Raw genomic sequence first — 61,825 nt, forward strand, 5'->3', positions numbered from 1 at the left:
GCTCATGATAACCACACGCAAATGTTTAATAGGCAGTTTTTGTAAAGCATGACTCATGCTTCATTAATGAAACAAATTATTCGAACTACATGAATCAAGCCTACCGAATAATTTTATACGCACCACATAGATGTCAGATCTTCGTAAACAAAAAAAATTTTCTCATTTATTTACTTTTTTATGTGCATTCAATGTTGTATGAACTGCTTTTGTAATTGATACAGGGGCTTTTTTGAGTTTTAATTTTAGTTTGCTTTGTATTCAATAGACAATATTCAAATCTGGAAATTAACATATAGAATTTTACACCAAAATAACTGCACAATAAAGATTTTTTTCCCTTCGTAGCTTTCTAATACATGGGGTGATAAAACAATACCGTTAATTTATGAATGACCATGTACTGCGCATACAATAAAATCGCTAGTCAAAATAACGGTGACGATGAAAAAAATGACAGATCTGCACATTTTTTATATGACTTTCTCCCTGTTCTTTGAGCTCCTCTAAAGATAATATTAATAGATATCGTATGTTTGATATCAATATTATTATTGTCAATTGCATTTCCATTTTTATTTTTTATTTTTATTTAGATTGAAAGCTGAAATTAGCCGATAATAAACTATTGCTATTCAAATGCAAAAGGTCATGAAGTGCCCATGTTTGGCCACAATTTTGGTCTTGAGAATTAATTTATTCCACAGCTATTTAAAAAAAATCATTTATAAAATCCTTAAATAGGGTTTTTAATTAGTGACAATGTTTTTTGTAATAAATCTTTTCTGTTCCGAGGGAACATGAGACGAAATATTGCGATCTGCAACACATAATTTAACAGCAGAATCTCTTAGGGTGGTGTTCACCGACAGGGTTTAAACTATAGTCACAAATTTTGGATAGGAGATTAACACTCGGATTGGTTAAAAACCAGAATTTAACCAATCCGAGTGTCGATCTCCTATCCAAAAATTGTGACTATAGTTTAAACTTTAAAAATGTGGCGAATACCGCCCTTAGAAGATAGGCGTGGAGGAAAAAGGATGTGGGTTGAGCTCAACACCAAGTGAGAGTTCCTTTAAAAACGTCAACATGCACACATTGATGAAAAAAACAACTTGACTTTTTACAAAGCTTTAAATATATTTAAAAAAATTACCAAATAATTTTTCGGATATGCATCATGTACGTATTTTTTTAAAGCTTCTCCTAACGTCCGCAAATAGCAAGCAAAACGTAATCAGTTGTTGATTATTTATTTTGGTCGAATTGAGGTCCAAACTTTTCCTACGTCTATATCCGCATGAATGAACTTTTTATTGTACACGAACAGTGCTCTACGAATATGTTACTCTTTTAAAAAGATTACTAGTTTTTCGTAAATATCATACTGTGCATAAAATTCATAGACCTAAAAAAATTCAGTTCCGGTTTCAATATTCATGGATCAGCAATGTAAGTGCTGTAATCTCCGGAGAAAAATTTTGACCATATAAATCACATACGAAAATGATTCAACCAATATAGTTTCTTAGAACTACCCATTCAAAAAGCTTTAGATGCCTCAAAGACATCGCTCGTAGGAATTTAATTTGTTCCCGCCGATAAAATAAAAAAATAGAGCGCCGTATACGATCAATACCAAGAAAAATCACAAGAATTTCAGTTGCTGAATAAAAAAAAAATCTGGGTTATATTAATAATCCAAAAATAGAAGACACAAAACCTCTTCCTATACTACTATTCAGAGTGTAGAAATAATACCGGGCAAATTGAAAAACACGGGGATTTTTCATTCTTAGACATAATTAATCTTTTAAAAGAGAAAAAATACAGCTTATTCAAGTACATTTGAACGTTTTGCTGTTTTGCTTTTTGGATATGGCATGGATGCTTCAGGAAGAATGTACAAAAGAAATAGAAATCATATGTTCGACTCTGAAATTAAAGTGAAATAGGAAAAATGTCAGCAAAAAAAAAAAATTATTCATAAAAAAATCATCTCACTCCCATAAAATGATAACTTGAGGAAAATATATAAATCTTAGGATCAAAAAATTGCCAGTGATAAAAATTTCTCCTCTTTTTTATAATAATACCGAAAAACATTTATATATAAATCCTGATTTGAATGAAAATTCTTCGAGATACCGGTAATTAAGACTTGATTTTTGCCACTTTTGACGACTATATCCGCATTTATTTTGAGATTTGGTTATTTAACTCGTAAAAAATTACAAAAATCGGAAATTAAAATTATCGCTATCTCGATGAATTTTCATTCAAGGTAAATTTCTATTGGTATCGCAAAAAAGGCATTAATTTGGAATTTTATATTTTTTATTATAGTGGGCTGTAGCTGTAAAAAAGTAATTCCAATTAAAGTAAAATTTCATTATATATCTTCCCTCAATTTTCATTTTTTTTTTCACTTCAATTTTTTTTCGATAATATTCTTTCGCACACACACATTTTACGCTGATTTATACGCAACTAAAAAAAATGACATTCTCTTCGGATGCTTTTCGTGAAACATCCGGAGTGTTTAGCACAAATTCGCTCAGTAATTAGCAATAAATAATTAAATGAGAGCAATAAAAATAATTAGCAATACAAATTGAATTTTTCATGTTAATTTGTATTGGTAATCACAAAGCTGTATGATTCAGAAATATATAATCAAGGTGTTTGCGCAATTTACAGTTTGCATGCTATTTACATGAAAAGGGAGATATGCCAATATGCAAATATCATTGCATAAAAATCAATAACTATGTGTTTTATAACAATTTAATCTATTAATTGTATCACTTCCTTCAATACAGTTTAGAAAAAAGAGTGTTTTAATCATTATTACTTCTTTTCCATCGGGAAAGTAAAAAAAAAGTTGCGTGCGTGCAGAAATTTTTTTCCGTGTATTCGGTCATTTTCCTGATTTATAAGAATTGACCTTGACTTCTGGCGAAGCGCCAACGAACCAAAATGACTTTCGTTTCATTTCTGTGATTTCCAGGACACGGTATAGCATAGAGATTACAGGATGAGAAACAAGCGCAACTTAGTAACTAGTTAAAACAAAAAAAGTGTTACACAGTACAATGATGGATTTTCAACAATATAGCTTCTTCATGAAAAATGAATTGGTTACTTTTATTACCAAAACTACGTCGGTTTCCCTTTATTTCACAACTGCATGATAAAATGAAGTTATTCAATGAAAGAAACCAATCATTTACATTCATACATCAGACTCTCTTTCTCTAATGTTTTTTTTCTTATTTCAGTATCAACAGACAGATTATTTAACCCTCTCACTGGCATCGACGAGAATATCTCGCGTTCTTAAAATCATTTTATTTCAGCTATGACAAGCCCAGACATTCTGTGAAGCTGATTTTTCAATGGAAAAAGTTTTCCAATTCCCTTTACTTTGCACCTGTTGAAAATCGGAAGAAAACCTACTTCATAAGAAAGATATGGAATTTTACAAGGGGTTTAAGTTATTTCTACTATGCCAAATTAATCCAGGTTAGAATGGTTGTAAGCGTATTTCATTATTTTTCGAATATTTTCTGACTACATTCAAACAATTACCGTAATTTCTCGTAATAAAGAAAAGTTAGTTTCTAACTCTCTTGCGTCTAATTCAAAGCCACGGCTTATCAAATATCTTTTTTTCAAGACGTTCTGAATTTTTATGAACATTTTTGTGTATATGTATTCTTTTCTGATACTGTTTGAAAATATATTTTTATTCTAGAATAATATCCAAAGCTTTCAGTCAGCAATATTACAAAATTCTCAAAGAAAACTTTAAAGGGGTTTGTTGAATGTACAAAATCAAATTCTAAATTGACAATCAGTGTTTTTTTTTAATTTCTTGAATAAAACTTACGTACGTTTTACGCAAGGCAGTGGTGTATCTTCTGCAAAACTTGTTTTTTTTCTCATTTTTCTTAATGTGGTTTACACATTCCAGTGGTTTATTTACTGAAAATTACGGTACAATAACAGTTAACTCGTTCTACCATTAAATCGGTGATTTGATTAAAGTAATTTTTTCCCAATCAACTGTTCTATGCAGTTATTCACTGAACAAGTTGCTCAATTCCCATTTTTTTCGTTGTTTATCCTCATTTTTTTCCACGTGGTACTTTCCAAATTTTTGTCATGTATATTGTATGTGTAGTGCCATGAATCACTGAAAATTAGTTTATATTGTTTTGTCACTATATTGTTGCTTTATATATAGACCAAAGAAAAGTTGGTACGTACGAAATCGTTGTATACACGTCTAAATTAAAGTTCAAAAGTAGACTTTGTTGAAAAGCTTTAGAACATATTGAACAAAAAATTTGTATACGGACGCATAATAATGAAAGTGGGTAGATCGTGAAAATTTTATGAAATCGCAAACAATTTGTACGAAGGATATTCAATGAATGCTTAATAAATGATCAAAATGCAGAAAAATCTACTGTATCCTTAAGTTAGAATAGTTCGATTTCTGTCGTTCATAAAAGTGTTCTGTGTGGACGAAAGTTATTTTCAATGATCAATAAATTGGAAGCAACACCACCACCTATTTTTTTGCTGTAGCTGTTTCTTTTAACTAATACTGAAAAAGATTCTTCTTGTTTCTAAACTAGGTTCTTTTCTAGCATACTTTAGGAACACCCCCATATACGGTACTCGAATGCACTGAAAAAGGATAAAAAAATGCCTGAGTAATAAAAGAAAATATGTTTGACTTCATTTTCAATGTTCATTAAAATTACGGTTCATTTTGTGCATTTGAATATGGTTTAAATTAATTACAGTATTTATGATTTATTTAAATAGATTTCTTTTGTTATTGTACCAAACAATAAAGCACAAATCCCGTAAAACTTTATGATGAAGTGCTACCAAATTTTCGAGCTATTTAAGCAAACAGTAATTATTCATACATGATGAAACTGTAGTTACTCGAACTGCGAAATTTAATCATATTCATAAATCGTCGTGAGCAAACAACTGACATTATTACGGAGACATTTTTACAACCCCCGCCCTACTTCCAGTTATCTAAACATTTCACTGAAGCATAATTCATCAACCTTATCTTTCTCGTTAAATGAACAACATACTATTCTCATAATAACTTTTTTTCCACTGAATCTTCTTTTACTCGTAAATATACTCAGATAGAACGTAACACTTAAGTAGCAAATTACTTGACGTTTTGCAATCTTTGTACTGTTTAGTTTATCACTAAAATCTCAAGTAAAAGCTTTGAAAATTCTTCTCCAGTACGCTAATGATCTTAGAATTTTTACATAGGATAGGAAATACCGACCAAAGATCAAATCACCAGTGCTTCATCATGAAGAGCTATTGCTAAGGGCGGTATTACACTATAAAAGTTTTTAAAAGAAATTTTATAATGACCCCCCGGGGTTACATTATAAAAGTTTGATAAAAGATCTTTTACAAAACTTGAAAAATAACCAATAAGCCCATTGGTTACATTCCCTTGAATGTAACTGATATACTTAATAGTTGCATTATTTTCCATTTAATTAAGTTTTATAAAAGATCTTTTAGAAAAATAAGTTTGATAAAGAAATATAATAGTTTAATTGTCTACTTTGATAAAGACGAAAGTAGTTTTGATAAAGACGAAGTGAAAATAAATTTGAATAAAGTTTTATAAAAGATCTTTGTTAAAAACGTTTATAGTGTAATACCGGAAAGAGAAATTTATTCCTCTTAAAAATCCACAGCGGAGAAGAAGAAAGCCAATGGAAAACAAGCTCGTCCAAATTTTCAATACAAAAATTACAAGGTGAATGTTTGCATACATCGTAAATTCTATTTCGAGTTTGTCTTTAGCGGCTAAATTATTTGAACTCAATATGCCACAAATTTCAAATTACAAAGTACTTCAATTTGTAATTTTCTCAGTTACAGAACTAGTCTTTGTCTGAATCATTATGTCTCAACAGGATATTTGAAAAGAATAAAAGAAAAACGTTTCTCGCATGTGTTCATAATATGTTGTAGTCCACAAAGTTAATTGCTGGAATGTACGAGTATGTTCCTTTATAGCCCAACTCTTATTACTTTCGAGTATTCGATTACATACTAAAGATTCTTCTCAACGTGCCTATGCGATGACATATGTACTAACGGGATGAACAAAACATTCGGTACAAAGCCCTTTATGAGCTCGGCAGGTTATGGACGGAGTCGCAGTGAAATAAAAGAAAATGAAAAAGACAGCAGAAATATTATCGGAGAGAGCAATAAACGTGGATCATAGATGTGTGTATGATATTGGCAATAAATGGCTAACGGTGTCCAGGTTCCGCTTTTTCGAAATCCCGGGTTTTTTGTGATGTCCAATGCTAGTATCCAGTGAATGCGTGCGTAGGCTATAGAAGGGCGTTCCCATAGCAACGACGTGTGTTGATGCTTCTTCCAATAGGCAGTTCCTACATTCAATAGCTTATCGCTGTTCTCAGCTCAGAAACATCATCAGTAAGAGCATTTTCTTTTCTTTTATCTTACGCCGATCACAAATGCTCAATATGAACAAACATGTACAATATTTTGTTATTACAAAAAAAAGTCAGTTACATTCGTCGTTCTTTCGAACATCAATAAAAGTTCATACAGCCTCAGAAATCTACTCTCATCACTTAGCTTAGTTGACTTACACGATTATTCATTTTATATATAGTTGGATTGCTAAAATATTTAATGGGAACAGTGCCACAACGTTAGAGTCATTAAAAAAATGTTGTTTGTATAAAATCGTAGCGAAATGTCCCATCGCCGTGAACGGGATACTTTTTGGCGAGTTGTATCGATCGCCAACTGGTGGCAACCTTTCTAAACGCTGACCGTACCCCTTTCTCCGGAGAGCGGTCCAGAATTTTTCACCGTGGGTCCAATGGAGACGCATTAGTTGCTCCTGTAGATAGAATAGAGTGTCAGGAAGCTTGCCGGAGAGTTATGAGTTCGACGATGTGAACAGGGATCGCAGCATGGGCACGCACAGCAGTAAACTTACCCGCGAGGAGCTGCGAGAGCTTCAGCAAGTTACTCAATGTGAGTTATCAAGTTTTCAAAAAATATTAAAAAATAATAACGATTTCGAAGAAAGGGAAAACTAGAAGCTTTTAGAAATTATTGCAACAATATTTGGTTCTTATCTCCTTTTTTCCTATTTTTGTCTAAGTTATTTCTCAGAAGGATATCTTGAATTTCTGATAATTTTTTTAAAGAAATAAATTTTTTATAGATGTAGTATATATATACAGTATTATTTTTTCACTCCATCCTCTTCATATTTACATAAAAACGTATATAAAACTAAACAAAGTATTTTGGATTATTTTTTATAGCACACATAATGGAAAAACCTCTTCATATTTAGGGATGCATATCATCTATGAAACAAGCTCTATTTTCGATTTTAACCCTCTAAGGTCCCGTGTATACTTTCATTATACATGACAAATACATGGTCAAAAAATCCATTATACCAATTTATTTTCTAACATTATTTCGTATTTTAGAAAGTACATATTTTGGTGTCATTTTTTGAGATCAGCTGAAATTTTACTTGTTCAACGATTTATAAAATAACACCAAATTGAGGGTATTGCAAATAAAATTCAAGTTAAAAACTATTCAAATTTGTTGAGCAAGATTTTATCTATTTATAGATAACATTAAAATCAAAGCAAACTGTATACTTTACTCCTTAATTAACCGTTTTAGCTCATTAAAAAATCTCCTCCAGTTAATCAATTTCCTGTGCCTGATGTATTTTTTTTTTCAATTAAAAATACGCTAACTGCACTAATTTACATCCGTATTTGTAAAAAGAAAAATTCAATACGTTTTTATGGAAGGTTAACCATACAGGTTTTTAAATGATTTAATTTAAGCTTACTCCAGTATAAAAATTATTTTTGACTGTTGCTAAAAAAAAATGTAAATTCAACATTCAAACTTCGTAGTATCGGTATCTAAATCTGTGCTATTTAAGTTAGAATTTAATATATATTATAGATATTCACTACTCTATTATGTATGATTAGTCGCCGTGGTCCACCCTCGGAATTCTACTTATTTTATGATGGTTTTTCGTTCAAATTATATTCGGAATTGAACTAAATTTTTTTGTTCTGATAATTATGGTCATCACAAATGGAAAATCTAATGAAAACAAAAATCACCTAATTTCTTAGCGATAGAAAAGTTCTTCGTAGTATAAAGTTATATATATATATACTTACTTTATTTTTCATTAAATTAAAAAGAAAATTAGTATAATTAGTATTGATGAAAAGCCTTTTTGTATTAGAATATTATGAAAGAATAATATATTATCACATCTTACTAATACTAAATTCGAAGAGTGAATCACTTTTTTGTGTAATACATGAGATTTTCATTCGATTTTTTTTGAAAATGCGAATGATAGTGATGCGATTAAATCAAAGTACCATTGAAACTTTCTATTTTTACGCTATTGTTTCAGAAATTTAATTAAAATAAGTCCAAGAAAACATGCCGAAAGTACTCGACTCGAGGTTAGATTCACTAATTAAATATTGATTTCTTAATTTTTTTCTTATCAATGATTTTACACTTAATGTGTGAATATTAGCTTTTTTCATAGTGAAAGCATAAAAAAAAACAAAGTTTTGACATAATTATGTTATTTGAACCTATGTTTACGAAATATGAATTTTTATACCAGAGACTTCGTAGATTCTAGATGATATACTGATAACTATGTTTATTGTTGAATTTTTATTAAAATACATGTAGGTGAGATTCTCTCGGTAATATACTCACTTAATACACGGTACGTACATTGTCGAATCTCATTAATATAACCACCAGCTAATATCAAAAATAACAGTATCGTGAAGCCCAGGCAACAGTAAGATTGTTTTGGAAAGACATGAATTCAAAACCGTTGGAAAGTGCATGACAGAAGATCTATAGTAAGAACGATGATGATTATTTGGTTCAAACGCGGTCGATTAAGTTTAAGTTTTGGGCATTGGGAAGGGAGAACCAGAAAAGTCTTAGTCATGGTTTTTCTACAATTTTCAATATCTCAGGGGGACATGTCGTCGTATTACCATTCTGGGAAATTACATACAACTCGAGAATAAGAATTAACATTAATTGATCGACATCAATCTGCAAGAATTGATTCATAATCATAACGGCTTCCAGAAGTATGAGTAAACCTAGACAATACCACATTGATAATTCTCAGCCACAATTCTCAGATATTGTTGCTATCATCAGCTTTTGCTCTTAAAGAAATAATCACAGAGTCTTATTTTCAGATGTTTTTCACCGGAAATGATAGCAACCATCAATTCCACGTAGCATAAAATGTTTTTCATCGGAGAAAGCAAACATTTTGTCAATCGGAAGATGTTTAATTTCGATACCGTTCCGCCATCCGAGTCAAAATAGTTTATACCGAACAGGCTTAGTAACCATTGATGCATTTAAATTAAGAAAAAGTTTTATTTTATAACCTCCTGGTTTTATTTGGACAGTACTCGCTTCGGCAGTACATATACTAAAATTGGAACGATACAGAGAAGATTAGCATGGTTCATTTGGACAATAGTGGATTCCGAAACTGTGTAGTTTATCAGTCAGCCCTCATGAACCTTTACAGCCGACGTTCAACTCTCACGTTAATAGCACTTATTGCTCCGTTGTTTCCAATTTGGTTATCCGAAGTGGTGCCATTTGTCTAGTTACGGTACACTTGGAAGACAGCAGCACGTGAATATTTCACAAACTGTCTAGTTTCAGACACACTGTGATCCTCGGTTGAGAAGTCGACAATCATCCTTTTGTAAAAATCTAATGAATCGCTTGTTTTTAGTCTATGAAAGTAACAACTGATACATTTTCAGAATGCATGCATTTTACCCTGTATTCCACCAAGCCAGCTCGTGACACTTTCTTTATTTCATTAGCTACGCGTAGTCAACATCAAAATTAGAAGGTGGTCACAATAATGTGACTTGATTGTACGTCACGTACGTATCTTGCAATATATACTCAGAATTTGAACGCATTCACCTTCTATAAAGAAATAATCATTTTGAATGAAAGGAAAATGCTTGAAAAGTGTAATAATAACCAATTAATGATATTTATTTTGACAAAACGGTTAATCCCTAGCGATTTCGCTGTGTTTGTAAAAAATATGTGAAAAATCCGAAGACCAAATAATGCGTCTTTTTTATTTCATGACATGTTTCAAATAGCCTACGTTAAACTTGAAATTTGAGCGAAATTTTTGCAAATGTTATCAGAATGTTATTTACTACAAAAGCAATGTAAATTTCAGTCTCTTTATTTGTGTTTTTTTTAATATTAACCATTATACACTATAATCGAAAAAAAGGACGTATGGTGTGATGAGATTAATTTTTTTTATTTTCATCTTTTCATACTATTAATTGGATATGCATAACCAATATCTTAATACTTTACCATTATTCAAAATATTGAGCACAGCAATATTTATCGGTTTAGGTATATAACAATAATGCGTAATTACCTATGAAAAATTATACATTTTTCATCAACAAGAATCGTACATTAATTCTGAGCTTCTTCGTACTAGCATCCGCACGAAAAATAATCTATACGTGAATAGGTAGCGCAGACAGATCATTATCTGAGGATTATTCGAACAACATAAAGCCTGTTGTTAAGAAAAATTCCTTTCCGGTAGATTGGTAGAAAAACAGAACTGAGAATAAATTTCTTCTGGCCCATACAGTGTGTAGCTTCCCTCTTTCTATATTAAATTGCGAGTAAAGATATGAAAGATATTCCTGGAATACATCGTGATCAAAAGAATAAGGTCTATTTTTTTGTAACTAACATTGCGATCAAATATTTTACTTATTTTCACGGAATACATTTTCTCTATTGTGTATATTAGTTCCATTTGCTGATATAGTATAATTCAGTTACTCGTGTAGGAACAGTTGAATAAATACATTTATTTAAATGCAGTATTACTTCAAGAAAACAAAGCTTTCTAATAATTCAGCATAAACTATTTCTGAAACGTTTAAAAACTTTCAAGAAATTCACGCCTTGATTATGTCCGTATCTCAAACAAAATGAAACTCATACATTTACACATATAATAATTCAAGCGCAATTTTTGTGGGATCATAAAAAGAAGTAACAATGATTTTTTTTTCTACAGGAAATTTCAAAGAATATAGTATTATTCATTATCCTAGAGATTACCCTACCTATATAACACGTATTATTTCTAATGTTGATTATTATCAGACTCATTCTAATGCCTTAATTTTAGCATTGACATGGAGAAGCATGTAAGTCACAAAAAAAATCGAAAAGTATTATTACTATTTTTTTTCTTTTTTTTTGCGGATAAGATAGTACAAACCCATGCCAGTGGCATGGTAAAGTAAGTCGTCAGAAGAAATAGTTTAGTTTCTGATGGGGTTAGCAAATATGAGTGTTTATAGCTTTGGCACCGAGACTTTGGATTGTCCCGTAAAATTTGATTTTTGGGACTTACATGTTTTGTTGTGTCAACGCTACAATTATTAAATGCGTCATGACTATATTTCAGTATCTCCTGATACTTATCCAGCAATCGTATCTAAATTGAAACGGGACTCGATCAAATAAACATATATCATTGCCAATCTTAGTATCATTATTTGTATTCTTGGCCTCATTGTATCATGAGGCATCAGTAGTTCAGGCTCAAATTAATTCCATGTAAAACGATGTTTGCGCAGTTTTTTGCTGTACAGCAATGAATAAACACCAGAACTCTGCCACCAGACTTATCCCGTCCCATTGCTAAGATTTCTTCCAGACCAGCTTCGTGGCAGATTTCGGAACAGCCGTATAAATGCACTAGAATCGTGGTAGCATATGGTGCAAGACCTGTTGCAGTGCTCCAATGTTGTTTGGAATTTGTTTATTGTGCGTTAAAACAACAAAAAGCCAATCTCAAAAACATACATAAATGTTGTAGTTACCCTTGAGAAAAAACGGAATGCTTTGTCATTGTTATGTGTATGAGGTGTCTATCAGCCAGTGGTGTCGCCACATTGAGTTGTCCATTGGCGAATTTCCGATTTGTACTGTTCTCTTCAATCCACCATTGACACCATCGCACCACTTTCATTACGTTTAGATTCGTGTACGAGCAACAACTTGAGGGGTAGAAAAATATGCTGCCTCTTCACAGGTCAACATTCGTTCTCGTTCAAGCTTTATAGGTTGTTTATGAAGCAAACTTTGACGTATAAGAGGCATAGTGACTTCCAAAAGAATGTTTAAATCTGGCTGGAGACATTTAAATGAATGTCTGGCTTCTCTATTGTAGACTACTTATGGCTGTGCCCAAATATAAGCTATAATTCTCAAATTCTAATCATTTGCATGTGTTACCCTGATTTTTATGCCCTGTAAGTTTTACGTTTTTCATAATTTCCTCATGGTGAAATTTTCTCAAACAGTAATATATAGTTATATATTATTGTGAGCACAAAAAATTGTAGTTAGCTTTCTTGCGCAATCATCGAATAAAACGTCCTGTAAATGGAGTGAATTGAAATAAAGTTTCCTGACATGTTATTCCTCTCAGTCGTTTGAGAAATATGAAATACTTAAGCATTTACCACTCATTTGACGTTATCAGAAAGTAGAGAAGTATCTCCACGTGTTTAATGATTTGTTCGGAAACAGTTGATTTTTCACATTGCTCTATAATGAAAGCATTTATGAATTAGTGTTATAACCAAATAAAACACAACATTTTTTCACAAAAAGATGACTAATGTCTTTAATTTTTTAATCGAGTAAAGTAAGCGAAAAATAAGAAAACTTATGTTTCGTATGTACATTGCTATTACTATGGAGGAAGATAATAAAGAAGGTTAGCTGGTTGGGAAAAAAATAACATTAACCCCCACTACATTGAGACAATAAGGAAAAAAACCAAGTACGAAATATATGTTATATGTTCGGTAAAAGTGATAAACCGGCGATTGAGCATAATCGCCTATATATCATGCATTATCACCAACCGTCTTGATAAGTTTTCACTACATTTATCACTTTTACTAGCGATTATGCATAATTCCCAAATGAAGTTCGATAAATATGGGAAAATTATATGGAAAATATCATTTAACTACTTAGTTTCGTTCGTACATGATACGTACACTAAAAATATTTTGTCATAAAAAGTGGAATTGAGTGCCAAGAAGATGAAGACAAAAATTATCAGTCTTTGTAAAGTTGGCTTTCCAACATATGAAACTAATAACACCAATCAAATTCATCATCCTAGAGTTTATGCATAATACCCGGTAAATTTGCGTAATTCTCATATTTGCTTTTTTCAATTCACATTCACAATTTATTGTATTTATTCATTTCTATATATACATGCAGGGTGATTACTTAATTCCCCTTGCCGCATTTTACGAAAACTGTTGATCCTAGGGGCATAGTTCCAATTGGAAAAAGTATCCAAATAACGTGTAGAACTCAGACGCGGCGTAAATTACTTACTGAAGAAATTTGGGGGAAAACGGCTTTAAATGCGGGTAAAGCGGTTTTTCCACATTTAGAGCTGTTTTTTCTCCAACGTTCCTCCGTTTTCAAATTCGAATATCTCGATGAATATTGCACTTGGAAACGTGGAATTTTTTTTGTTGACATCAGGAGAGACAGGGCAACAGCTTTTTAATTAGGTTTTGAGGCACACGGGGACTGTATAAAAAGTTTCAATTTTAATTTTAATAACTATTCAACACCTTGGAAACATAAATGGCATATCTGAGTACTACACGTTATTTGAAAACTTTTTCTAATTGGAAGTCTTTTTTTTTTTTAGAAGAATTTTTCTAATCTAGAATCAACTGTTCGCCAGTAAAATTCCATACGCCCTGTTTGCTATGCACCCTGTATATATCTTACTGCCAAAGCCCGAACTTGGCGAATTCGCGACGGGGCCGCCCACTTTGAGAATTGGCCAATTTCGTTAAATATTGAATATGCCTGGCCAAAGTCCGATTGCAAAAGACACGATTCAGGAACATCGTCAAGTTGGTGTATATTTTCGTGATAATTATGTCCATGTTAGTGATGGAATCTCATCAAATCGCAGTCACGATGCGGTAATCATTTTTTTCTCTCCAAAATTTGGCAGAAAAAAACCATGTTTACATAATTATTTTTTTAGTTTTTTATCTCGAATTTCACTTTTTTTTCTCTCGTCACATGGAGCTAATCCAATGCAGCTGCTATATATATATATCACACGTTGACGATTGCAAACAATGGATTTGGCTCCTATCGGGTTATCTTTCATCAGCACATCGATGTTTGGCCAGGGATATCCAACCACTTCGCGAAATGGCCGGCCAAAGTCCGAATCATTCCTGCAATTCGGATTTTGGCCAATACATTGGCCACACTTCGGGCTTTGGCAGTAACATATATATCATCTATAACATTTATTATCTATATTCACTAATACAGCCGGGGTTGATACGCCGACAATCGCCGGAGAATGTGGTCAATTCTCGGTATAATAACAAAATTTACCAAACTTACCGAAACGGTTGGGGATTATGCATTAACTCTGTTTCATCACTTTTACCTCAACATATATACCATAATTTGCTTATAACTTATGCACATGACAATAGAATAATGTAACAATAATGTAATAATATAGCTTATACACGTAACTTTTCAAAAGAGAGATAGAAGCCAGAGTTACGATGCTCATTATGCAATTGACTACAGCTTGCAAAAACATATCGTGATAAAAAACGAATATTATTGTTTGATTTCATTCGTTTCAGTAAATATTTGAATTCTGCAATAAGGGCAATTGCCGTAAACTTTCAATGTAAAATAGATATGTGTGCAATATAAATGAAAATACTTGGATAGTTAGGTTGCCGGTCTGCATGCATTTTATGGAGTCTAAATGGCTCTGTATTATTTAAATTCAAAATATTTGATTTGATTTTTCATTTTCCTTTCTTCAAGTACAATTTAACAACAATGTTGCTGAACGGAAATTCATGTCAAACTTTTAAGTTTTTAAATAGTATTTACTTATATTATCATTATTTAGTCCTTGAATATAACGGCAGATGATCCTCTCTAAGATATCAATTTAAAAAAACAGAAATTCTTTCAAAAAAATTGTAATGAATTATGAGTGCATAAGCGTTTGACACTCTTGCACGCTTTTAGAAAATGCCAAACATTTATGACATTGGCTAATTGTTTTATAACTATCTCAAATAATCAATAATCATCCAAACGCACGAGAAAACAGTGTTGCATAGCGCTCGAGTAAAGTGGCCTGGTTAAATTTTCTAAATTTAGCTTACATATCTGATTTCTCGTCAGCGTGTAAACGATCTCTTGTATTAAAATGTATTTTTCATAAACTCGAAGTGTCACAAGAGTTAAAGTGAAATTAAATGAAGTTCATATTTATACATTTGTAACAAAATTTTATCTCCGACATTGTTTAGCTGTCTTCGCAATCCTTTGACACACTGTCCGTTCGCGCATAAAGATGAGTAATTATTTATTAAAATAATTACTCATCTTTATGCGTGTCTAACAATTGGGCATTCTAGAATGTATGTATAACTAACCTCTCTATACAGTAAATGTGATAAACCGGTTATTATGCATACTTACCAATCATCTTATAAGTTTGTTAAATTTATCACTATTACCGGAGATTATGCCTAATAACCGAGTGTCAATGGTAAAATTGATAAATACTTGAAATTTATCACCTTTATCTGCGATTATGCTTAATACCCTAGTGCAGCAGTTCTCAACCTTTTTCGACTCGCGGAGCCCTTGTTGGCATATAATTTCTATGGCGGAGCCCCGTAGACCTATTTTTTACTTATTCAGCAAAAAATTACTGATTTATTTTTATTATTCTAAAGTAATTATAATCATTTTTTCAAATTACTGTTTTTATTTTATTTTCCTCGAGCGGCCGCGGAGCCCCTGGGGAGAGCACAAGGAGCCACAAGGGCTCCACGGAGCACCGGTTGAGAACCGCTGCCCTAAAGTAATTGTGAATTTGATGAAAATTAAAAAAATTTTGAATGAGTCTAGAGTATGTGTGATAAATATAATCAGAGAGACCCCGATATAATGATAGCAAATTTTACGATCGTACCCCGATATAATAATACAATACATGTATGAATTACTACGTATAATTCACCATATCGTATGATTTATCATGTCTACCAACGACGCGACGCTTGGGTATTACGCATAATCACCGGTAAGCGTGATTAATTTTGGAAAATTTATCAAATTTACCAAAATTCTTGGCGATTATGCATAATAGCCGGATTTATAACAATTGGAGTGTAATACATATACATACATATATATATATATATATTTATTTATATTTATATTTATTTATTTATTTATTTATTTATTTATTTATACAATATTGTTGGCCCTGTGGCCTGGACAAGAGGATGCGATTGAAAAGGACAAAGATATTGTTTGATATTGGACAAAAAAATAGTGATAGAGCGTGAGGGATTCGACAATAAAGCCATTTAGTTCCATTCACCAATGGTGTGAGGATAGAAGCTGTATTTAAAGCAGTCAATGGAAGCAAAAATAGGTTTTATTTTAAGGGAATGGTCAAGTCTTCTAGAAATAAAGTAGATTCACTATATCTTACTGAATCTGCAGTGTATATATTTATATACTGAATATATGCCATCTACAAATTATTTACTACATTTATTTTGACGATATACCACATAAGCTTTTTTTCTCTTCCTGTACTGTTGGAATTTATATATTTTTCCCCGGAAAGCTGTTGTTCAATGTGTTGAAAAATGGCAAAAAGTCATCAAAAATAATAGCGAAGAGTCCAGACACAGACGGTGATATGATTTGATATATTGGAGATTCATGAGCTCATCTCCAAATGCGTTCATATATCAATATTCTAGCAGAATAAATGGACTCGTTGACGACGATTATCCGAAAGATTATCGATAGACTTGGAAACGTCGGTGACCTACAAATATCAAAGAAAAACGTGGTTATGCCGTATTTCCATCAAGTTGAATGTTTTGTAAAACAATATGTATGACTGCAGAAAGAGCGAGGAAAACTAACTGTTGAAATTCATTATTAAAAAATTGTCCCTGAAACATTAGAAAAATATATTTACGAAACAGATAATAAATGAAGATTATATTAAGGGATTTTTTTCTAATTACAAAAACGTCAAAGTTTCGTAAATTTCAAGACATAAAAATAAAAGACGAGTGTGATTACTATTGCTGTAACAACCTTCGAAGATTCAATATTACTAAAAGTATAGAGATGTCTATACGTAGTATTAGTTTTTTGGTGCTTTCAAATTTTAATAATTATCTACTAAAATAACTAAAGTTACTAACGTTTCTACTGTTTCGTAACATAAATTACAGAAACCAGTTCGTGTAAGGTGAGCGCAGTGCTTCTATATGAATATACAGTACAGTACTTTAGTCATTACTGCCTACGATATTTATTTTCTTTAGGGACGTATTCCTCGGCGTATAACGTTTTTTGTTATTAATATCGGAATTTTTCAAGCTCTCCGCATGCCTGTTTTTTTGGTTCTCTTCAATCATCTGATCTGGCTCTTCTCCAAGTTTGAATACCTCACTCTCTTTTCTACCGGCTTCTGATGCTAGTACCTCCATAGTATCAAAGTACGAAATATGCGGCATAGCAGCTTTCATTACCTCGGAGTCATTGATTTCGTCTATTCCTCCTGTACCTCAGGACGATAAGCTCTTCTATACAACTGGAAAGTTTAGTCGCGTGCGAAAGGGCTGCTGAATTCTCTAGTTGGGGCGTGTTTTACTTGGGGTGGTGCCTAACTTTCCACAAAAATTCGTGCCTCCCAGTACGAAAAAATCAGGTTAAAGCTTTATCTTTTTCATTTCTTATTTTTATTCGATTTTATAGCTTCATTTTTGTGCGATCAAACAAATGGTGGACATTTAAAATTCGTGAATATTAGCCTTAACGTCAAAATTCAGAATTCACATACATTCTTTTTAAAAGTTTTATTATCCAGTTTTCTCAAGTGCAAAGATTATCGTACATTAGTGTTAGTTCTATCATATTTATTAAATATAGTGTCAAACGCAAAAATATGTAGTCAAGAAACGGTAACTGAAAATTGTAGCGTAGATCAATATACTACATGTACAATGGTTTCGTTAGTTGTCAGATTATCAGAAAATATTGCACAGTACATTAAGTTTCTTAGCTCAAAGTGAAATAAATTTTATTCCGAATTCAATAAATTCTATGCTGAGGAATGTTTTTCCACCTCATTCACATTAAAACTTATTTTTTAAGGGACTCTGATGCTGTAGAGTATATAGTAGGACCTCAGCGTACGAGTGTCTTTTCTTGCGAGTAATTTCATTTACCAAATATATTCACTAAAAACTTAAACTTGCGAGTAAATATTCTACTAACAAGCAAGAAACATACGAGGAAAAAGCTCATTCGAGACACAAGCTTTGGAACCTTGAACAAATCAGAATCGACAGCGTTGTACTACTGAATCGCGTAGTGCATCTATCTAGCAAACAAAATTACTTTTATTTTGCATAGAATACTCTAGTCCAGTGTTTCTTAACCTTTTTCAGCTCATGGCCCCCTATGGATCACATTTTTTCTCGTGGCCCCCCTGTCCTATCCAGGGCCCCCCCTACCCTCACCCAAGATTGAGATACTTTCTATATTTTTATTATGAATGAAATTTTAATAAATCGGATCAATCTCTGGAATCCTGGCTAAGCACGGACTCAAATGGCGGATTATCATCTCTCCCAGGAGTCAAATTATATGTTAAAAAACGATTTGTGTAAAATACGGTACGATCCAACGAACATGCACGATAAATTGACCTTCCTAACACACCAACCGTTGCTCTGGCTGCCCTAAATACTTAGCTGTAAGTAACAGCTTACATATGAAAATCATAGTATCAGATTCCATATAGTGCAGTCTCCCTCCCTCCATTATAGACATGAAGACCCGGGTCATGCCCACATAGACCCAAGGGTTAAGATGACCCTATTTCTGTGGACGGATCTGATGAATTCTGAAAATAGTAATATTTTTCAACCACGTTTTACTTTTAAAGCTTTTTTCTCTTCACAGTTCTCCGACTCCCTTCATCATCTGTCGTGGATCACCTTTCTTCTGTTTTTCTCCCGTGGCCCCCCTAGAATATCCCAGGACCGCAAGGGGGCCATATTGCCCCAGGTTGAGAACCACTGCTCTAGTCCATACTGTACCTTTATTGTGTGTACTGTATTTTTATGAGAGTTTAGAGTTTTTGATGTGGAAAGTCGAGTTAACCACTGTATTAGAAAGCAATGTCACTCTCGTAACATATTTGACAAGTCAGTACAATATTTTTATTTTATGTACATCAGGAAATACGGTTTATCTACCAATTATCCAAACAATTAACTAAAAATGACCCAACTGCATAATTATAGAGAAGTGGAGCGTAATAAGTTCAACAGCTCGAAATATTCGAGAGCAGATTTCACACCAGCAGGCTTCTGTGTATAAATCAAAGGCGCTGTTTCCATCCTTTCAGCGGAGAAAATTTCCTCGTAATAATTAAGTTATGCTCACCCGGAAAAAAAAACTATACTATATAAGTGTAGTATTACTTGGCGCCACTTCGTGAAAGACTCAAGATGGAAGAATTCTTGGAATTTTTGGAAGCTCTCCCGGTCCGAAATTCTGTCTGGTATCGCTATAGTTCTTGTCATTCGTCTTCCGTTCACGCTGCGGGACTTTTGACGATAAATGGATCCTATTTGCTGTCCATTCTGCATATGTGAGCCAAAATCTCTGGGCGTATCTTAGAATACAAACAATATAAGGTTTATCTTCATCTAGAAAGGCTGATACTTCTGAAGAAAAATAATATTGTTTTCTCTGATCCGGCACAGAAAGGACGTTCTGCCATCTTATCTAGAAATTTCAGAGTAGTTTCATAATTAATAATATAATCGGTTTGATGTCCGACTCAGCTCAGTAAAGCGGATATCTCTTTTCTGTTAAAATTGTTTTCCTTCACTCTCTTAATTAGATCAGTCGATATCACAGAAGCATTGAAAATGCGTCAAATATTGCTCAGCGGAATTTTAAGACTGGATCATAAGTGTGATTCGAAAAAAATCGATTTGTCTTCAATCATAAGGTTAAAGCTTTATAATTGAGAATAAGGAATCTTCTATTTTCTATGGTTATTTTATATAATAAAATGAGTTAATTTAACACCGAAGTACAGCTTAGACACTATTCCACCATACTAATGCACACTTATCGGAACTGAAACACTTAGAAAACTTTGTTTTCATGGGATTTATAGTTTTCATTAACTTATTTTTTTACGCAAATTCTCAAATTATTTTCCGAAACTTATGATCTAAAAAGATCATAAGATTCATTAAAATCGTTTTGATTCTCTCAAACAGAACAGTCTTTATACAGAAAGTTCAATCGCTCTTATATTCAGTGATATTTTATCTAAAAAAATTTCCTTTAAAAATTTCGTTCTTTCTTCTACAGACAAGAAAAGCAATGTTGTTCCACAAAGTCCAAACTAATCTAATTGTACTGTTTGTACTCATCTTAGGTATAACATATGAACTATGAAGATTAATGATTCACTTATGCTTTCGGATTACTTGAAAAACAATGATCTTTTTTAAATCAATTCAATAGCTCACGAACAAAATATAAAATCACGTGCATCCATTTTTTTTTTAAGATTGTCTATAAGACAATTTTATCTTGTAGAAATAACTTGATTGTATAATGTTTTGTTTCAATGAAAACCTTATTTGTTTTACTATCAACTCCGATGAGAATTATACCGAAAGTAATAATGTGCATAGCACGTACTGACACTAACGTAACGCTAAACACGTACGTATATAAAGGCATGAGAGGACGAGAAATCCTCCGAACGGCATGGTGAATTGAGAAGAAGTGCATCGGGGATGAAATGATAGCACGTAAACAGAATATCTAAACGCGGAGATTCTTAGAACTCATTGAAATATCTGCGGAAAAAATACCTATGCGTAAACCAAGAATCACAAAAACTGATATTCAAGTGCGCAATTGATTCTCAGAGAACAAAGCTTGCCTGTTTTATAAGAATAAAATATTACGGTATGCGTATATCCATTTCGCATAGAATGCCATGAACACGGAAATACTTTTCTCGTGTGTGCATTCGGTTGACGAATTCTTGTTTTTATCCATATCATTTTCTTATTTCATTTATGTACATTCTCAACTTCGTATCTAAGACCCACACCCCATCTCCGCTTTTCCCGTTATCCACATTTAAAATTAAAAACACATTGTCAGTACAAATAATAGTTTCCGACAGAGTGCTCGACTTTATTTCTTTTATTCTCAATCGTCTCCATTTTTTCTGACAATATTTTAGATATACTAATGGAAATATTTTATAATTTAAATATACAGTATGTAAACACATTTTAAGCTATTCAGGAGAAAAAACGAAATGTTGAATTTTTTTTTTTTGGGGGGGAAGGGGAATTAAAATGTTTTCGTTTCTACGACGAAGAAAGTTTCTTCAGAGCAATCAATATTTGCCTCTAAAATTCTTAGCCCCATCGGATTATAAAGAGTAAAAAGAAATTGATATACACGTTTGCACACTCTTTTTCCCTGAATAGAGAGGGAATAACATTTTTAATGCTGATTTTATTCTAAAATTTTGATTTTTTTTATCTCTTCATATTAATTTGATATAAAATATCGAGAACAAAAATGATTGAAGGTAAATGTTAGTTTTTCATCTAAGATCTAAAATTTTATAAAGAAAAAATTTCGATATGTGGTAATTGAGTTTAGAATGCATAAGTTATAGAAAGAGTAAAAAAAAATCAAACAAAGAAAATTTGAATGTTTTTCTAAATTTTTTTTATTGAAAAGAATTAAAGCGAAAGCACTTCTAGGCACTAAATATTCATTTAAAGGTTCGTGACAGCCCTTTATTTGTAGTTTTTAAAGTATCAAAATTGCGAAGTGATTCGCATAATTTAATTCTCGTCTTTAATGAGATAACTTTATTATCATCAAACCAAATGGAAAACTAGAAATTTCAAACTCTTCACAGATTTTATTTTATAGAAGTACTCATTCGGATGCACTCAAATTTATTTCTTTAAAAAGTAAATTATTTTGTTATTGCATACTTCATATCATTTTGTGTGAGCTATAGAAACCAAAAATGCACTTAAGGGACAATGTAAACCATGGCCCATCTCTTCTGGGAATCAAGAGAATTCAATTAATAATTACTGAGATAAAAAGAATTAAGGTAATTCATCAAATTACAAGATTTTCCATATTTTACAGGGCAATTGAAGATTCAATTTCGGGGTCCTCATAGTATTTCCTTTGTGCTCTTTTACTTCGTGTATCTTATATCAGTCACCGTAATTGTGAATAAAAAATTTTAAATGTTGTGACTTTTTAAATTTTTAAAAATAATATATATTGTCTATGATTGCGTTGAACCGAGGTTATAGACGGCTTTGATCAAATCATTTGATTATATTCTAGCTAACGTGAAGGAAAAACTGATCATAAATCACTAGATATGAACACTGTTTTGCTATACAAATTTATTGTGAATATAACTCTTCTTCTTATCTAAATTCTTGTCAATAATGCAGTTTTAGCAGTACTAGAGAGTGACAAGTTATAGAGTACAAGTGTACATAATGAGTGTTGATAATGAATAAGAGCAGATTGATGGTCAAAAAAAAATCACACTAAATATTATTCAAAAGAAGTTTTATTGGCCATATTTTCTTTAAGAAGAGTAAACGCACAGAGCGATATTTATGTTGAGAATAATCTTTACTTTGAGTGAAATCTGGAAAATATTTGAAATATTTTTGTGTAATTCTGTAAAAACTTTGGCTGGGAATCGATTAAAATTTTTAACAGGTTAATGAATAAGTTTTAATCGATTAATCGACTGATTAATCGAATTTTAATTGAATATATATTATCAAGTTCTAATCTTTCATAGGATACGTAGGATTGATAACTATAAAGTATTATAAGTGATGATATAAAACATTCACATTCCATGCACCTATGCACTGAATGAACGCAAACATATTTAGAAATAGATTAAGAAATGAAGGCCACCCGCTTGAACCTATTTAATATGTTGAACATACTTGTCATATCCCGGAACTTCTTAACGTGGATCTCTTGTCGTTTTTAAAAAAAATCAGTTATTTTAGGTTAGTCAATAATTTCGAAACTAATTTCTATTTTAATTTTGCTACTTTTTCCCTTGAAATTGCTCTCAAATTTTACTGGTAGGAAATTTTCCCAAATAAGAAAAGTGTTGTTCACAGTAGAGATTATAAATTTTGGTCCTGTCTTCTAAAATTTCCATGAAACTCTATTTAAAATTGAAATCATCACTAGTTTTCGATGAATCAACTTGTCTTTCTCCATATCGAAAAACTTGATCAAAATATTGATTCAAATCTTTTTAAAAGTAGTACTTATCTGGAATGTTATGTATATAGGAACATAATTTATATATATAAGACATCTAATCGATTTAGTTAAATTTAAAAAAAACGTTTTACTCGAGTTTTGATCGGATCGATCAAGCAGATTAAATCAACTAAAATTTTTAATTGCTATTAACAACAGATCGAATAACCGACCCGATTAGTCGTACCAGCCCTAGCGAAAACTTATCAGTAAACGTAATAACAAGGTCATGGGAGTTTTTTTTATAAATTAATGCTATATCAACAGTAGTGAAAAAACGGTTTTTTTGTGACAACGCGAATTTTCAGAGCTTTCATAATCGTATCACTAGGGTTTAGATTTTTATGACCTAAAAATGCAACGTCGTTGCCGGTTTGTCAAAAAACCTGAAAAATTCAGGTTTGTTTAACCAATCAGCAACGACGCTTAATTTTCAGGTCATAAAAATTAGAACCCTACTTTTCACCGAGATGAGTTACGAAAACAATGTGCATCAGTCTACGAATGTAATAATATAAAACATGACTGAAACTATAAGGTCTAATGAGTGTCACGGTATTTTTTAAAATTTGTTTACAACGAAATTTGATTTTCTTATGACCTTCCAAAAATGATACAGTATTTAAGAAATTTTATTCCGATTTTCGACCTGGAATTTTTTTTTTTCCTCACCATCAACAGAAATAAGTTTTTTAGAAATAGAAAAATAATAATTTTATGTTTTTAATTTTCGAATGTTTTTAGTCACATGATACATGAGGTTTCCAAAGTCATAATTATGAAGTATTTAAATTAAATTAAGCTAATTAATTTATATTAATTAAAAAGTTTATTAATTGGAGATTTACATTAATTACAAAGAAAAACATGCTAAATTAATGCCCAATTTTTTGAAACTTCGGAAATATGTTATTTATGTAGTCATTCATCATATATAAAAACAATCGCGCAATTTGGTCGGCAATTGTAAGAGCGGTCAAAAATGGGTTAATAAATATCATTTTGCGCAGCTGCTGCAGCCAAGTTGGTGTACCCATCTCCGGTTCAGAACTGAGTTCAAATGCGGGAGTTTCATAAAAGAACAGCTGTTGGAAATTGACTTGAAACTAATTCTCCGTCTAATTAACTTTCATGTATATAAAATTACCAACCGTAGTACGACAAAAATATTTAAAAAATGACAGGATATAAAAAAATAATTTCCGTTTCTACGAAGCATCTTTTCTTTCTTTACCCCGTTTACGTTAGATTAAATCTGAAACAGACAGAAACGCACACCATCAAGTCCTCGAAATTGACTAGAAATAGATGGAGTGATATTTTTTCAAGGCCCTGAGTCAATAAAATACAGTTGCATTTTAGTGACGGTAGATAAATATGACAAAAACAATTCAATATTATTGATATGAACATATTCAATGCATTGTTTTCTTCGTGACATTATAGGAAAATTGATGCGATCAAATGACATGTTCTAAGGAATATGGCAAATACATCTTCTAGAATGGAAGACTCAATTTTTTTCTCGTCTCATCGTTGTTCAAAGAATGCTCCTAGAATGTTTTTTAAAAACCATTTGCCCCTGTTTCATATACTTCTGCTATTACATTCTGCTGTGCATTCTGGTTATATGGAATACCACTTTTATTTACTCGATTATTCCAATTTGAAACAGGGTAGAAATCTGAAACCTGTATTTCTATAAAATTTTGTTTCTTGTCTTTGCATTGACAAGTGTATCGTATTTAAAAATAATTATTACTAAGTAAAAAGACGTTAAAAATCATTTTCGTGGGTTAATATGGAATACGGGGTTCAAAATAAAGAAAACTAATTCAAATTGATCAAGAATAAGATTCAATAAGTCTATGACAATGAAAAATAAAAATTTCATCGTTTGTTTTTGTAGTTGATGATGCGATGGTGTCATAGTTTATTTACAAGTCACGAATGCAATCTTCCTATTCTGCCCCAAAACAGTAAAGGTAAGCCCACAGAGAACAGGACACATATTATATCTAGAAGTCTCTCTTTCTTCTTCTATCTTACAAAACTTTTCATTTTGAAGAGATATTCTAGCTCAACTCAGATAATACTTATAGTAATCCATATTATCCGACCCACCATCTACGAAAAAATAGCGTTCCATCCAGAGAATGACTAGCTAAAAATGATCGCAGCACAATAAAATACAATACTTCCGATGCACATTGTGCTTAGTTTCAAATTAATGAGCAGATTTCCAATAATTAATAAACACCTTTGAAAACTTGCCAAAATAAATTTCTGGAATTTTAAAAACAAATATTTTCTCCTATAGCAGCGGTGATGATGGTGACAACCTAGCGACACTGACTGTATGGCATCATGAGGGCATTTTGAAGTTGTTCATCGCTGTTTTACTTGGAGGCCATATCTGAAAACAGGGAAAACCTGGTATTCCATATTACCCGAATGTACTAATATACCTACAAAAATCTAAAAAAAAAGTTGTTCTTTTTTTAAATTATTTTTTTGTAAGAAGGTATTCCTAGAAGAATTTTTTTTTTTATTTGTGCCCGCTTCCTCGAAATTAATTCAAATATGTTTGAATTATCGTGGTAATGACATTTCTCTCTTACCCTAAGAGAGAACAGAATCATATTATTTTTACTATCCCCCTTGGAATCTGTAACCGCTCCCTGCTGCGTAATTATTCATTCAGAAACTTTTGGATGCTAACGCTTAAGATCAATACAAATCTGCTATATCAGTTTAAAGAATGCCGCCTCCTACGTCGAAATGTTTGTCTCCAGAGCTGAGGTCGATTTGATAGCCAGATTTACAAAAGACATGTTTAAGTAATGGGGCACAACAAATGCGTTTGAAGTATCTGTAAAAATATTTTTCACTTACAAAAGACATTATGTTATTTTCTTCTTTTCGTACGTGTAACATGTTTTTTCTGATAGATGGAACGATACATATGTGTATGTATCATACACAGGATTAAAAGTTTTACAAACAAAAGTTCTGTTTAATAAAGCTTATTCTCATTTCTATAATTTTTATTTCACGATACCATGTTTTTCTGATCCATATAACTCAGTCACTGAAAATAGATACACAGGGTAAAAACTTGAGTCCGTTTCAGCTCAAATTACTCGTGCACTATTGGTTACAGAAACATACTTTCAACTAGAAATAGTATTCAAATAAAATGTCAATGTCGGATGTTTCGTTTGTTTCACTACTAGCCGCATATGTACCGAGATTTAAAATTTGGTTTTTTTACAGCGCAATATTAGCTGAGGTATTTGAATTCGAAAATCGCTGAAAATGAGGGAAAGAGCATCATATATCAAGATACAAGCTCGTTCATATATTTCGTAGGCTGTTCTTCTCATTTTCAGTGATTCTTTTAATTCTAATATACCTCAGCTAATATTATACTTGGAAAAAGGAATTTTGTGTGGATGGAAACAGACAAAATGACAATTCTACACATAGAGCTCCTGTAGAACAGGGAGAACCTGTGAAAAATTAAATTTTTTGCCCCGGAACATATACGGTCCATATTAAAATAAATGACAAATACAAAGTGAGCACGCGTTGTTTGAATTAGGGTCATAACTATGGTTTTTGCGTCCCGGGGCAGGCATGATATTGCAACCCCCCCCCCACAACTTTAAAATTCAATAATTTTATGACGGTGTGCTTTGTTTCCATCTAAAACTGCCGCCCCCTAAATTTTTCCGCCTGGGGTAGTTGCCTTGTTCCGGCCCTGATTTGAATAAGTTTTCTTATTGAAATTGCGTTTCTGTAAATTTACAACGGTTCACGAGTTATTTGAGCTGAAACGGACATTTGAGTCCGTTCGCGCCTGAATGGTGTAGTGGTAAGATGTTCGATTACCACCATGAAGCTCGCCGTCCGGTCCACGTGTTCGATCCTGAGAAGGATACAGATAACGAGGTCTCTCCCCCACTGACCTGAGTCGACCACCGCACCAATAGATGGAGCCTTCATTTTGGACCTAACTTGATAGTTAATTTCTGTATAACCATATGACTGGAGTTGGTAGGCGGTAAAGTAGCTTGTATATTATGTAAATATACAATTTTGCAGTGATATAAATATTAATCTCATTTGATGCTTCATGAAGATCAAAAAAAAAAATTTCATATTAATCAAACATCTCTGTTCAGAAATTGTCCGTATATTTTAATTAATTGCAGTTATATGAATTCTGTTAGAAAGACGAAATACGATTTTTGTTCGAAAATTTGTTGGAGAGATTGTTCTTTCATTAATTAATCATCATTAGAATTGCGAGATTAAATATATATCATAGAAATTTCTTAGCTTCTCCTGAAGTTTTTCTGGCAAGTCTTACAATAAAAAATTCCCAAGGAGTTTTTAAGTAATTAAAGGTTCAACTGAAAACCCGTTTGACAATTAAAAAATTTGAATTGAAACGAGTTCATTGTACAAATAGAAATCAGAATAATTTCGAAAACATACTGACCAAATTGTATCATGTTTGTAGTTAACAGATTCCACGTAATCAAGGAAAGAGAAACCTTTGTAAAATTTATCGATTAATTTTCCTTTAATTCAGTATTTTAGAAACTATTACATTTATTTCTTTTTTAGTGGGTTCCGAGAAAATTTAATCACTGGATTCTGAAAAAAGAATTACAATATCATTTTTTTTTTAAAGCTCGTGAATATATACCTCTTCTGTCAAAAATCAAATAACATGAATAGCTCGACGTATTGCATTCGAAGAGAATAAAAAATTTTGAGTTTCAATTTATCACTCGAACTCTTGATTAAAAAAGTAACATTATGGAGAGGCAATTTATTCGTTTTTAGTGGGAAGAGAGAGTGCACTTTCCCAAACTGCGCAAAAACCTTTCCTTAAGTCGCCTGATGAATATTCGACCAGCGCAAAATGGAGAATCAATATAATTTTTTCTCGATAAATAACACGCGATACTAAGGACAAATGAGATACTACTACCCACTCAAAACGAAACAAAAAAGAAATCATATTTTTGTTAAGTAGTCTTTGGAGATGAGGGTTTCTCACTTATTTTCTCCCTTAATTGAAAAATCAATCTCTAAGCATTAAAAGAACTACAGCATATACGTGACTTAAAATTAAGACTCCATTACTTGAAAACACTTTATTTTGAATGAAATTTCGTAACATATTTTTAACTTGCAGAGAGTACATACTGTATTATTAAATATTTCATTCGATCGCCTAAGCCGCGTGTGTTATTAAATTCGTCATTATGTGAACATATTTTTTTTTCGTGAGAAATATCTCGACAATCTAGTTAAAAATGATGCTTAGAAATGACGAAAGATTATACGGTACGAAGATGAAATCTATTTATTTCTAATCAAGTTTCTGTCGGCTTACGATTGGTTCACATATTTCATGAATAACGTTTAATTTCATTGGTACAAGTTTATTGTATAAGTACGTTTCTGGAACACGAACTGTTGAAGTTCGTTTTGATTCTGCATATTACTGAAAATGCGTTAAAGGCATTCTTTAATTAACTCTAATTTCTCTTGAATTCAACTCAAAGCTTAACCTCGAAAGCCATGACTAAACGAATCTTAATTCTGAAGTTTGAGGACCCCGTGGCCTTCAATATGTAAAATATCATAGATTTTCCGGACATAAATCGAAAAATTCGATGTGACTCTCTAATATTATATCTAGTATCTTTATTCGGATTCAAAAATGTCATTTAGAGGAACAATATTACATATCATCATATAAGCTATTTGATAAAAATAAAGTAAAACCTGTCAACTAGGACATTTCTACATCCTAGAAACCTCCCTGCATTTGGACAGTTTTGAATGGAACCGGCCAAAATCCCATAACGCAGAACATCCACAATATGTGAAGAATTCCGAATTCCAATATACTGTACTTCAATGCATCTTGAACAACTCTCTAACTCAGGCATCTTCAGCCTGTTGCTCGCAAGCACCACGGTGCTCTCTGAGTGCTCAATGCTCATGCCAGATTTCATGCTCGCGAGCACTTGATCAACTCTTCAATCAAATACCCTGTAAAAATTGCATTCAAAAATTACGATTATGCAGATTTAAAGCATACGTTATCGTAAGGCATGCATGCTCAACTTATGGCCCGCGGGCCTAATATGGCCGTCGGAGTAATATGATGTGGCCGGTGACCTCAAACCTTAATTTTGTGAAAATGAACTAAGCGGTGCATTTAGAGATCACTTAAGTGATCCGCGATGAGTTCTACATCACTTATAAGTGGTGCGCGGTACATTTCCAGATCACTTAACTACCCGCGGCATATTTACAGATGACTCCAGTCACGTGGGAAACAGTTCCAGATCACACAAGCGGTCCGCGTCATGTCTACAGATCACTTGAGTGACCTGTGGCGCAGTTCCACATCATACAAGCGGCTCGCGGTATATTTAAATATCATTTAAATCACCGGCGGCGAATTTGCAGATCACTCAAGTGTACCGCGGCACATTTCCAGATCTTTTAAGTGACCCGCGACATATTTACAGATCACTTAAGCGGCCCACAACACAGTTCTAGATCACTTTAGCAGCTAACAGCACATTTACTGATCGCTTAAAAGATCCGTGGTACATTCACGGATCAGTTGGGTAGCCTACCGTACAGTTCCAGCTCATTTAAATGACCCGCGGTACATTCACAGATAACTCAAGTGGCTGTCGAGTACTTAAGTGGTCCATGCCACATTTTCCAACCAATGAAGTGACCCGTACTCTCTTAAAAGTTGAGCACCCTTGCTGTAAGAGGTGCTCTTTGTTTGATTCTAAGTATAGGCAGTGCCCCAAAGCCTCCTAGATACTACGTTTTTCTAGGAGGCTTTGGCAGTGCTCGAGACTCGTGAAATATTGAAGACCCCCCCCCCCCCGCTCTAACTTATGCAGATTTTAATGGAATCATAGTTGTCCAACTCGGGCAGGTTTTACTGTATATGTGATTTTTTTTTTTTTTCTGGGATTAAAAAAAAGTCCCGAATTCCATACAAAAGAAATTTCTTGTAAAAACTGAAATAGTGGAAGATAATAATTAGAATATCATAATAAATTTTTTCATTGCCGTGACTACAGAAGTTTTCTTGAGAGATTATATCAATCAATTAAGTATTCTTTTATCAATTTTACAAATAAAAATACAGAAGAAAGGAATATTTATATATTAATATATGCGTGTGTTTGTCACTTTTCCTTCGATATAAAAACGGGTTGAACTTTGACAACCAAACTTTGATATGTCTGATTTAGTAAGTCACCAGTGATAAAATAACCACCAAGAACATCTATCTTAACCTATATAGACTTTCGTTCGTTTATAAGTGCTATATCTAAAATATATATCTACTGTGTCAAGGTGAAACTTTACTGCTGATTGTCTAACTGAATTAACATAATAGAAGTCCGAGCAATTACTCAGATTATTCGCAGATTCCAGCATAATTTGCGCCGAATAGTGATTTATTGCAGCTAAAGAGAAAAATGGAAGAAAATATAAATCACATGTATAAATAGTTTTGAACTGGTCGCACACAGAGAAAGGATCTCTACAGAATTATTCGCTCATTAGTCAAAGATTGTAGCGCTCAGCTTGACAGTATGTTCTGGCCTCTATTTCCCCAAGAGTATTGGTTAATTTACGAAGTTTTGGAAACTATGTGCAAGCAATGAATCTTCATAGCATACCAATTATTATGAAGCTTGATAACTGATCTTGCGCTATCAAAGCACGTTTCTAGTAGTAGAGTCTCTGTGGAAACGAGGAACATCGAAACTCTTAAGAGATATAAATATCGGATCGGAATAATAAATCATATCATTCCCACAAGTGAAATTGACCATACTGTCGAATAACTCTAGAAGGAGACCGATTTCTTATTTTGGAACCGCTTCTATCGAAAACTCATCGCTCACTTTTATAATTCTTGTTTTAATACTCATGTACAGCTGATTTAAGATACTAATTACCCTGTAATTATGAATTATGTAATTTTTTCGTCATCGCATTACAACGAGAAATGTGATGCTAAAATTTTTTTTTTACAGTAAAACAGTGACTTTTAAAGAATCAGAATAATTATCAATCTTGATAGGCTTTACAATGAATGTACTTTCATCGTTGATACAGATACACAAAAACGACATGCGAAGTGCTTAACGAAGTAGTTAAAATGAAAAGAAATGCCTATAATCAAATGTGAATGTTATTTATCCCTATATGCTGCAACCCCAAATCTAATAAATATGACAAATAAAATAAATAAAAAAAGAAAAGAAATAAACTGCACAAGAGAAATATATGGTTGTCATTAAGGAACCGCAATTTCAAGAATGATGCATAAGGACCAAACTCTGACTTGATGAACTTCTAGGCGAACTGACAACTAAAGATCCCCATGACTACGGTCAAAGGTATTTAGTTTGTGGGTAAATGCATGTTTTGTTTTTTTTTTAATTCGGGCCCCCTCCTTAATTATGGACCCCTGGGCAAGAGCCACAGTTGACCATGCAGAAAATGGATCAGGATAGCAACTCTATTTTTTTCTCAATAAATATCATATTTCTTTTCAAACGAGTCTATTATGATAGAATTTACAACTTTAAAATGTAGGCTGTTGAATGTGTCCAAGATCCCATTAACAATGAACCTGTGTCACCGCAACTTGAAATTCTCTTTAATTAATCGAAACTGATGTTCTCTGGTCGAAGTACTGGATGAACGATGTTTGAATAGAGGTGCCTACACACTGCTCTGACGTGACGTGGTACAATCTGAAGACATTCCCTCGTCATAGAATTCCCACGAATCAGATTTCACCATGTAACTGACGTGACGTGATCCACCGTCATGCCAGAGTAGTGTATAGGCAACTTAACTCATGGCCCATCTCATCCATATCATAAAAATCTAAATACATCGAACATATTCCCGAAACCTACGTTTTTGCAACGACAGTACTTTAATTAAAGTTCTTCCAATATCAATATTTAAAGAAGTATCCCTTAATAGATTTAACCTGCATATGAACAAGGGCCCAACTCTTCTTCCCACCACCTAAACCAAGTCTCTGATCTTTCTGTAGCTATGGCTTTCAAAACCCCACGACAAACGACCAGGATGAACTAAACCGAAAAAAATCAAAAAGAGTGACGGAAAGACCTTTTCAAGTATGAAAACTAGCATTTCTGTGATGGCATGTTCTGTTTTCTTTTACAACCGCAGAACAACGTTCTGAAAAAAAAAACTTGAGCCACTTATAAAGATTCCCAAATAAGTAAGCCCCATTCAGAATAATTTAGCATTTTACCTGATAAGTGGAACATGAGGTTGTTAAAATCAAAATGAACAGCCAAACGTTAAAAGTTATGAACCCATCCAATTCAGCAAGATGTTCCCTTCTTCGAGTTCATTTAAACACTTCAAGTATTAAGCATGTTAGACCCTATCGAATTCCTTTTTGAAAAGTTAAAAAGGAAAAGTCAAAATATATACCCTTTTCCAAAATGATCATAGGGCGTAACAGATTGGTTACATATATGTGTCTTTTCCTTCCTAAAACATTCTGTTTATTCTACAATATGTGACTATCGTACCTTCAATTCACTGGTTGCCGTTTCGTGATAACTTCTTGAATTTTCGAGAGTAAGCTCGTTATATTAATTAGCCGATAGTTTGACACATTTTATTCACTAGCTTTATATCATACAATGTCAATGTATCAAAAGACGTGTAAGGTGTGTCCCAAAATCATAAAGGCACCTGTATTTTTTGGTTTTTCCTAAATATAAGTTTATCCTTGATAAGAGTTGTTATATTACACCCATACCTAGCTTGTATTAAATCTTTTTCAGAAAAAACTTTTGTTGAAATTTCAAAAAAAAAAAAAGATATCGAACATTATCTGTTAAAGAGTGTCCCAAAATGATAGAGCCACCTAGGTTTATCGCGCCGTCGGGTATACAAAAAACCTAGAGGAAAAAACTCATAGGGTTGCAACAACTCTTTGCGAGGATGAGGAGAGAGAGGAAAGAGAAAATAGGGGGGAAGTTGTTTGAATTTATTCCACTGGCGTTTGGACGAAATATTACGTCCTTGATCGTAACGTTGTTAAAAACTGTATGGCACCAGAAAGTCTATAGGTCGCCCTCCTGTGTTGACAAAACTCCAGAAAAGTTTGATTCTATGCAATGTAAGTAATTCATCCAAAAGTTTATGGAAAATAGCATCTTTTCCTGACGGGAATGTATATAAATCTACAGTTCATTGCGTTCTTCAGCGTTGTTAATACGCCTGCCATCGCAAAATGATTACTCGTCTAAAATTTAGTGAGCATCATAATTAGGAAAGACTTCGTTGGACGAAATATCATATGTCATGAACTTCCTCTAGTGGCAATGCCATTTGGAGTGATGAAAAAAAAGTTCAGTTTGTACGTTCCAGGTAGCTGGAAATATTATTGGCATGATATCAGAAAGGAAGAACCATATTAAGCGTCAACAAGGAGGCGGAGGTGGAACCGTCTGGGTTACGTTCAATGCTAAGTGGAAAATTTCAGTTAGTTGTTATATCTGAACGTCTGAATGCTCAGACATATCAGGAACTGTTCAATCAGTACCTAATTCGATTTTTTTAAATCTCAAAATGGCTCCACAGCTCAATTTAAACAGGACAATGCCCTTACAGGGCAAATTCGACCTGGGAATGGTTTCTTGCAAATGGGATTCCAGTGATGGACTAGCCCGTACATGTTCTCCAGACCTCAATTTGATTTAAAACATGTGGGCTGTGGCACGTAAAGTGTATTAGCATGGCAAGCAATACAACAACGTTTCAGAACTTGAACGGGCGATCTTCAAAGTGTGGCAAGATATTCCTCTTCAGCATTGCCAAAAACTTGTTGAATCGATGCTTAGACGAGTGTGTGACATTATAAAGAACAATGGAAAATTTATTGGACGTTGATAATGTGGTTGAACATGAGTATTTTTTGAGGGGCTTTATCATTTTGAGACAGGTTTTGTGTGTGTGTGTGTGTGTGATTCCACTATTCGATCTATTTTTTTTTTTTCTGTCATAAGAAATGCAGATATATGTTAAACTAGCGGTTACTCGCGGCTTCGCTCGCGTGGATTTGGTAATCGGGAAATCACTCGGTGATGATTCGACAATATAATATTTGAGCCTATCATGATCCCCTTGGGAGTTGAATTTTCAGAAACCCCGTCTGAGAGAGTGGGTATCTACATTTTGAAACATAATACTGATCAAATTTCATATTTATATTATTTCATATCTTCTGTTTTCAGCTCAGCATCATGATTGCCCTATATAAACTTTGAACCGCCTTATGACCCCATTAGAGGTTGAAATTTGAAAAGTCCCTCTCCTAAGTGAGTCTTCACATCATAAAATAAAACACAATTGGCTAAATTTCATATTTATAGCTTCAGTGATATCGGCTCAGTGATGATTGTTCCATATAACTTTTGCACCCCCCCCCCCAATGGTTGAATTTTGAAAAATCCCTTTTCAGCGAGTCTGCATTGCGAAATTAAAATGCTGACCAAATTTCATATTTTTCACTTCAGTGGTTTCGGCTCGGTGATGCCTCTGTATGAACTTTAAACCCCCTTGTGATGACCCTTTTAGGGGTGGAATTTCGAAAAACCCTTCTTAGTGAGTCTTTACATCATGAAACAAAACTACTGACCAAATTTCATGTTTCAAAGCTTCAGCGGTTTTGGCTCGGCGATGATGACCAGTCAGTACATGTTATTTTATATAGAATAGAATTATTTTATTTAAGAATAGCGTTAAATGCGGGAAAACCGTTTTACCAACATATAACGCTGTTTTTTTCCCAAATTTCCTCCGTTTTTCGAATTAGAATATCTCTGTAAATATTGCACTTAGAAAGATGAAATTTTTTTTTACTGGCATCAGAAAAGACAGGGCAACAACTTTCTAATTGGAAGTTGGAGCAGTTAGAGCACAGGAAAAACGTATAAAAATTTAGATTTTTAATTTTATTACACACTGTATTTTCACTCTCAAAACTGGTACAGGGTAATTTTTGAACGCCTGTTGAGCACTTTTTAAACGGGAATCATACCTCTACGACGGACAGTTGATGAGATAAAAGCCGTGCTAGCACTTACAGGACACCCTGTATATAGATTATCATAGATTTAATCCTGTGGAGAGTCAGGGATTTCTAATTAAAAAAAGAATTTTCACTTCGAAAAAATAAATTATATCATTTATAAAATATTGTATGTGGCTTTATCATTTTGGGACACACCTTATGCATACTGTGTGTGCAAAACAATGTATCTTATGCAGAGAGACTGTCAAAGAGCCTTCTATGAAATATACAACGAACTACACAAAAATTAATGATGCGAATATGTTGGACTATGGCTCGTCATAACTTCTATAAAGCTATCGGTTCTTCAAACCGAGTCGCTAAGGAGTTTGCTCGAAGTGCTTATCGGGAATAGATATTTTATCTCCAATCCTATTTTATTTTCACTCTTGATAGTTTAGAAGAATGTATTGATTCATTTGAGAAAAAAGAACATTCGAGACTTGCTTTCAAAGCAATAGAAAAAGAGGGGAAACTAGGATTTACGATTCGTTCCAATGAACTTCTCGAATGATCGTAGACAATCTCAGGTGTAAAAGTCTGTTTCATGTATTATAAAACAAAACCAGTTTTCGAATAAAAGTGATTTTGCGAATTAATATGATTAGTATTTAGAATTTTTTGGTTTAGGATTCTCATGAATATTTTACACAAAAGTGTAAAAATTGTGTAATTCTTCGCGAATAAATGTTTTTTGAAATGATAATACTTTTTTTTATATCGTCAATAAATGTATATGATTCTTCGAATTTATTCCGTGAGTTCTAAATACGTCGACTGAAATAAATGTCGAAGTTACCAATGAGGAAAAAATATCGGAAGGAATAAATATGTCGGTGATTTTATTTGTCTTTACCACGAAACACTGTTTTCATGTGTTAAATGATTTCCGCGAAAAATCCATTAATCGCCGTGAGTCGACACGAACAAGAAACAAATATAAATAACAAAAATTTCTCGGACGAAATGGCGAAGTTGGAAAGCAATAAGTCGAAGTTCGATACGAAATTAAAAAGTCCTTCTTTTTTGTTTTCTGCTAGTTTATGTTTTTGCCAAAAAACAGCCTGATAACAATAGAATAGATTCGGAGAAGCGTTTTTTAGCCGCATCCTATTTTACTCAGAGATTTCTTTTTTTTGTAAGCTTTTTCTCTTCTTTTCTTACATTTCTTTATTTAGAGAAATGCATTTTTTTTAATGAATTCAATTTTATTTAATGTATAACTTTTGTTATTTTTTTAATGATATTATTTTTAAAAAATGTTTTTTTTAAATTAGTTTTTTCCTCTCTACAAGTAAAACATTTATTTGCTAACATTATTATGAATTATTTCATCTGCTTAATTTTTTAGTTTTTGGTTTCTTTCAGCTAGCTCGTTGGGCAGTTTTCCCGTTGTGATCTTTACATTTACATTTAATTATAAAACGAATAAATGTCAAAAATTGAAACATACTTCTTTGCAATATCTACATGTTTCAGATTTCATGTAGGATTTCTTATGAGTATGCACCATTCGGGCTTTCTCTATTAACACAACAATTTATTCGCGTAATATAATACTGTACAAAGATCGCGTTGAAGTGAAAAAGTTTGAGAATCGATGAAAATAAATAATAAAATCATCCAAAAAACAAAGCATCACAATAATTGGACAATTCTTTCTGGTTAAATATTTATTTACTTACAGACAATTATAATAGACTGAGTGTTTATAACACTTGCATAACAGAATGATATACACACCGTATTTTCCTGCGTATAATCCGTATAAAAATGTGAAGAAGGGAAAAAAAAACAGCGTATAATTCTCGGTGACGTATTATCCGCAGGATTTAAAAAATAAAATAAAAACTTTTCGTGTGTCCCAATAATCAATCCATTGGTACGCTAATTAATAAAATTTATTTATGAAACAATAGCATTATTTACACACAAAACAAATTTTACAGTTCAATCAAAAACCTTCAAATTTAGACTCATCTGAATCGGAAGTAAATAAGCGCAATAGTTCTTCATTAATTCGAAAAAGTCTGAGTAATACATTAAGAGGATTTTCATTTTCATTCAGAATCACTGGGGGCCAAAGTTTTATGTCTACATTTTGTGAATGAACTCTTTATAGTTTTTATAGTCACCTCTTTCTAGGCATCAACCCACTGGCATACTTCAGTAGGCCTATAGGAAGCTCGGCGTAAATTTCCGCCTTTTGTATAGAAATGAATTCCTTCAGTTATCCCAAATTTTCCCAATACGCTCTAACTTCGCTTTTTTTATCAAATTTATTTATTTAAATTTATCAAATTTATTTATTTAAATTTATCAAATTTATTTATTTAAATTTATCAAATTTATTTATTTAAATTTAATCAAATTTAGTTGATGATTAACTCTTGTGACACAACTCTTTGTAAATACTTAACAATGTGTCAATGACCTAACATTTGTCAATCCTTTATCAACTAAAATATTGCTACCGCAGGGCGTCCCCCCTCGAGAGGTTAGCACACCAACCTCTCGATGAGTATAAAAAACAAGCCTGCCGTTCGGAATCGGCAATAAATTGTAGGTCCCGGTCTAATTAGCCCTCGTGTGCAGAAAATGACCGTGGTGCGACAAAAATGATCAATGATCAACTAAAATGTTTAAAAATCACAATTAAATAAAAACTGCATTTCCCCCCTAATTGTTTTGAGCAGTGTAAATATCCCAATCAGTCTTAAAAATAATATTTTATCTAAACATTATGTTGCCGATGTTAGATAAAAATATCCCTTGTGCTGCTCCTAAATAGACAAGGTGGTGGAAAAAAGTTTAAGTACAATCGAAAAATCTCCATCTCAAAAACTTGTGGATGTAAATATATGAAAATTTTAGAGCGATAATAAGAAGTAAGACTGAATATTTTTCCCAGTGAAAATAATTTTGATTAGCGCTGCACTGCTCCAGAATTTTTTTTTTTTAAGTTATAGTAAAGGTGAAAACCAGTGGAAAAAATTAAGGAAAATTGAAAGTTATGAGCAAAAATTTCATTTTAGTCAAAAAAAAAAAAAAGAACACCTTTTTTTCTTTATAATTTTTATCATTCGGGATGTCATCGATTGAGATAAACCATAAATAATTAGTTGTGTAACCACCTTTCAAGCTTGTTTGATGACTGCAATAAGATTGTTTGTTTTCGTACTGCATACCATCTCTATACCCTTCATGAGTAAAATGCAAAAATTCTCTACAGGATTAAGAAAAGGACTTCCCAATAACCACTCGAGAGGTTCCAACTGACTTGGCTTCAAACCAACTTCTTTTATACTTTGAAACATACGTAGGAGCATTGTTCTGTTAAAGCAAAAACTGTCTAAAAGTTATGAGAGGTGCCTCAGAAAATAGAAATTCTGCTAAAACTTTCATGATATGCCTATATAACCAAAATATGGCTCTGTTGTTGCATAGGTTCGTAATATTTAAAAACATTGAGTCCATCTAAATTGGTTCTCATCAAAGAATACGATAAGAATACGTTTACGATACAGTTCCCCATGACAAACTTCTCCTTAAACTCTCTAATCTTTTGGCCTCGACGTACAATTGCTTACAAACTTTTCTTCCTCCGCCGCAACCTCAAACATTCCACTCACAATATCAGACTGCTCTCCTACCCCAAACTTACATCTCTCCCGTACTCTCCTACGACGCTCTAATCTGGGATCCCTACACCTCCAGTAATATAGACAAACTCGAATTAATCCACAAAACTTCGGCTGGTCATCTTTTGTTTCCGTGTCCGAACTTAAAAACTAATTTAATCTCCTGCTCTCCTACTCTTTGTCTTACTTCTCGACTAACCCGGTTTTATATTTTTCATGGTCATCTTAACTTTGATACTTCTGGTATTCTAGCCAAACCATCACACATCTCCAAAAGACTCGACCATCCCCTTAAAATAGAACCTATTTTTGCTTCCATTGACTGTTTTGAATACAGCTTCTTCTTTCATACCATTGGTGAATGGAACAAACTGCCAGGTTCTACTCGTATTGTCAACTCCCCCACTATTACTAGTTTTCTGCACAATATCTATGTCTCATTCAACCGCATTCTCTTGTATAGAGGGCCAACAATATATGCCCTAGGACAATATTGTCCTAGGGCCAACAATATTGTATAAATAAATGAATAATGGAAACATCCTCATCCCAGTCCCGTCTTAAGGCATGGGCCCACCCGGGCGCCTCAAGAGAAACGGGGCCTCACAAAAATTAGACCTGGTTGAAATTTTCGAAAATTTGTTTTGTAGGGCCTCAGAAAAATCACTTGGACGGGGGTTCCATGATGCTCTTAAGACGGCTCTGCCTCATCCCACTGGCACCGAAAGATACATGGGCTGTTTTATAATGGAAGGTTGTACTTCGGTTTTGCATACCGCACATTTCAGTTTTTTTATCCCATAAGGCACAGTTCGACGTGTATGTCGTCAGAGTGTTTTCCGCCTACATAAGTACTTTTAATTCCTTTTAAAATGAATCAAAAGTAAACACATCTTTTTTTCCTTTGTCTCTTTTGGCTGAGGCCTGCCTTTACTACTTATATTCGGTGAAAGCCTTTAGAAGTTCATGTACAGACCTGTTGTATTTTAACGAGTTGGATTAATCATTTTAAAGCTTAATAAATATTTAAAACTTGATTGCGGAACAACATGATGTCACCTCAGCCTCTCTCAATGAGTATTTTATTTTACTTTAATATAAAATATGTCATTTTCCGTCACCTGCTTGCGACATGGGCAAGGCAAGTTGATTGTATTATTATAAAAGTTGTTGTATTCTTCTGAATTACCCATAGGGTTTTTTTTAACGTAAAAAAAAGCTGAATAGTCGTCTTTTTTTGTCAAATAGTAAGAGAAAGAAGCCTTCTCGTGCAAACTTTCAGTCCATAACTCTCGAACCATTTTATGAAACATTAACCAACAACCGTCTTTCTTTAAATTCTTCTCGAAATTTCATGACTATCCATCGCAGTTTCTCTGAGAGCAAGTATTTTGTCTTTTCAATGTCCAACAAATATGCTACTTCACCAAACACCAACTCTGACCATATCGCTATAGTGCAATTTACTGAGATGGGTTAGGAGTGAAGGCGCTGTCTATCGGTGGTCGCCTCGAGTTCGTTAGGGAAAATATCTTATCAATCAACAAATATGCTGTCTTTAGTCATCTGGACACTTTCAGAAAAAAAAAATTCGATACCACAGCGCATGACTGATCAAAACAGTCTTGGCTGTTTCGCCAACATGAGAAAATATCAAATTTCTTTCCCCGACTTCAGAAAATACGCGTCTATATGCTTTTTTTTCCAGACTGGCATTTACAATAATTTTAACAATTTTTTTCTGGAGCAGTGCAGCACTCGTCGAAATAATTTTCATTGGAAAATGTTTAGCTCTATTTGTAATTATCGCTCTAAAATTTCCATATAACTGTATTTACATCCACAAGTTTTTGAGATATGACGATTTTTCGGTTGTCCTTAAACTTTCTTCCACCACCTTGTGTTCCACTGTGGAAAAAAACCGAAGTTTTAAGCCGTAAGAATTTCGTGAACGCCATTTTTCCCGTCAAAATACTTGAAATTTTTGAAATTGCATGGGCAGAATTATTCTCACTTTAATCACAGAAACACATGTATGCTTTTTTACACTCATTTAGTACGTCATTATCGCACTTGGCTTCCACGACTTGGTTCATACTGAATGGCGTCCAGACATTAAAACATAGTTGTAAGTATCATTCCAGACATTAAACAATAAATGTAGATATCATTCCATTCCCACGCTTCAATTACCTAAACTGATTAGAGCTTTTTTTGTAACGTAGAAGTTTCTCTTACTTACTTTCACTTTTATTTGCGGCTTTTACATGTAGGGATCGCGTATTAGGTAGTTTCCTGGTGTTCTCACAATTCTTGAGCAGAGGACCCCTTTGAAATCGTAATTAAAATGTAACTCAAAGGAAAATTTGGGCCGACCACCGGCCGCAAGGAGGATGGTCATGACTAGCTTTGGGGAGTCCATTTATTTTTTTTTGTGTGAGTGGCGTGGCATTATGATATAATCTATTCTTTTATATTTATGAAACTTTTTTTTATTAATTGATTTAATTGATTGAATTTAAATTCGGCTCCACAATAAGATATCTGATCAATTTGTTTAATTTTTATTATGTTTGTTGGAAGATTAATTCTATGACCGATTAATTAAATTGATCAAATGTGTGAAGTTTAAATAATTAAAGTTTTAAATGCAGCACAACGTCAATGAATCTTGACTATTTAATTGTATATGTGCTTTTCCTTTCAATTTAAATCTAATATATTGCGATACGGCCTCGCGACAAGAGGGATCTTAAGAAATAGTTCTTCGTGTATTTTTTTCCCATCGGAACATGTTCTTTTTTTAACTTAACGATGAGATTTTGCGCATGTTTTTATCTTTTTCGTCGTCGTGAAAATATTTATATTTTTACTTAACTCTACCTTTCTAAAAGCTCTCAACAAATATTTCAATTTTGATATTTCAGCCATATATAATATAGGGATATATATATATTATGGCTGTGTGTGTGAAATTTATTCACCCATATCCGACCATAATTAAGGCGATTTTCGGTGAACGGGATATTTCACTGAGTGTCCAAAAGGAATACATATATTTTATTCATTTCACGCATCTATCCACTGATTGATATAAACAAATATAGAAATGATTAAGACATCAAAGGCAACCCGAAAACGACTTTTGAATATTACTCTATGAAATTTTTTCTCCTAAAATGTTTTTTAAAATGTTCAATTGGGGATACGCATTTGTGTTTCTGGAAAAACTTAGCAAAAAATCCAACCAGCTGATAAACTTTCACTTGTGCAGCGGTTGCTTCCACATGATTATGACGCTCGACTCCGGTTCTCACTGCAGTTTTTAGCTCGCGTTGATTCAGAATTGAATAGCGTTGGGATATCCTCCGGACGGACGAAGCGCATTTTCACTTGGATGGTGTAGTAGTCAATACTCACAACTGCCGACTTTGGGAACCAGAAAATCCGCACGCTATCTTAGAGGTTCCGTTGCATTCACCAAAAGTGACGATATGGTATGAATTAACAGCATCATTTAGTCCCGGTCCCTACTTCTACGAGGAGTTACGTTCTATATGTCCAGTAACATGTTCGATCACCGGGAAGCGATATACATTGCTGTTACAAAACGAAATTATTCCGGTTCTGCAAGTACGTCACTGCCTTGCAGACACAATCTTTATGCAAGACGAAGCTCCTCCACACATTGCAGTGTGTGTTAAGAATGTTCTTAAAACACATTTTACAGAAGAACGAGTCATCAGATGGCACTTCCTTAATCTATCCCCGGCCTCCCCGGACATTAATCCATGCGATTTTTGGCTTTGGAGGCATTTGAAACGTCTGGTAAGTCGTGATAATATAAGAACTTTACCTGACCTTACAGGCAGCATTTCACGCCACATGCTGAACATTTCCCCGCACACACTTCGGTCAGTTGTGGAACATGTCATCTTGCGATTTCACATGGTATCTGAAAATGATGGCCATCATGTGGAACATGTTTTGTTGCAGTAACAATTGTTAAAATTGTAAACGTTTGCCTAAATGTGTCATTTCTTAATAAAATGCCCTCTGGTGGCGACACGTGCAACTAATTTTTTCCCCTGAAACAAATTCCCATCACTTCATGAAGTCCTCAATAAAATTTCACAATTTTCTTATGACTGGTTTCGCCTGTAGGCTACTTTAAAATAGGGTCTTTTAATTATGGACGCCCTATACTATGTAGTTAGGAAAAACTCATGGACAAGACAATTGGACATAATTCAATCAAAAATTCTACGCCTATTCTTCTGTTGCGTTGATGTATATGTTACGGTAAATGTGATAAATCGGTTTTATATATATACCATACATAATTACCGGCTATTATGCATACTTACCAATCGTCATGGTAAGTTTAATAAATTTATCACATTTACCGGAGCATATGCATTACCAACGATCCAAGCGTCGTTGGTAAATTTGATAAATACAGTAAAACTTGTCTTTAGCGGAGCCTGTATTTAGCGGAAACCTGTCTTCAACGGAAAAAAATCTTGGTCCATGATTTCAAAAAAATGCCAGAATACACATTTAAAAACCTTGATTAAACGGAACCTGTCTAACACGGAAACGGAAAGGAAAATTGTATGCTCTTAATGGAAAATTTCACTCATACACTTCGAGTATTTGGCAACCAAGGGACCATACAAAATGTTAAAGTGCCCTACGGAAATTTTTTGTGCAATCTCTGCTTGCCAATGTGAGTTCTACATCATCCACCCCTACACTAGCAAAAACCGTTTCCGTACACGATGTTATAGTTAGCCATAGCATAACATATCCAGAGCCGCCCTTACTAGACGCGGGGCCCGGTGAAAGAACAATGGTGGGTCAGAAGAGTCTTTATAATTTCGGGCCACTTAGCCCGATTTTATATATTCTGGGGAAAGGGGGAATCGGCACATTCAAGAAAAAAATTCTTACATTATAACAAAATATACAGGAATGCTGAAAAATTTCCATACAAAAAAATATAAACACAATTAAATTTTAATTAATAAAACAATTTAATGAAAATTTCTTACATAAAAAAATTTTAAATGATGAAAGAAATAATTTCAAAACCAATTAAAATTGGAACTTAATAAAAGAAATTGAGAACTAATAGAAATTCAAAAAATTAGAAAAATAATTAAGATAAAATAAAATCCCAGGTCACACACCCATGAAAATTCAGAATAAATGAAGGAAATAATCCCAAACCGGATGAAAATTTGGAATAATGAGAGAAATAATTCTTAATTTTCATAGTTGAAGAAAATTCGGAATAAATAGAATAAATGAAAAAAAATTATTCCAACTTAAATTTTCACCATTTTGTTTTGATTGATTGTAAATAAATTTCATCATTTTGATCCTGAATTTCTTTCATTTATTAGAATAATAAATGAAAGAAATACTTCCAGAATATACGATTTACTAAAGAAATTATCATTACCATAAGTGCCGGGCCCGGTGCGACCGTACCTGTCGCACATCCCTAAGGGTGGCTCTGAACATAGCCATAATATAGAGTAAAGAGTTGCTTTCTGAAACTAACAAAATTTTTCGGAAAAGCAGGCTTTTCTGCGGGTTGGATTTCCAAATGATATGCAAGACTTTTAAAATTGTATGCAAGCTGCTTTCCGTGATCACAGCCGGAGCAAGTCCGGAATTAGAGGGAGACGATGTGGGCAACTGCCCGGGCAGCAAATTTTAAGAGAAAACAAGAACATTATAATAAAATCATCGAATTATACAGTGTTGGGATGACAAAATAATGTCCCCCCCCCCCAAAAAAAAACCCCTAGTACGGCCCTGACGCTGAGAATTACATAAACAAAAACGACAATGTACAAAATGAAACTGATATAACAGATGTTGACACCCTCATTTATAATTTTAGAGAAAGTCGAGAAGAACGTAAATGTCGTCAAGAGCAGCGCAGGATGACGTTTTATACAGATGCTGTGAAAACCTAAATATTTAGTATAATTATAGAGTAAATAATGTACATTACTTCATTTTATCTATTTTTTAAAATTATTTTTACTTTATTTTCAATTAATTTATTTTCATTCTATTTCAATTACATACGAGATCGTTACATAATTTTAACACATTATGTCAACGGAAAAAAATCTCGGCCCCCTTCCGATTCCGTTGAAGACAGGTTTTACGGCATTTGAAATTTATCGGCTTTATCTGTGCATATGAATAATACCCAAGTGTAATTGGTAAATATGAAAAAAATTCCAAACGAGTCTAATATGTGTGACGAATATAGTCGGACCCCGATATAATGATAGCAAATTTTATGATCGCACCCCGATATAATGATGCAATACATGTATGAATTATCATGTATAGTGTATCATATAGACGACGCGACGCTTGGGTACTATGCATAATCGCCGGTTAAAGTGATAAATTTAGGGAAATTTATCAAATTTAACAAAACTCTCGGTGATTAAGCATAACCGGATTTATCACATTTACCGTAACATACAATCCGTCTCAAAGGTGTAGATGCATTTTTCTTAAAATAACAAGAAAAATTAGAGTAAAAAAAATTAGCACCTTTTAATGGATAATAACTAAAGCATTTCTACATTTATAGAAAAAATCTACGAAAGAACATTTAAAATATTTATAGTATCGAAAATACAAAAAATTGTTCTCCAAAGTTTAGAGAAGATTTAGACTTACAAGCTTTAAATAGCGCTAATAGACTTTTCATTTTTTCTGACAACCTCAAACACAATATCCTCCATGCATCTAATTAAATTCTGTAGGGTTCAACATCAAAACTGTACCATGCTTCTTCGATAGATCTCTTCAAGTCATCAACAGTCGAATACTGTATTTCATTTGCAAACACATTTACCGTAAGTATCCCCCATGAATTTTTAATAGGATTCAGGTCAGGACTCATCGATGGCCAGTCTAAAACCGATAAATTTTCGCGATTAAAGAGCTTTTTTGTGGCAACAGATCTTTGAATAGACACGTTATAATGTTGAAATGTCAAGTTTGGTCCTCTTAAATCTTCCCCAATCAGTAGCAAATAGTTCTCGAGGATTTCCTTTAAGCATCAGAGTTTTGTCGACCAATTTCAAAAGTTAATGAAGCCTGTTAGAAGCAAATGCTGCCCGTACCACCTTACTGTCTGCTAAAAACATCCGTCTGGAACATGCGAGTTTCATTTCTTTTGCATCACTAAATATGATACCAAGCTGTTTGTCTCCATAAAGCATACGATTTCATGCCCATTTCAGTCTCTCTTCTCCACCTATCTTTGGTGCTGCCTTGTGACAGGCGATTTCCTAACCACTCTTTTATGAATCAAATACAAGCTTCTCTCATCTGTCTATGAACTGTATCTGTTGAAATTTTCACTCCAGGATGAATCATTCATAATTTCACGCAAGGTCATTTTTTGCTTTGAAGCCAATCTTCCAACGGTTTGTTTTCGCGTAAACTTATACTTGCGTTGCCTACCACAACCAGGTTTTGTTTTGGTTTTTAGGACACACGTTGGGTCAATACACGTCCGACACTTGTTTTCGACCTGCTTAAAGCAATAGCTTTTACAGAATTTCTTTTTGCTTTCGAAAGAAGTACTCGAAGAATTTCATCGTACAAAATATGCGACGACTTCAGCATTTTTTAAATGACAATCAATCCGATAGCTTTCCACTTTAATACCATCATGTCTCTGATACGCCATATAGACGAGATCTTCGAAATTCGTTAGTATAGTTGTAGTTTTTCTAAACTTATGAGACAGCTATTTTTCAAAATTTCGAATATAAAAAATCCAAAACTTATTTTCGTCGACAGTGACAGAAGTTTAAGGTAGGTTTTTGCATTCTGATCACAAGCAAAAAAAATGGTATCCGCGGCGCAGTTAAAAATCTATAATGTCTGAACTTTTGAGATGGACTGCTTGCCTGTTGTGTTTATCTTCCGTCTTATTGACTTGATATTCTGATATAGGCACCGTTACCTCTTTATCTGAATACATTGATTATGTATTATTCAGATGACTGATTACACACTTTTTTTCAAGACATTGATATTTATTATGGCAAAATTCATTTATATATCCGAGGTGATACATAATTTTTCTTCGAGTTCGAAATTCGAACACGTTTATCCTTTTCAGTTTCTTAAAAATGATTCAAGCAGAATCATTACAAAAAAAAAACACTGAATAAAATCAATTGAATTCTTAAAAACTGAACAAAATTATCAATAAAACTTGGTATATATATTTTCCGCTAAATTTGAAATTTTCAGTAGCAAATGCATTCCAATAAATAATTGCTTCACTCGTTTATTCTAAACACACATCCACAGCAAAAAATAACTTATTATAGGGAAAAACTGCAAGAGTAACCACTGATAATTTTCGAATCAGAACCTTATTTCGAATTTCAGAATTTTGATTAATAATTTTATCGAATGCTGAATTTTTAGTTTCTCATCAAACAGATATGTTCATGTTATTTTATTTATTTTGCAATTATTTACCATGAAATATAGAAATGTTTATATTTAAAGTGATTTTTTTTCTTACATTTAATTTCGCACACAACCCAAAAACTGATAACTACTGTAACTCCAAAGCTGTACCCGATAATCTAGAGTTTCTCACATACTGTTGATGAATAACTGAAACTTTTCTGTTTTCCATGCTGCTCAGATAACGAAAAACAACTGAGGAAACTGTAAGTATCATTTAAGGTTATATATTTTTCTATTCTTATCAATTGATTTCTTTAGCAAGGTTGATCACGTTTTCTTGCACAGTGAAATTTCATAAATTACTAAATGTGTTTTTATTTTTAAAGGTATAAAGATTTTATTCAAGATTGCCCTTCAGGGTATATGACAAAAGAGGTAAATAACATTTACAGTTTATTTGGAGTTTGATATAAAAAAAACTGAATAATCTCTCAAATGCAAAAGTCAGGCCCGTCATTTCAATTTTTTCCGGGGGGGGGGGGGCGGGAAGAGGCAAAGAACATATACTCAATGTATACCATTTCCATTGTATTTTCTAAAGCCACGGGAGGGCCTGACAAAAGTACAGGTATGTCTATTAAATTGAAAAAATATCTTCATTTTAAATACAATGAAAAAAAACCAATATCACGTTTTTTTTTTAAGGAAACAATATTGAATTATATATTAACATATTGTGTGTGTTTTTGTCTTTTTCATTTGATATTTATGTGTTACATGCATAGTATTTATTTATTATCAGGAATTCAAACAAATTTATGGTCAGTTCTTTCCCTCTGGAGATCCGACAAGATTCGTTGATTACGTTTTCAACGTCTTCGATATAGATAAGGTAATTCTACACTCGTTACACTTTATATAGAGCATTTACAGACTGCATGTACTAAATGATACTACATTCGGGGTATTCAAAACTCTTGGTGCAAACTCTGAGGATATGATAGAATATACCTAAAATACTTTTTTCGTCGCTGAAATTGTGGTCGATTATGAAGCGTTGCAAACACTGCGATACGACACGTTAACTGCATTGATTTTTGGGACAAGGTCTTCAGAGGTTTCAATAGCAGTCGCGTACAGCCGTACGAAATGCCCAGAAGGTGGCCCATAAAAAAAATAATACTGCAATCGAGAGAGCAATGATCGTAGCTATGCAATAGGACCAAAGCGCCTAATCTATTACAGCAGAAAGTAATGTTTAGTTCACCAACCATTGGCTTATTTCAGCTCAACAATTTTGGATTAGAGTTTTTGTTAATTCAGACAAAGGTGACTTCGCATTAATTTACAATTGAATTTAAGTGATGGATCCCGGTTCAAATGAGCCCTTGAATGCGTTATCGTGCTAGACAAAATTAATGTTATCGATGGGGAAACATTAAAAATATTTGTATGAATGTGTTTATTAAACGTTATTTTGAGTGTTTTCAATGAATTTAAAAAATATTTTTTTCAATTGCCTATTAGAATGGGGTGATTTCTTTCAAAGAGTTTATCTTCGCTATATCAATTACGACAAAAGGATCCGTACAAGAAAAACTAAATTGTAAGTAAAGTTTGCTTCAATTTATTCAATGAGATGAAATCGACGGCCCAATTTTAAAAAGCAACAACTGAGAAAATTGCATTTTTGAGTTTTGCATGCCATAAGAACGGTAGAAAATGCCTCTACATATTCCAAAAAACGGCAACAACTTTCAACTCTGCTTATACTCTTTCCACTGCAATTAAATCTTTATGGAACTGAATGTGAATCAACTGGAAGTAAATGTGACAGAATTTTAAGTTGTATTTTTGAACTGGACCGTCAAAATGAAGTATTAATTGTTTAGATCAAACTTAATTTTTCATCGTGAGTTGTTAAGTTATCACATAATTGAAGAGCTTATTTTCATACGGGAACATTTTCAAAATTACTAAATTTATACAGTAGAAGTAAAAAACATTTTTTTCTCTGGAATGGGCCGCTTTACAAAAATGGAAAATAGTTCAATATTTAACATACGGGAGTAATATAAGAATATTTAAATATGTTTCTTGGCCAAAATTCAAGGGAGTTATCGACATTTAAATTTTAGAAATGTAGTAAAAAAAATCTAAAAATGTTTTGAAAGAAAATTATTGAAAATGATTTGATTAAAATTGAAGCTGGTTAAGTCTGAAAAATTGGAAATTTCTATGCCACCTGTCGATTCCAGGTTTCACCTGTATAGCCAAGGAAGGTACCTTTACTCTCTTCTTGTAAGTAACACGATCATTCTACAGTGGAACCGCCCATAACGGACATTTTTTTTTTTTAAACACGTCAACACATTACTCATTGTATTTTACTACCCATTAACGAACACTCCTCATCAGCAGACAAAATTTTCGGTCCTATGGGTGTACGTTATCGAGAGGTTCTACTGTAAAATGCGACTTTGAAAGCGCTTATGTAAAATGTGCCGTTTTGAAAAAAAAAAAAATCCCTTTAACACTAGTAGGGCAACCGTTTTGTTATGTTCCCTCTTTTGAATGAAAAATACCGAAGTGAATGAACGAGGTGATTATGCCAGAGTTTGGTAGAAACGACCAACTTTATACATTGCAACTTCTACCAAAAATATTCCTGTTCGAATAAACCCTGTTGTATAATCCGGCAGAACTCATCCGAAGATTCTAGAACCGTTAAAAAGAGCATTTCGAAAAAAAGTGGAAATGTTCCCTTTTGCAAATTTTAAGCTCCTGAATCCCTCTCGTATATACATATCACCAAAAGCAAATGCATATAACAGACACCGTAAGATTGAATAATTCATATGACGGTAAAAATTGTATCAGTTTAATTTCATTTTAGGGGCTTTTAGCTTGTATGACTACGACAGCGACGGCTACGTGAGCAAATCGGAGATGCTGGACATCGTTAAAGCGATTCATCGGATGCATGGGAAGGAAGAAAAAGCAGCAACTGGTGCCAGTGGAAGTAATGAAAGGAATGCTGCTGAACGCCGTGTTGATGAATTATTCGCCAAGTTAGACACAGTAAGAGCATATTAAAATCTCGGCTATCTTATACTTATAGCGGTGCATTTTTATAGATAAGGGATCATTCAAGTATTACGTCAGCATCGGGGGGGGGGTTTAGGATTTGCTGACTTTTGATGACAAGGGGGGGAGGGGGGTCAAAAATGGCTGAAAATCTGCTTACGTAATACTTGAATGGCCCCTAACAAAAACATTTTTCTCCCCTTCCTTGCAATACTATTGACTAATACAGCAGTGAAACTAATAGCAAACTCTAGTTGCACAGCCTCTGTCAAATCGTAAAATTCGACGTCATCTGTATCAGCAGGGAACTTTTTGTTGCATTCACTGCTGCACTATCTTTGACACCTCTGACCATCACAACCGTCTGAGGCTGCAATGGTGTTTGAACTATACAAAATCTGCTGTATCTTTAACGACATATGAGAATCAACTATTCATCACTATCGAAACTTCTATGGAAAATTTAATCGCAAAGACTAAAAGTTTTAGAAACACTGACCCAACATGACATCCTCACAACAGACCACCTGCAACAACACACGATAGACAAAATAGGTATCGTCTTGAAATCAATAGGTTTTCTGCATATCATGCTGAGGTGAACAGGAAAAGTGTCATTTCTCTCCACCGGAAATCGAACTCAGGACCGGTATGCAAGTGGTCCTGGGTTCGATTTCAGGTGGAGAGAAATGATACTTTTTTCCTGTTACCTTTTTTACTTCGGCATAATATCCAAAAAGCCTATTGATGTATCTTAGCAGAGCAAAAAATCATCATCCATCTCTATAGGTATCGTCTGTTAGCTATTTCAAAGACAAATCCGATGATACCAACTTCATCATGTCAGTACCTACCAAAGAAAGGTATAAAAAATAAAAACGTAATTAACCAGGGCCGTAGTGTGCCTCTACGGGGCAGACTTTTCCTTGTGCCCCACTCTTAAAAGAGCTACTACGCAAAGTTTACATTTTTATGATTCGGCTTGGAGCCCGGGTTGCCCCCAGCTCAGTTACGGATCTACCAGGTCCCCAGGTTGGTCTAGTCTAGTTACGGGCTAGGGCAAAGTAAACCAGAAGTTGGTTACGTGCCAGCATTGATAATGAACCACATTTAACTTAAAGGTTTAAAAAAAACTATGAAAAAAAAAAGGAATCAAAGTTCCTAGACCGCAGTGTGCGTTCTCGGGGCCGAATTTTCCTTGGGGGAGGGGAAGGCCTCCTTAAAAGAGTTATTATGCAAAATAAGTGTAAATTTTTGTGGGGCCCCGATTCGGGCAGTGCCGCGGTGGCCCGACTAGTTACGAGCCTGGTTTTAACGTCAAAACTTGCTGTCGCGTCTATGGCACAGCCTACCCCCATTTTTTTTGTCTTGTTCTTGATCATTTTGTGATTTAAAAAACATTATTGAAGGGGCGCGGTAGACCAGGTCGATAACATACTCGCCTAAAGTACCAAAGGATGTTTAGAGGTGTCGCGAGTTTGATACCCAGTTCGTCCTTGTCAGAAACTATCCTGACACAGGGGTACAACAGAAACGTCGACATCACCACAGAAGGTGGTTGCTATCGCAGGGAGTATCCACATCGAGGGGTTAGCGCACCAACTTCTCGGTGAGTACAAAAAAAACGGACGTTCGGAATAGGCAATAAATTGTAGGTCCGTGTCTAATTAGCCCACGAATGCAGAAAATGACAGTGGTGCGACAAAAATGATCAAATGATCTTGTTCTTGATAGAAAAGAACAAGTGAAACGTTTGCATGTCATCCGCCTTTTACATGTGCATTCGCGGAAACCATCGGAAGTAAAACGTAGTTCTAAAAAAAAAAAAACCTTTAATATGTTTCTCAGTAAATGACAAGACAGAAGACGAGGTACAAACGGCGAATATGATTGAGCAGCTAGTGACATTCTACGTCAACGCGAATCACTTGAATAGCATTTCTTATCATGGAGCTATGAATTAGTTTTATATTCCTCCATGATGTCTTATGAATTTTTTAACTTTGGGGGGGGGGAAGAAGAGACCCCCACCACTTACTTTTTAGCCTTCGTATATAATATATAGGGCCGCAACTAGATGCTTTGTCAGCCGGGGCAAGTACGCATTTTGGCGCCCCCGTATAATGTTGAAGGAGCTATTAAAGGGCGAATTCAGCACCAGCTTCTAATCCAGCGTCCGCTATACCACACTTCTGCTTCCTCCTAGTTGCGGCCCTGATAATACATGTTGCATAGCCTTCAGAATGGTTCTAGAGTGGTCCGATAGTTACGGGGATACCTCTTTTGCATCTGAAATAGTATGATTTTCAAACTCTGTTCTTTTGGATTGAAAATGTATAAGTAAGTCTATGTTCTTTTTCAGGATGGTGATGGAAAAATTAGCCGAGAGGAATTCTGTAAAGGCTTCAAGACTGACCCCTGGATCGTAAAAGCTTTGATGGCGAAAACGCCTGGTGCGAGTACCACATCTCTCTGCGCGGAAGATAAAAATATAAAGAGGCTGACATCGAGCAATCACGGTTCTCCTCTTCATAGATAATGCCACTGTCATTCGACGGAGGCAATCAATCGATTCATTTGAATCATTTGCCATTTCTGAGAGATGCAAAGCATCTCATTCTATTTCCTGCATGAATACCGATGTCTGTATGCGTGCAGTGTTCCAAGTATAAATGTGGTGTTCCATGCATGCATGTTATTCTAAAAATCTAACTTTATTTCTCATCACAGATTACGTTACCCTTACACAAAATTCAAAAAATTAGCGTATTTCTTTTCCTTGAATCAATATTACAAAGTAAGAAAAATCAAATTAAGACAGACAATGCAAAACTTGCCGTTCTTATCATTATTATTAAGCAAAAATTAAAAAAAAAATAATTATATTTTGTCTACAAAAGTGAATGTGCGGAAAAATAATGTAAAATAGAGAGCAGGGACATTCAATTTTTTTTTTTGTGAAAATGAAGCAATCAAGGTTGTGTCAAATTTTTTTAATCATTAGGCTGCGGGAATAGTTTGAGAAATGCTTCTCAAAACGGCAGTGCAAAAAAAATTTCCTTTTTATCAGTTGTCTTTTCTGAAAGATAAAACTCAAATGTCACTCAAACAAATAATGATACATTGCAAATAGAGTGAAATTTGTCTTAGATGGACAATGTTTGAAACAAAAACCTGTCTTTTTTTGATGGAATCAAAAAATTGTCTCTTCATTGATTAACGTTTTTATGCACACCTTTGTAAAATGGAAACCTGGCTAAACTGAAATATTATTTCAGTCTCTTGACGTTCCGCTTCGTACAGATTTCCTCGTATAATACAATAAAAAAAAAAGAGGTATAATACAATCTGAGAATCTGGCTTCACACAAATACAATCTCCAGCAAAATATTGATTAGGGCATGCAGGGACTCTACCACTACTGAACAATCTACACCCAGTACATAATACACACACACACACAAGCAAATCTGTTAGAGAATAAAGAAATAATAATATATATGCATACGCCATCTATATGTCATTTTAAGAACTTCATATAAAAAAGAAAAATAATTCAGATCACAAGATGATTGAGCAGGCTACCTTGCTCATCATTTGTGGATGATGGGAGCACTCCAAGGGTTAATGATTTAAGTTTTTTTAATGAGTGAAAAAAAATCCAGTTTTGGAAGTATTTGCGTGTAAGAAAAAGTGATGTTTTTCAATAACTCAATGTTTTTATCTATTTTAAATATAATTTGTTCTTTTGTACGTCTCAATCGAGAAATATATATAACCAACTGTTACGATTAACACTATTCATCCATATTTCCCATACTCAAAATTCATGTAAACACTTTGACTGTGTCAAGTGAGAAAATATTGAAATGTCAAAATTTAACCCAGGATATTCTTTCTGATTCATTTTAAATTTAGCTCTGGTGAAAGTTTGTTCAACACTATACTTTCACAGAGAGCCCATTAAAGTCAGCACGTGTTCTGTGATGAATGGCAAGTCAATTTCTGAAAATGCAGCGAGACTAAATTACAGAATTTCAGAGATATTGCACTCTTTCAAAAGATATGTTTTCACACATACAAGTATATATGTATTGTGAAGACTAATTTATTTTCTTCTTTTGATATCTAAAAATGATGTCTGTGAACAATAATTATATACAACCACAGGCAATTTTGTTTTAGAAATATATATAAAGAAAATCTTCAAAATTAAGATGTTATATAGTAGAATGTCCGACATGAGAGACGTGTTCTGTCGCAATGAAATGTTTAATAAACAAATAAACAAGAGAGTTAAATATTTCCTTAAATAGTAACGATGCTAGTAGAATTCCAACAATTCACTTTCTATGAACATACAGGCACAATAAATAATTATATGCATTTGATTAAAGTAATTACTGTGATGAGATTGAAAAACAAATCATTAAATTTGCTGTTGGTATATATATGTCGGTGATGTACATTATGGTGCATTTTGTACTGAACAAAGTTTTGTAAGTTTTAACACTAGCAAATATTTTAACAATTTAATCTCATAAAAAAATGGGGCTAAAGGTGACCAATAAACAAAATAATGAATTTATAACTCAATAGATTTAAATCCAATTTCCTTTTTCTAATTTAATATACCTAGTAATTACGTTGTCTTTATCAAGTGCATGTATGCTGACTTTTTTCCTTCTAATATTTGAAAGAAAAAAAATTCATTTTGTACTTTGTGACCAGTGTGAAATAAAGTATATGCTACACATTTTGTTATTTGATTTTTAAATGACTATGTTCACATATAAACATCCATAAAACTGTATTTTAATCTACTCTTGGATGGGTCCTAACGATTCTTAATGCTTTAAGCTATATTATCTGAAAAATAGTGCAGTCGCTGCTTGTTGTTACGAACCTATACAGATGTTAAAAATTAGATTCATTTATTGGAAACCCTTTGAAGAAATAGTATATTGTTTGGGACTAGAAAATAAGTTCATAAAAATGGAGGGTTCATAAAATATTGAGTGTCAACTGTAACAATAACACTAAACAACAAATTTTGACAAAGTTTCTGTGTTCGAAATAATAATAGTCATCGCTTAAGTAATTATGTGTGCTGAACACCAATTTAACCTTAAAAAAGAGTGATTGGATAAGGTTTCCTCTAAAATTACACATTTGACATGCATATAATAACACAATATAGTACAACAAAACCCAACATAAGTATATGGAAAACAAAGAAAATATACAAGAAAAACCACAAATAATATAGAAATTTCACCAGTATATAGAGGCACAACATTAATACAAATACATAGAAACACAACAAAAATACATAAAAGCTCAAATGTAGTATAGCACAATAGTTCATTTATGTATTTGCATCTGACATGTACTTTGTTTTGCATTATGCTTGTACTGGACATAAGGAGCATTTCTTAAGATTGTCAAACAGTAGTCAGGCAACATTGAGGTTGACCAGTTCTATGGTCTTTAACCAGTCATCTGGCCAATTAATTTCTCTTTTTCCCCCTTTTTCTGTTTTTTAAAAGTTTTTTTTTTTTATCTAAAATATATTTTCCTGATTAAAATCTTTTTATGAATGCATTGAAACTGACTTCATGTTCCTAACTATGTTTTTAAATCATCAACAACAAAAATTAATGATAACTGAAATAATTACTAATTAGTATTCAAAAACTGAAATACCTATACCAAAAATTGGCAGAACATCCTATGCCTTTATAGCTAGATGACTGGTTTTAACACTTTTTCACCATATAATAATGTTAGTAAAGCTTTTTTTAACTGTTAACATGGTATTATCTCAAAAACAAGAGACAATAAAAAATTTCACTGTGATATTAGTGTGCAGCAGGTCAAAAACATTCGGAATTGTATATTTTCATGTCGGACAGTTTCATTGTTGTCCAGTGATACTGCTCGTAAATCACTTTTTTAAATAAGGTAATGCCTATAAAATGAGAGCCAACCAAACTTTTTCATGGTGATATTCATGTTCAGCAGGTCAAAACTATTTAGTATTGTATGTTTTCATGTCGGATGCAATTCATTGTTGTCCAGTGTAATCATCTGGTAAATTAAATGATAATGTCCGAGATGCGAGATCATAGAAGTTGAAATTTTGGCCATTACATTGCAATTCTTAGGGGGCACTCTTGTTTGTATTGGATCTAGAGGTTGTGTAATATGATAGATCATTTTAGAGATACCCATCTTGTAGGCTACTTCCACACAATTGTTTTAACATAAAGATCCTTTTTGATGAACACTTCTTAAATACCATTGTTATTAACTTTTAATATTAAACTTTCAATGCTTTGCAATTAATTCCAATTATTAGTTTGCCAGAACTGTAGCAGAACAAATTCAAATGTCTCAAATATTAATCTCTTTTTTTTATGGAATATTCTATAGAGATATCTCTATTTTAAGTAACAACACCACCCATCATTATGAAGCGTTTTTTTTCCCCTAAATAACTTATTTTTTGCCCTTTTTTCAAATGAAGCGGAAAACTTGAGATTCAAAATGCATTGAGAACTTGCTCTGGGGTCCAGTAATATTGCAATCTTTTCTTTCTTCTCTTCAATTTATGCAAGGCTTTATGCAACTATAAAGCCATCCCTTGTATAATTGATTAATAATTCTAAACAATACTAAATATAAATAAACTTATAAAATAGGTCAATAACACATGCTAGTAGCAAAATATTTCAAGACTGGGTAGAACAAAGACAAGGTAGATTTAGTGTTAACCGGCGCACATTGCAATAATATAAACACATCTGTGAATTTGGTAGCAAAACTGTATATACGTTGAACACCACATAAGCAAAGTAAAAAAAACACTGGAAATCCTATGAATCAAATTTCATATTAACTGATTTACACATTTAACATTTAAACAAATTTTCACTTCATATAGGAGCAATTTCATGCAATACAAGCAAAAATTTCAAAAGTTTTAAGGGATACTGATCCAATAAACTACAGATGTCTTGCAATACAAATAGTAGGTATGCTGAAGCCTCCTGAATGGGAACTAGATTTGTAGACTTTTTTTTTCAAAATGTTTTAAAAACATTTAAAGATATTTTCTCCTGTCAACTGCTTGTTAGGATTTCACAAAGCGGCTTCAAAAGCAACCACTGAATATTAGCATGGCTGATATTACTCACACGTACCTTATTTTTGGTGAACCAGTCATTAGGTACCTGTTCTTTGATACATTTTTGAGTTGTAATAGTTTCCTGTTAACTTTTCTAACTTCTACGGTAGATTGAACTAAAGCATCTTTATACCTATACTTTAGTTCTAGATCGAACCACAAAAGAGTGGCTCTAGGCTGTGCAGACTATGCGGACACAAAATTTTTTAGTAAGTTTTTATGCAGAATTTCAAACAATGAGCATACTGAAACTGAATGATTTGAAAAAAAAAAAACCACGATTTTATTTTTCTAAAAATGATCCTCACAGACTCCAATGAAATCCGTAAAATCTGTATAGGGGTAGTTAGTGTAAATAGACATCCATGATCAAATCTGGATTTGAACCCAGACCTGCACAATCACAGGCTAGCTCCGTAACCACTAGACTGCCAGGGGGAAATTTTTAAGATCTCGCTGGGAACAGAGCAACAAATTTTTGGGGTTATTTCACTGGTGCGGCTTATATACCAGAGGATGCCAAAACTCTCGCATGGGTATTAATAATCAGTGATAAGATAACACCCCTGAAACTATGCAGTTGGTCTGCTAATAACTCAAAGATTTGCACATTTTCAAGTTCATATCCTTATTCTGCAGAACTTGGCTTAATGCGTGGGTCTCACTCGGACACAAACCAAGGACCACGTGACAATTAGATCTGTTTACAATTTGCGGCAGTTAGTGTGAAAATTGCTAGGAAGGCAGTTTTAGCTGGTAGAGGGGCCCTAAGAAAAATCAGTTTGTCAAAGGGCCTTATGATGCTGTTAAAAAAACTCAAACTAATTTTATAAAATTTGCATGAAATCTCATTCCAAAAACTCAGCATTAATGTTATTTCTAACTCGCAATATTATTAGTTTTTCTGCATTTGTGCCATCCTTTTGATGAAGAAGTCTTCAATTATACAATCAGTCAAAAATTCTAGGATTTTCTGCCGGATGCTTGATACTGGAAAAAAATTGTACATTAAAAAAATTTTTATAACTTTTTGTGATGCCCTAAGCACGTGCTGATTTTGTTCAATGGCTAATCCTGCCTGTTAAAAAAATTTTAAAATTGTGGGGGCGGCAAAAAAAATACAGTTTTTTGCCTATGTACATACACATTTTCATATAATCCGGGCTCTAGTCATCAGAATTACTGTCTTTCACATTCCAGATAACTTTATTTATAACTTTATTTCTTTCAAAAATCTGCTGAGCTATTTCATACAAAACGAAAGGTTAAACAAAGAGAAAATGCATTAAAAAAACCCCCACAGATTTGAATATTTTCAGTGCATACCGTAAGACTTGGCATCAAACTGAATGAACTACATTCTGATGCATCTGCATGTGCGAAACAGAGAAATGAGCTAACTGCATCACATGGGAGGAGGGGAGGCATCTAAGAACCTGACAGGATTATTTACGTAAATATATAGTGCGAAATAATAAAGTTGCCAAGCTCCTCATCTCTTCCTTTCAATTAATTTCCATCTAATTGTGAAGTTGTTCATCTCAGCTTTCAGTTCCATGCTCATTTTTTTCTTCATATTGCTTCTTAGTGTTTATATAAAACTTATCTTTAAATTTTGGTCAATACCTAGAAAGAATTAAACTTTTGAGGTCCTATGTCAAATCCACCTCGTCATATAACCGAATCAGGAAACAATGATACTTCATTGTTACAACGGCACCAAACAATAATAGGAAGACCCCCGTAAATACGGCTTCTTAGAAAAACTCATAAGCTATACAAAAACTGCAAATGGACAAACATCCAGGAGCCTTCCTCATTGCAGGGGAAGGCGCTATATAAAGTACAAACTGTACCAACTGAAAAACATCAGGACCGCAAAGGGTCAAACAATTTTCATAGAAATCTATGGGAAAATATTGCATCAAGCTTTTATTAGTAGTAATATAAGCTCAATGGAAAATCACCTTTTGGCTACGGAATGTGATTCCGGAAAAAATTATCTTTAAGCCTATACTACACATACGGGGCAGCTTGAGCTTACCTGATGCCCCAAAAGACAACCCTAGTGGGAGGATGACAGATCTTCAGCCTAGGGAACCATAAAAATTAAAGGAATGGGTATAATTGAATGCAGTTTGTGAAAGGCAATTATCACAAGGGGGGAATAGAACAGGAGATTCACAAAAAGGTACATAAAAAAATTAGCTAAAATTTTTGTTGAAGAGGGTGGGGTGCTGTATGAAACATATCACTGCAGATATGGAAATCAGTCCTATAAAATGCATGGTGTACAATTAATAGCTCAATTCTGAATTTTCCTGTTACTAGCACTTACATAAGGTTTTCATTGTGATGGTCCCATTGGTGGATAAAGCATTACTGGTGAATTTATTTTACCTCAGCCACAAAACTCTGGCTGAAGCTTTATGAATGTTTTGGACACAAAAGAGATTGAAGAAAGGTTCAGGCCCAATCACTCCTTCCGGACTGGTTTAATGCTATCAACAAAAATTTGAACCAAGTGTTTTTTCTGTACCAAAAAAAATCCCCCTTTATGAGAATAACTTTTTCATAAACCACATTCAAATATACCAATTCCTTCAATTTTTATGAGTGTTCAAACCATTGGCAAATTTATAGGACACCCTGTACAGTCACACACTATTGTTTAGCAAGCAAAATGTCCGTGATCCACTTTTGAAGAAACTGTCCCATTTTTTGGTCCAGAATAATTTTAACATTTTTAATTATGCCAGATAACTTAATCCACATTACAGTTCTTACTGTATTAATCAGCCATCATTACTAACACATATCCTGTAAAGACGAAGTACAGCACAACAATGAAGCATCTTTTATTGAGAAATTTATTTCAAATAGCACTTTTGGTGCAACGGACAAGTGAGAAGCTGAATTCTTTCATTACAATTACAAAACACTTTCAATCAATCTCAAGTTGAATGTATTTAAATGCAGTTTAATAGAAAAATGCCACTTAAAATACCAGATTTTCATACAAAAACACTTTATTGTCTGAATTAAAAAATACAGTAAATTTTATTTTTGCTTTCACAAATTTGCTTTGCACAGATGCAAATTTACCATACAATTTATAGACAAATATATATCATGAGATCAACAAACATATACAACAATACCGATACAAAAAAAGTGTAAAATCAACTCTCTCAGATATATGATAGTTGCACAATTTGCACATAGTGAAATTCATATACACCCCTCAAACTTTTGAACCATTGGTTTTAGTTGATGGTTAATATTGTTTTTTGTTTTTGTTTTTTGGATTCACTGTTAGTAGGACAACAATAAGAGAAATAATCCTGATGAAACCATAATCCTGATGAAAATTAAGTTTGAACTTTCAAAGGAACTTTTCTAGTATAAAGAACATTTTTATTTCTTCTTTGAAGTATTACTTCATTTTTTTTTTTTTTTTTTTTTTTTAGTTTTTTATATAAG

At 33.3% G+C, this 61,825-nt stretch overlaps 1 protein-coding gene and 1 pseudogene across 2 annotated transcripts; both read left to right on the forward strand.

Moving 5' to 3' along the window:
- Window positions 1-6,913: 6,913 nt before the first annotated feature.
- LOC149080600 (uncharacterized) lies at window positions 6,914-55,909 on the forward strand. Of its 2 annotated transcripts, none has more exons than XM_089239751.1 (7): window positions 6,914-7,095; window positions 48,229-48,329; window positions 48,453-48,501; window positions 48,869-48,958; window positions 49,594-49,672; window positions 50,963-51,147; window positions 53,516-55,909. In XM_089239751.1, the coding sequence occupies exons 3-7, from the start codon at window positions 48,490-48,492 to the stop codon at window positions 53,690-53,692; spliced, it is 543 nt and encodes a 180-aa protein (XP_089095877.1). In that variant the 5' UTR covers window positions 6,914-7,095; window positions 48,229-48,329; window positions 48,453-48,489; the 3' UTR covers window positions 53,693-55,909. The 2 variants fall into 2 exon arrangements, with proteins under 2 accessions (XP_089095877.1, XP_089095876.1); XM_089239750.1 differs by having other exon boundaries at window positions 6,923-7,095; window positions 48,305-48,329.
- LOC149080601 (U6 spliceosomal RNA) lies at window positions 9,581-9,681 on the forward strand (annotated as a pseudogene).
- Window positions 55,910-61,825: the final 5,916 nt, after the last annotated feature.

This window comes from Pholcus phalangioides, unplaced genomic scaffold (assembly GCF_987345545.1).
Source record: "Pholcus phalangioides strain wild (caught in Gottingen) unplaced genomic scaffold, Ppha-v1.0 ptg000011l_1, whole genome shotgun sequence".
NCBI classification, from domain to species: Eukaryota; Metazoa; Arthropoda; class Arachnida; order Araneae; family Pholcidae; genus Pholcus; species Pholcus phalangioides.

Coding starts and splice junctions, on each gene's coding strand:
- LOC149080600 (XM_089239750.1), top strand. CDS start 7,032: ATGGGCACGCACAGCAGTAAACTTACCCGCGAGGAGCTGCGAGAGCTT. Junction 7,096..48,304: donor GCTTCAGCAAGTTACTCAAT/GTGAGTTATCAA, acceptor CATGCTGCTCAG/ATAACGAAAAACAACTGAGG. Junction 48,502..48,868: donor CAGGGTATATGACAAAAGAG/GTAAATAACATT, acceptor ATTTATTATCAG/GAATTCAAACAAATTTATGG.